At 38.1% G+C, this 72,089-nt stretch overlaps 2 protein-coding genes across 4 annotated transcripts; one reads left to right on the top strand and one right to left on the bottom strand.

The window, feature by feature from the left end:
- The first annotated feature begins 13,059 nt into the window (after nucleotides 1–13,059).
- F3 (coagulation factor III, tissue factor) lies at nucleotides 13,060–18,752 on the top strand. Its single transcript, XM_041421802.1, has 6 exons — nucleotides 13,060–13,144; nucleotides 14,042–14,156; nucleotides 16,201–16,385; nucleotides 16,781–16,962; nucleotides 17,074–17,233; nucleotides 18,320–18,752. The coding sequence occupies exons 1-6, from the start codon at nucleotides 13,078–13,080 to the stop codon at nucleotides 18,466–18,468; spliced, it is 858 nt and encodes a 285-aa protein (XP_041277736.1). The 5' UTR covers nucleotides 13,060–13,077; the 3' UTR covers nucleotides 18,469–18,752.
- An 8,720-nt stretch (nucleotides 18,753–27,472) lies between these two features.
- On the bottom strand, nucleotides 27,473–55,632 carry ABCD3 (ATP binding cassette subfamily D member 3). 3 transcript variants are annotated; one of them, XM_041421441.1, is made up of 23 exons: nucleotides 55,330–55,632; nucleotides 45,499–45,535; nucleotides 43,352–43,450; nucleotides 42,119–42,207; nucleotides 41,187–41,256; nucleotides 40,330–40,427; nucleotides 39,641–39,764; nucleotides 38,624–38,680; nucleotides 37,373–37,515; nucleotides 36,978–37,047; nucleotides 36,483–36,552; nucleotides 36,261–36,358; nucleotides 36,091–36,182; nucleotides 35,535–35,623; nucleotides 35,387–35,459; nucleotides 34,351–34,414; nucleotides 33,922–33,999; nucleotides 33,764–33,829; nucleotides 33,572–33,661; nucleotides 33,248–33,367; nucleotides 32,690–32,794; nucleotides 31,302–31,358; nucleotides 27,473–30,500 (listed from the first exon to the last, which is right to left on the bottom strand). In XM_041421441.1, exons 1-23 carry the CDS (start codon nucleotides 55,440–55,442, stop codon nucleotides 30,423–30,425), a joined length of 1,980 nt encoding a protein of 659 aa, XP_041277375.1. In that variant the 5' UTR covers nucleotides 55,443–55,632; the 3' UTR covers nucleotides 27,473–30,422. The 3 variants fall into 3 exon arrangements, with proteins under 3 accessions (XP_041277375.1, XP_041277374.1, XP_041277376.1); XM_041421440.1 differs by having other exon boundaries at nucleotides 43,352–43,453; nucleotides 55,330–55,630; XM_041421442.1 differs by lacking the exon at nucleotides 55,330–55,632 and adding an exon at nucleotides 48,598–48,697 and having other exon boundaries at nucleotides 43,352–43,453.
- Nucleotides 55,633–72,089: the final 16,457 nt, after the last annotated feature.

Raw genomic sequence — 72,089 nt, 5'->3', positions numbered from 1 at the left:
CAGTTAAAATTCCCAGTGATGGTATTCCCCTTTGAGGTTTTTTCTCTTTTGTGAAGTTTGTTCTTCAAAACTGTATGCTATAATAATAACAACTGAATTAATGGGTTGAGTTTTAAAAGTCATATTACATAAAGATTTTTAAGCTCTTATAAATTAATAACTTAGCTCAGTGATTTAAAAACAAAATTTGTCTCAAAAAAAGAATTCTTAATGAAAGAACTTCTGGAAAATGTCTGTTTTCCCTGTATCCCTTGTACTGTGGTACAGACCTAGTCAGTCATGAGCTCAGCTTCCAGATTTTGAAGGTCCTGTGCTAATAACATTGTTAATTGAGCGTGAGTCTAGAGAAGAGTGCAAGACCAAAAAACAGTGGGATGAATACAATTACATGAACCATATCACTAAAAGCATTTTCTTTGTTTTTATCAAAGCAGAATTCAAGCTCTTAGCCCTGTATTCACAGTGCTGCTAAAAGGAGAATGACTAGTTTGGCCTTGGCAGTCTTAAGCTAAATAATATTGATCACACATGTGGATAATGTCACTTTTGGATATATTCCTGAGAATTCATGCCTTTGAATTGTATCAGTTTATTTTCATGTCTGGAAATACCCATAAAAATGAAGATGTTATTCATGGGGATCTCCCCTTTTTTGTCTTTTAACAACTGCCTTTTTAAGAAAAGAGAGAAAGGACTACTAGTAGTAAAGAGAAGTAAAAGTAAGGAATAAAATCACACCGCAAATAAATGACTGTCACCAATACAACAAATATAAAAAAGTTGCTGTGACTTCATGGCCTGCTTCTATTTCTCTTCATAGAAAAGCAAAAAATAAAATAGTTCAAGCTGAATCAGCTAGATACACTTTTTTACTTTTACTTAATTTTCATAGTAGTTTCTTCTATGCTTCACGGCTTGTTGAGCCATCTATACATGAAAAAGCAGATGATGACACCACCAAATCAAAATTGTAAATTCCATAATCAAAACTTAGTAATAGGCAGTTTGCATATGCACTACTGTTTCTGAGAGCATGTTGATTACACGAGGGAATACACAGGCTTAGCATAAATCAGGTTAAATTAGGATCCAGCATTGCATTAAGGCACAACAAAGAGTGTCTTAATGTGCTGAAGAGCTACAATTTCCAAACTTCCCTTTTTCTGATGTCACATCCTCTTCTTCAGAAATCCTGTCTCTGTCTCTCATGTACTTTTCACCTGCTGCTGCACATGAGGAAGTACATCAAGCAACAATGCAGCTCCAAAAACAGCACAAAAAGGGAAAGTTCACTTGGCCTCAAATAAAAACCAAATGACAAGGAAAAAACATCAGTTTTGAAACAAAACCGTATTACACAGTTCTGGTGCTGACTATCTGGTGTTGGATACAGTCTGAGAAGAATAAAGCAAGATCATTTGGCTCTTCAAATACATTAAAATAGGTGTTGTAGAATTTCAGAGCATCAATATCAGGACAGTTTAAATTAATGTTTTGCACAAAGCATCTCTGTCAAGCAGAAAGTGGTACTTAGCAATATCTCAGTGCAATCCATGTCAATATAGGTATCCACCTGGGAAAGAGAAAAGAGTTGGTTCTATCCCAAAGTAAATGCAGATTCATAATTAAGCCCATATTAAATGAGAAGCAAAGGTTTCCTTCCTTTTCACTTGTAGCGGTGCATCCTTACTGGTAGTAGCAAACATGAAAATGCACAGGTAGGTTTGTGTATTTTTGTGTAACCACAGAGACACACAAGACAACATGATGCTTGGACAGTCTGCAAGATGCAGACTGTGCTGTGTGGTCATACCCTGCCACCCCACAAGGGTTAGAAGTTGGGAGTGCAGCTATTTCCTGTATGGAAATGATCATGCTCTAACATTTTAACTGTAGATATAATTAGAAAAGTTTTGTTGGCAAATTTAAAGCAGGATTGGTGTGATATCCACTGAGCTGGCTGTCAGAAGATAACATTAGCTGATGATCCCTTGACACAGAGGTACTGGTCTTGAGAAGGAAACAAAAGCTATGTATGTCTGCTTTAAGCCTGCTAACAAGGCAGATACTATTGCTGACAAATGCAGGTCTTACACATCTAAATCTCATACACTTTGAACTTGATTTTCCTCTCCTTTCTATCATAAAATTAAATCCATAAAGCTTAAACTACTATACAGGCATTGTAAACAAGATTAGAATATATGTGCTTTTAATAGAGTTGCACAACTACAAAAAGATTACAAATAAATGCATGTTAATTAGAACTAAATGATCTAAATGTTCCAGGTTCTACGGGCTCAGACTTGTTATGAACTACATACCATCAAATTATAAATCTAGGTTATAATTGAAAAATCTTCTGGTAACTTCTCACAGATCTGGAGAGAATTAATGCTTCTTTACTAATGGAAGGTAGTTTTTGATCTGCCTCAGTAGTAAATACTTTAGCATTCAGCCAGCTGTGTAAAGTAAAAATTAGCAAAGGGTTGGGTCATTCAAATCAAAGACAAAGACGCTTGAAAGAAAACAAAACAAAAAAGGCCATTATACTTTGCAGAATAATTCGAACACAGATGACAAAAATACTTACAAAATTTGAGTTGGGTCTCTGGGTATATCCAGTTCAAATATATTTATTGCAATTAAAAAATGTCATTAAGAGAAAACAAAGCCTCTGAACAGACAAATATTTTGACTGTGAAGCTGGATTTATAATGAAAATTTTTGTAATACAGTTAAAACTGTGTAATTATCTTGGTCAAAGGATTTCTGTATAGTTCTCTGCATACTCCAGCCACATTGCTGTTATAGGTCAGTTCACCTATCTGGCACAAGTAAGCTGTACTGGAAAAAAAAATAGGTTAAAAACATATGTAATAAATATATATATGGCATATTTTTTCCTATAATAATTACCCCTGTCTCTGAAAGCAAGTGCTTATAAAACATTTCACCTAGTCTTCTGAAAGATAAATTAAGTTAAGAATACAAAAATAACATAATGTTAACAATATCTCCATTACACTTAACAGTCTCTGTTACTTGCCCCTTTGCTACTGACAGAGATTGAACTGGGAGGGTTGGTGGAACAACCTGAAAGGAGATGGAGAGCCTAGCTGGGTGAAGGCAATTAAAACCCACAACTAACAGGGGAATTAGTTGCTGGGCAACAACTATGGAAATGTGGAAAACATGCCGTATTTGTCAAGTGATCAATGCAAAAGATGGAGCTGGAGCTGTTATGGACACCAACTAGAGTGACAGTTTAGCTGAAGAGTATTTCTAGCTGCAATTTTCCTTCTTAATAACAGAGTTTTCCTTCAGAGTTAAATTAGATCAAGTTATGAATGTAAGTTACAGGAGACAGTGAAGGGGGAGGTAGTAAAAGAGACCAATAAAAGCTTGTCCCCTGCCTGCCTTCTGAAAAGGGAGTCTGCACTGCTGACTTCCTTCAGAGTTAAATTAGATCAAGTTATGAATGTAAGTTACAGGAGACAGTGAAGGGGGAGGTAGTAAAAGAGACCAATAAAAGCTTGTCCCCTGCCTGCCTTTCTCAAAAGGGAGTCTGCACTGCTGGTTGCTGGCAGAATATCCAAAGAGGCAGAACAAAACTTGCCTGTTTCTTTCCTGGCAGCAAGAAAATATGTTTCCCTGCATACTTCTCTTAGTTTCTTTTGTCTTTGAATTTCTCCTGTGTCATCAAGGCTTAGTCCAAAAAAAGTGTCTGACCCCATTCTTCCTTTCAAGTAGCACATAAAGCCTTTGTGAGTCTAGTATTTTTTGTTTCTCAGATTCCTGGTTCAAGTGAATCACCAAGCAATGCATTAGTCAATTCATGGGCAAAGCAGGCCGTATTTATATTCTGAAAGTGTTTGAGTTCCAGTTCTTAGTGCTCCTACCTTTCTTTCCCAGAGAATGCAAGTAGCGTAACCCTTATCGTAAGAAGTCTTAGGAATTAGCACATTCAATGAAAGAAAATTCTCAGTGCATGCTGAATTCAAAAGCCTTGCTATGACTCAAAACTGTTAGTTATGTATTTTGCACACCACTACACATGACTTCCCAATTAATTCATCCGGTCTTTTCAAACAAGTAACAAAGAATAAACACTGAACTTTGAACTAGTTTGGGGTTTGGACAATAATTTATAAAGTATTCAGAAATATTGAAGCCAGAAGAACAGAAGAATTGGATACAATCTTTCAGATTCTAGGGACATAGCTTTGGACTGCAGACAAGATAGCAAAGTCTGGATTCAAGCAGAATTGAGCAGTAAGAGTTTAAATACTATATTAAAAGAGTTTGGAAGCTGAAATTCAGCCAATTCTGGCCTCTAGCGCTGGAATTCCCCCTCTCCAACTGAATGTCTGTCTCTGCCTGGCAGTACTACTTGTTTGAAAAGGTAACACTTCGAGTTCAAATTCCTCCTGAGATTTTAAAATTCCAAGGTGATACAATCTCAGCTCAAGCCTCTGCTGTTTGTCAAGAGGTGCCTATGTCGAGCCTGCTTCTCAGAATAAGAGGGGAGAGGGAGGGAAAGCATCCTGTGAAACATCTGAAAAGCGCAGTTCAAGACTTTGTTTGCCTAGCCAGACTTCAGGTTTAATTGAAATACTTTGAAGATCTTAAAGTTCCAACAAAATTATTAACAAAATAAAGTAATATTTATGATTGAACTTGGGTAATCTAGATGATAATACAGGCTTCTTTTTTCTAAAGCATTTCAGGAAAATTTATCAGGGCTGATCATGAAACAAAAAAACACAGGAAAATAGAAACACTAACGAGGACTGCACCAGTGGGTCCAAAGATTCTTCTTGGGGCTGTCAATCAATCAGTACACTGTTATCTGCCTTCAGTGTTCTTCAGTATTGCACAATATTGTATTGATAAAGGAAAAGATCAGCACAGATGCTACAGATTATTCACAAACAATGGCAAAGCTCCCTATGTCTAGCTAAATCTTTGCAAATCTTTCTGTATCTTTCAAAAACTAATGTGCTGCCTGCACAGGGAGTTGTGATTGAGTTGAGACCCAATGCACACCCTGACCCTTATCAGCACAAAGACATCTTCTATGCAGAAACTATGCAAGTTGTACAGTCAGTTTTTTCCCCTGCATCTAGGACCTGCACTAGAAAATGGGAACTACCTCCAACAAGATTAACTTCTGGACATGCAGGTATGTGATTCAGCAGGAGGCACACTGCACTGCGTATACCTGAGTGAATGTAAATATGCTTCTGCATTATTATCAGACTCAACCTTGTTTTATTTACTTCTCCCTTCTTGTGTTTATTGCACTGATTAACAGGGGAAGACTATCTCTGCTTTGCATACTTTTTGAACATTAGCATTATTGGTCTCCTGAGAAGTTATAAAAAGAGACATAAAAGCCTAGCAGTCCTATTTGTGTCTTGTAAATCATGTTCTGCTAAAAAGAAAAGAAGAAAAAGAATGAATGAGAGGAGGAGCCTGCAATAAAAGCAGAGAATAGAAGACTGATGAGAAGATCAGGAAATTAATTTAAAGCCAATTCTCCAATTGATTTTAAAAATATTATTTTCCTAGGGACATAAAAGAACTCTTCAAGTTTACTGCAGCCCATGTAAGATTGTGGGGAAAAGCGTGAACCTAGAGGACAGGACTTTGTGTTTTGTAGGAAAGAATGAGGAGATGACTTTAATAAGAATTTTCATTTTTCTTACGTCTTATGCCACATTATCCTACTTAAAATGTGCATAGTTCTGGGGTTTTTTCCTAAATGCAAGTTAGCTTTGAGTTTATAAAGCTCCTTTAAGTGCTAAAGTCTGTGGCATTTGGAAAAGAAATAGTACTTTAGAGTTTGCACTATCCTGGGTACCTGCCACCAGGACACTTACTTCTTACTACTGCTTCACCAAAGCACCAAGGAGCCTAAGTTTGTAACTAGAATCTTACAGGAGGATGGCTTTGACTTTCTAGATGTCTTAGATTGCAAAGGAGTATTTACTCTTTATTTGAAAGGTACTTTTCCTTCTATTCTAACAACTGTTGTACCAATCAGATACCAAGCACGCTGTTTGAAACCAAGCCTGAAGGAACCAAATCCGGAGGTGGTGGGAAGAGATACATATGCCAAGATGTTCCTGTGGGTATCAGCAGGAGTCAGTGTGGTTTAGATAATGGAGACAGATACCTGGAAACAAAAACTGGGCTGATGTTATTTTGAAGTTAAATATCACGGGGAAAGAACAAGACAATTGGACTAAAATAAAATCAGTTTTTCAAACTTAAAATCCTAGACTACCTAGCTGTTAATAAAATAGGCTGAAAGTACAATTCTGATAGTTATTGATCAGTGTTATTGATTTGTAGTTTTCTTTTGTTCTAAGGAAAACGCTCACTGTAAGAACATATTTCCTCTGCGTACTTTACATTCTTTTCAAATACACTCACAAAACTCTAAGCACCACTAATCCATCAGCTACATGTTCAAAGGCAGCAGTGTGGAATGCCAGCATTCAAGCTTTACAAGAGACCCTAACGCACCAAAATACAAAATATAATGACACAGTTGTTTTTAAATCCTTGAGAGTTTCAGGGTTCAACATTCAGCCCTCTGCTACAAATCACACAGCTTTTTTAGCTAAATGCTGGTTATGGGATGTTTCTCCTCAGCCATTCTTACTAACTCCTAAATCAATCCACAGAGTCACTTAAAGTGCACTCTGTGCCCTCTGTGCCCCTGGTGCAGTGAAAGAATGCATTTGGGCGCTGGCTGCTACGGGAGGATTGCTCCACACACAGGAATGTAATGCCTTAGCTAGAATCAGCTTATGCTGTAGTCATCTTGCCCTTAAACTGGCTGAGTTAAAATTGTTCTTGCATTCAAAGACAGAGAATATCTGTAAAAAACAGTGTAGAGATACTTGAGAAAACTCCTTCAGACCTTGTTGAATCAGATCTAAGATGTTTCTTTCCCTTTGTACTGGACAGACAGGAAACTGACTAGCAGCACTAATACCCCTTTGCAAGTACTTTTTGTCAGAGCTAAAATTTTAAGTTGCTTACACTGACTTACGATTTGAGTTGACAAGTAGCCCAAAGTGGCAGAAAATATCTAGTAAGTGATATGATCTCTGCCAGTATTTTGTCAGCACTACCTGGCATCAATCCCTCTTTATCTCGCAGTAAAATGCTTCACATTTTACAGTGAAGTAAAATTCACTCTTTCTTGTCATGATGATGAACTCAGCTAAATCATGCTGCATTAGCCTTTTATGTATCTTAATATTTGCTTTGTTCCTTGAAAATAAAATTTCAAGTCCAACACTGGGGGCACAAGTATACTAATTTCAGCAGATACTATGTCTTGTTTACATTGTTGTATAGTTTTTTTAAATGTCACTTTACAGTGACATTATTCAGTAAACTGTGAGCTCAGCAGATACTATGTCTTGTTTACATTGTTGTATAGTTTTTTTTTATATTCAGTAAACTGTGAGCAATTTTGTCAAGTTAAATAGATAAATCTTGTAGCATTTGGATAATGTTCTATTGGTGTAGCAGGCTGATTATGTACATTATCAAACCCAGAACTATTCTCCAATAGCTAATCTGATCAATTTTTCAATTATCTTTAATCTACTGACTCCCACCTCAGCAAAAAAGGCAGCATCAACAAAGCAATGTAGTGTCAAAGAACAGAGATGCAGGATATTAAAAAGAAACTCATTTTGCTGGTTAGTACAGAATGGGGTTTTTGTTGTATCAAATTTCTCCAAAAGAGAAAGCCATTTTACACTAAGATTAAAGTTTGCAATAGCAATGACAAATGGAGCGCTGTTTATCTTTTCCTCTCTCACAGTTCCCAAGAATAGGTTTAATGACAGCCTAGGGACCACATTTGTTCAAACTGAAGTTTTGTTTACTTTACCCATGGAATTGCCTAACCTTTCAAGGTGTGTGCATACCATTTGTGTCATTTTTAAAGAACGCTGAATTTCACTAGCACTACCTTCATGGAGAAGTTATATATGTCACATCTAATAAGTCCATATTTTTTAATAATCTATAAGAAAAGGGAGTAAGTTGTACTAACAGTTATAAATAACTGTCCAGTAAAATTGATTTATTTCAGTCCTGAAATTTAAAGACTCATGAGCTGAGACTGGATTCAATATGAAAAGAAAGGAGGTTACTTTTAATGTACTTGCCTCTTTTAAAATAAGTTTTATTCATTATTATTTAATATTTATGTTTCTTTTGGGTTTTTTTTTTCAGTTTTGTCCCTTCCTCACAAACTCAGGCATGAGAAGAAAACCTAAATAAGGAAGGTCTGGTAGTTGCACTTGTGTGCACTTGGACACAACACTTGGGAAAAATAAATCTTGTGAGTGAGATGCATAGGAACTGCAAGATTAATTTATGTCATTAAGATATAACAGGCTAAGCTAAATACCCCAAGAGGATACTTCACAGTTGGGACAGAACACCTGGAATAAAGGGAAGACAGACTGCATCACGGTGTCAAACAACAGATTCCATCTTGTAACACTTTGGTTTGGCTAAACTAAAGCCTCTGGGCACGGAAGGAACCAATACAATTTAGTATCTCTATCTCCATAGTTTCTGTTGTGCTCCAGTGACATTTATTACTACTGTTGTAATTGCTTGTCCTCTAGCAGGAGAAGTCACTAGTAAACAAACCCAGCTGTTCCCAGGACCCTGGCACTCCTCACAGCACAGCTGTGCTATTGCTGTAGCCACTCGCTTTCAGAAATTCTCCATGCACCAAATCAACCAAAGCATGGTTTAAATTTTCATTTACATGATCTAATTTACCCCAAGGCATCGCTGAAGATCACAGAAATAAAATGCACTAAATATGTTGGTCAAATTCTTTTTCATGAAATAGAGCTGCAAGACAACATTTTGAAAAGGGTAATAAATGCATCACACGTCATTCTGTGAGTGAGAAACAGGAATTTGGAGCTAACACCAAAGCAATGTTGACAAGTTTCAGAGTGGAAAAGGGTCAAAGCCTCCCTCCCTGGGCTGCCTGTCCTGCCTCCCAACCAGGCATCACTTCCACACAGAGCCCATCCAGATCCAAAGACTCCCAGGACATTTGCTCCTGTGCTAGTGTCTCTTTCTAACATATCCATATGATAAGGAGGTGTGTGTATGGCCAACGTGGTAAAAACACAAATTTTGAAAGCAGAATATCAGAAAAACATACAAATATTCACTTCAGGATTTCTACTGTCAGCAAGAAATTCATATTGTACCTGTGATTCCCCTGTAAGAAATATCTTTTGCTAATTCAATTCTTCTATCAATTTTGTTAATTCATTACTTTTTTTCAACAAATGAAAGGAAGATTCATTAATGTCAGAACTGGATTTAAATTTCTAACTAGTTCTATCCCAGTGAAACATTACTGTTTTCTGTTAAGCTACATGTGATTTTATAAAATCACAAGGTAGTTATAGAATCACAGAATAATTTCTAATAGTTTAGATAATAAGAAAATCAGGGATTCACAAGGGATTAATGATACTGGGACTTTCATTGGTGTGAAGATTTCAGGCATAAACACGGCTACTTTTAGGTATAAAAGTTGATTCTTGACTCCATTACACTGGTTCAATGACTTTGCTCACCAAAGGGAGATTATACTAATTGAGTTTCTGTGCATCAAAAAGAGAACTTAGTAACTAATTTTGCAACATTATACAATACCTCTTAATTACAAATACTGTTTCTCAGTGGTATTTGTGAGTTTGTGTATGCATTTATAACACAGTATTTGATAAGCAGGTCTGCAAGAGAAATGCTAAGATATTTATGGAAGCAGGTACCAAATTACAGGTTGTTACTTAAACTTCTGGAGTTTCTAATGAAATATAATTAATTGTATAATTACATTATTTACCCATTCATATGGGTCACTAAGACAAATTAAACAAATTTAAATTTAAGATAAATATCAGGAACAATTTCATTTTGGAAAAAGTTCTCACTGATTTCAAATCCCGCTCACACAAGTAAATTTTACACTGTCAGACATGATGATATTGCTGACTTTGATGTTAGCACGGAGTGATGAACGTTTTATAACACTACAAAATTTCAAAACGCTAATAACTATTACCAAATTTTACTTACAGTCTTGCAAAACCACCCACGTAAAGAAACCAATCTGTCACCGATGTCACCTGAGGCAGTCCACTTCAATAATTATATATGACTGTACAGAAAACATGAGGTGGCAGTTGCTTTGCTAAGCAAAGAATTATTTGTACCTCTCTCTAAACCAACCAGTTTAGAGGCTTGGTCATACAATAAAAAGTAATACATTCACCTCTTTAAAAAAGAATGGAGTTTCATGGATTTAGGTTTGATTTCCTCCTCATTTTCCCCATAATCCCATAATGGCTCCCTAGCATAGATATCATGGAAAGAAAATCTGTAGAACCTGCTTGCATTCTAGTAAACCCTCCAAATGGGTAATAACCGTGATTCCACCCAGTTCACCAGACTGAAGATGTCACAGAGTAGAAGAGGTTGTCTAAATTGTGCAGCCAGCCTTGCACTCTTGCATGTCTCCCACATATTCTAAACAGTCTCCGCAAGATCTTCATCTCCATCAATAGAAATGTTCCATTTATTTCAACACTGAAATAGAGTCATTTGACTTGCTTTAGATGCCTATACTAGAAAATATGCAATTCACCTTAGGAATGAGTTTTTTTCTCAGCTGATTCTAAACGAGCACAGGATGACTAAATGGGTTAGAGACATGCACAGAGACAATGCCTATATTTTGGCATTCCAGTCTGGGAGCCAAATACAAAGTTTCTAGACAAATTGCCAGAGCTCTACGTCAGCAGAAGGCTCGCCTGCATGTAGCAACATATGTTTGAAAAGAGGCACAATTTTTCTGTGTTAAATGAGCTGTTGAAATACCATAAAGTGGGCAGGAAATGTGACCAGAATGTCAGTGAAGTCACTGGCTGCTGAGCAGACTTCAGAAGCTTCAGCCCCTGTCAGGCTGTGTGATGTTCTTCTCTCCCACGCTGGTTGGTGCCTGGAGCCAAGCAGCGCTGAGCAGTTCTCATTCTGTGGTCAAATCTGCTCTTGGCCAAAGAAGAGAAAGAAGAGCAGAGATAGCAGCAGCAGCTCCTACATCAGCGCTTCTCACTTTTCCATCTCCCTTGCCATGCCAACCTGATCAGCTCTGGCAAACTGGTGTCCTCCTTCTCTCATGCTGCAGCAAGGAGAACATCTAAGAGCTTAGTGTTAGTGAACACTGAAATACCTAACAGTGGTCACACTGATTAGTCTGGACAAGGCCTGGATGGTTCCTCACCTCTCTCACATGTGGGAGCTCTTGACAGAAGAGATGAGATTAAGAAGGTATAGGCAGGAGAAGGGGATCACCAGATTACCTGCATAAAAACTGGAAACCACCACTGACCCACTTTCCATCTTCTGTAACTGAACTACATGAAATTAAGTGGAATTAAAACCTAAAGGTGATTTTAAATTTTCATATAAGCATCTCTTTCTTTAAACATATGTGTACTGTTTCTCTTTTTAAAGTCCTTTGAAAATCAACTGTGATCTTATAAGTTCACCATCCTGAAAAGCTAGAAACACCACAAGATATGTATTCTACACCAAGTTAAAAGCAGGCAATAGTTTTGGCTGAGGTAATGTTGGAATACAGCTACATACAGACAGTGCTGAAATTTGATCAAAAACAAAGCAGGAAAATGAGAAGGTGTATGGCTGGATTTTAATGAAGGTATACCAATAACTTAAAAATCAAAGGTTTAGGTTTGCCTTAGAATTATATGAATTCTGATGCAGACGCTGGTTGAATGGATATTGTAATTTGTTTCATATGCTTTTATTTTCCATTATAAAAGAGAACTGGTTGCTTGCAGACAAGTATGTGTCAATCATGAAAATTAAAGGCAATGAAATATTCAACCTCTCCATTAGTGTTCTTCTCTTACCTACATGTTCCACGTACATGGTACCAAGTCAGCATCAAAACAAAAAGAAGTCAGTCTAAGGCTGTAAATGTATATGTCCCCCTGAATTATGACACAGGTTCTACTGCACGGTCTGTTTCCCACCTTCCTGCGGCAGAATCCTGAGCTCCTTCGAGCACAGCTCCCTCTAGAGCTTGAGTGTTACCCAGAGCCGCAGCCCCCGCCCGGGTAAAGGCCGCCGGGGACACCGCGACCGCCGCGCACAGCCCAGGAGCTGAGCCTCAGCAAAGGCCGAGATTCGGAACGCCTTCTGTCAGAAATTCCCTGCTCCTCTGAAAATGGCATACCTTTCCAATGCAACCTCACAGGAAAAGGGTAAACAGCCCCCGGTTTAGAGGAGAGATGAGGTACTAAGCCCTGAACACCTGAAACTTACTTTCTGTCTGGTGTGACCGATGAGCCTTGCCAGGGTCTGCTACGCACGGTGTGAGGGGACAGAGGATGTGATCTAGCTGAGCAGTTGTGTCCAGTGTCCTGCGTGCTGAGGGAAGGACTCACATATTTAGCCCTTCAGAATGTACGGGATCAAAGTTAATTGACCCAATATCCCTTCTGCATGACCAGCTGCCCCACAGAGCAGCCGCTTCCGAGCTTGGGTGCCCCTCGCCAGCCAGCTAAAGGTTTGCAGAGGATGAAGCTGGCTATCCAGTGGTGTCCAATTTCACCAGTATTCCAAGAGGAGAAGGGAGGGGTGGTACAAGGGCCTCATGACACCAAACAGGCAGAGGGACACGGACCGCAGGTATGCCCAGGTGTGCCCTCAGGTCCAGCTCGGCCCGCGCCGAGGGATGCGGTGGCGGGGCTGGAGCCCGCGGGACACGTCCGTCCCTCAGCGCCCCTCCCCTCCTTTTCCTCGAAGATCCCCCGCTGTGCTTGCTCAACCCGGCGGTACCGAGCGCTTCCGCCGCGCTCCGTCCCCTCGCCCCCGCTGGGCGGCCCCGGGCGAGGCCTCGGTTCCGCCTCTGCGCTGCCCCGCTCCATATATGCCGGCGCGGCCGGCCTCCGCAGCTCCCTCACGGCGTCCAGGATGCTGCGTGCCGCCGCCCCGCCACAGGCGCTGCTGCTCAGCGCGCTGCTGTGCCACCTGGCCGCCGGTGAGTGACTGCCCGCGGGACGGGGCGGGATGGGAGGGATGGCGCCGGGGATCGGTCCCTCGCAGCCCCAGGCAGGGGTGTCCCTCAGGGAATCCGAGGAGAGCCGTCCCGCTCCGGCGGGCAGGGGACAGAGACGCTCCGGACCGACCCCGCAGCAGCGCTCCGCCGCCCGGCCGCCGAGGGCTGGTCGCCGCTGCGGGTTCCTCACTGCTGGGAGCGGGGACGGCCTCGGGGGTGGGAAGTTGCAGTGAAGTCGCAAGATTTCCTCCCCTTGTTCCCAGCTCCGAAGTTGTCGAGGGGTTTCCAGAGGTTACAGGGTTGCGAGGGTTTTTCCCCTCCGGCTTCGTCCTAGGCATTTCCCCGAAGCGGCTGTGGCTGGCCAGAAATGTGTTTGAGGGGGACACGAACTCATCCCGGGGTGGCCTCTCGCAGATAATGTGGGTGTGTAGGGTAACCACTGATTTTTAAAGAGACTTTATCTTTCCAAAATGTGTAAATGGGAATCCAGGAGCTAACGCTTTCTGCAGCAGATACAGCTAGAGATGGTTTTGAGCTATGCCTCATTTGTTCAGTGCTTGAACGTTCTCGTGCATGTTCAAGCTTTTGTATCTTCTGCATAGGTCTTGGATAAATGAAGCATTAAACAGAACTCCAAATTAACTAATCAATTTCAGAGTTACAAGACAGAAAATACTTTTCTTCTCATTCTTCACTTTTGCCAGGACACATTCCTTTAGTAAGATGAGCAGTCCTTTCCTAAGGGCAGGACCGAGCCTTTTTCTCCAAGAAAACGTTTCCAAGTTGCAATTAATGGCAACTGCTTAATTTAAGTCAACAATGACTGCAGGGAAACAGAAATTATAACACGACTGATGACTCTCTTTTCTGTATTTAAAGGCTATGAAGAACTACCAACAGCAGTCAACATAACTTGGTCTTCAATCAATTTTAAAACTATACTACAGTGGCAACCAAAACCATCAGGCTACTTCTATACTGTAGAAATACATGGGTAAGTAGATAACACCATGATATGTTCATTAACAGCAATTTAAGAAAATGAAAAGAAAATGAAAAGAACATGTTTGAATATTTCTGAAAGTAAATGTAACAGGATTTAGGAAAACTGCCAGCCCAGGTGTTAATACTTATTAGTGTCCAACTATAAAAATATCTGGTTTAGACTTCTGGTTTTGCCCACTTCAGAACTGGAAAGATGAGCTTTAGATCAGTATTTTAGTTATGGGTTTCGGTGCTGCTTGAGAGAGCCAGTCAGGATACTTTGAAGGAGTTGATACTCAACCTTACGTACCATGTATTAGACAGAATGTCACCTTTTAAGGTCTTTCAAGGTGTCTGGACTTGTGTCTTCAGTCTTAGGAGGTGCCTAATAACTGAGTCTGCATTTTATTCAAATTGGTGAATCACAGTAATTAATAATTTTGTCTTGCTGGGTAATACTAAAAATTACCTTTGTTCATCTACCTCTGTCAAGATACCATGTTTTATGTAAGCTGTAAAATATTGTGAACATAAAACGTAGCCAGCTTATGTGAAGTGCCTAATGCCTCTTTCAGAACTGCACAAAACTTTCCATGAAGTTCAGTAATGAATCTGTGCTGGTTTTAGCTCCCATTTTAATACACAGAGCATTATTAAACATGCCCTAAAGGGAAAACATGTCATCAAACTTCCTACATACTAATGAAAAAGTGGTACTGTAGTCTCTGCTGTCTCTAAAAGTGGTATAAAAATGAGTGTTCTGTCATGACTAACAAGTGAAATACCAGTGTAATGGCTTAGTGTTCTTTTTCATTCTTTAGGTGTGATTAGATTAATGGACTTAAAAGCACACACTTAGCAGAACAAATTTTATTAAATTTTTGAATGTGGGGTTTTTTTCCAGAATTTTGCTTGCAAAAACCTAAAATCTGTTTGCCCAAGATTCGGTATAGAATCAGGTGTAGTTCTGCAGAAGAGGCATCTCTTTTAACTGAAGTTGCTGTTATGGAGGAAGTGGGATTAAATGTTCGCTTTCTTGTGTATGTATAGGTACAGAGTACATTTGTTTCATCAAAAAGGTCAAACCTCTATCCCTTTCCAGTGTATTTCTTGTGGCACTGTCCCTCACTGATCTGTGACAAAAGAAATCTGATGAAGTGAGAAGGGAGTTCAGCTGACTCTAAAAAATGAAATTTGATCTACTTTGAGAAAAAAACACTTTGTTAATATTCAAACAGTCACCATTCACTCTTCCTGCTGAGATCACACAATTTTTGTTCTCCTTAATTCACCAGGAAAAAGAGGGAAAAGAACTGAAAGAATAATATCTAATCTGTTTTTTTCGTTCCTTCTTGTGAGGAAGTAAAATGAGAAATTAATATTTTTCACAGTCATCATTGCTCTTTCGCAAATAAGTGGACCTGCTTGCTATCATTCAAAAATCAAGAGAAGTGCATGGTTCATGCTTTTTGTCAATGTTTTAAAATTGTAATTCTGCATTAAAATTTGCTGCTACTGTCTGGTTCTTAGTGGCTTCTGCATAGACCCAAAACCAAATTACATCTACATGGAAACATTAATGTCACATTAAAAAATGAGTGTCAATAGAGCTTCCTATAACAACTGATATTTCTTAAGGCAATAGTTTTCAAATGCATCAAGGATAACACCTTCAAAGTGATTTATCCATCTTATATTTCTTTAAAATACGTTCTGTAACTGCAGAAAAATGCAAAATCAGAACTAGTTATGGTTTCTATTCAATTCATGTAGAAGATTGATTTTTGAAATTCATATATGTGTCCCATAGCACATTTCTCTAATTAATATCGATCATACTTGATTTACTTAATTTTGCTTTGAATTGTGAAATACAGCAATACAGGATAATGGCTTTTGAGGTTTTCTCTTCTCCTTTTAGCCTGCAAGGCTGTTCTACAGGATAAGGGAAATCTATACAGTTTGAGGGGGAAAATGTTTTTTAACATATCTAAATACATAATACATGTATGTCTGGTTCAAAAGTGTTGACACTTCTTTCTTGCTCTTTTCAGACAGACATCTGACGTGAAGAGAAAATGCATACTGACATCAGAAACGGAGTGTGATGTTACTGATGTGCTCAGGAATGTAAAGGAGACCTATACAGCACACATACTGTCTGTAAAGCCTGCGGAGATGGATAACTTTGAAGAGCCACCTTTTGCAGTCTCTGAAAAATTTACACCTTATAGCCAGAGTAAGTAGGATTGCCAATTAAATATTACTATAAATTTATTTTCAAGATTACTTCTGTTGATTTAAATAAGGTTTAGATTGAACTTAAAGGGTTTTTTCTGTAGATTCTTACAGTAACCCTGCTGTTATCAGAAAACAAGATATTCAGGCATAAAGCTTTCCCTGTTGTAGGGGAGGGTGAAAGACTTTAGTTGCCATTTTCTTTCTCACTGCACTGAGTAGACCATTTAGTTAATATGTACTAGGTGAGGGTACTTGTTTACAATCTAGGCCTTCACTGGTTTTGTAAACTTGTAATATATTTGAGAAAGGAAGGTAATGGAGGGCAGAAGGAAGAAGAGCACGTCATATATAAATGGTAATGTCTGGTTTTTAATTCTAAAAATCTTTGTTTAGCTGTTATTGGAAAACCAGAGATAAAGGATTATTCACAAAAAGGTTCCAAACTGAACGTTGTGTTCAAAGATCCACTTACACCATACATATTTCCTAATGGAAGCTTTCTGAGTATTCAAGACATTTTCCAGCATGACCTGGAATACAAACTCTCTTACTGGAAAGATCAAAGTTCTGGAAAGGTAAGGTCTAAATCTAGTTTTTGTTCTGTAATTATTGTTACATTCTGTATAGTTACACAATTTCTGTGCTATCTTCAGAATTGACACTTGAAATATTTTTTTCCTTTGCAGAAAGATGCAACAACAAAAAGCCATAATTTTGAAGTAAGCATTGACAGTGGAAAGAACTATTGCTTCTATGTCCAGGGAATCATTCCCTCTCGCAGAGAAAATCGTAGTGGCCAAGAAAGCATGGTGCTCTGTACCAGTGTAGGAAAAAATATCTTAGATGGTAAGTATCACGTTTGTCGTTCAATCTTCAATATTCTGACAAAAAACCCACATTAAATTCTGGTGCCTGCAGTGAAATAAACTAAGTTAGAATACACAGTTGGAACATAGAAATTCATGGGTAGAACTCTCTTTAAGTAAGAGTCCACCATCTTTAATTAGTTGGAGCTGGTTTTAGGGTTTTGCCCAACTGTTTTGGTTAAAATGTCTGAGTTGATGACTGGTGTCTAAGGTTCCAGATGTCATCACCAGCCTTCAGCTTCATTTTTATTTCCAGTTGTTTTCCTTGGATCCTTCCGAGGATGGCAGGTGCCATAGTAAGTGCTTGAAAGATTAGCTGTAAAACATAGAAGTGCTGGAAACCTGCATATCCATTTACTTGTAGCATGAGCTGACCTTTAGTTATGCCAAAAGCAGATAATGAGAATAAGACTTCCTTTCCTGTTCCGAGGTCAGAGGTTGGCAGATAGACTTCTTTAGTGGTGAATAAGTTAGCAAGTGTAGGCGAATCAGCCAGCCATATCAGACTAACCATTTGGATAACACTTTCTTCAATACACAGTCGTCAATATTACTTAAATAATATCACATTGCTGTACTGTATCTTTCTTCTCCCCGAGTAAGAATATTTGAACTCTAGAAAAACTCTTCTAAAATGGCAAATGAACTCAAATTAGCTTCCTTATCCAGAGAATTTACCACAAAAGTGATAAAATGCAATTCCATTAAAATTTAAATAGAAAAATCTTCTCTGGGAGTTTTCTAGCTTGTAACCTAGAATAGATTTTCACTTGGACAGAAATAATGTACAGGCAGAGGGAATGGTTTGACTTATTCTTATGGTGTTAGCATGTACTTTAATGCACTAACTAAACTAGATTAAAACCTAGAGTGAACCAGGCAGAATAAAACTTTACTTCAGTTCAACAAATTAATGTTAAAATGTATTCAGTTCACGCTGAAGTGGTGACTCCACTTCTGTGAGATTAACATATAGAAAGCACTTTTTCATTCAGTGAAAGAGTTTGTAGCACTGTGACATTGTGGGTTCTGATAACTGAATCTTGGAATTTTTTTTCTCCTACAGAATATGGAACAGAAGTCTTTATCATCTTAGCAGTGATAGCAGTAGCAGTCATCACTCTTGCCATTGTCCTTCCAGTGGTTCTGTGTAAACGCAAGAAAGCGAAGAAAGCAAGAGCTGTGAGAGAAAAGGAGCTGCTTAATGGTGTCTAAGGAAAAAGTATTGCAGACACTAGTGGCAGAGCCAAAGCAGAAAAAACCCCAACAACAAAACTGGGTAATTGAGTGGAGCCTTAGGCTCTCTGAAACAGGAATTCTGAAGCCCAAACTTTTATGTGGATTAAAAAATCCACTAGACAGTACAGACGAAAAATCCAGATATCAGGAAACCCTGTGTCATTAGTGGCCAGAGGCTGGAAGAGCATTGTGGTGATCTGTTACAATCATAGAATTATAGAATGGCTGAGTTGGAAGTGACCCATCAGGATCATCGACTCCAAGTTTACATCCAGGGCTGCCCCGTGCCAGGTGCCGAGCCCAGCACTTTCCCTGGTAGAACTTCCCATGGCTGGGGATTGCTCGTCTCTCAGTTGCCAAGGTCTCTTTGCAGACAGATTTTTCCTAGACTGTTCCCAAGCCCCTTCTATTGTCCTGTTAAACAGGATTCTGAACTAGAGGTACTTTTAACTTGATCAGTACGGCCTTATTGAGCCAGAAGATATACGGTACTTGTGAGGGGAGAAAACACTACTTTTGAAAAATAGGTGTCCTTTACCTAACTAAAAGGAATATTTTTCTGTTTCTATGAAACAAACCCTGTATTTATCTGCCTTTTAACAATATTAACTGGTGAAATAATCTGTTAGTTCAGATGTGACAAAATTGCTACTATTATTTTTGCACTTCTTGGATAAAATGAACTTGGTCTGTTTATCTTTGGATGCTGACAAAGGTAAACAAACTGAAACTACTGCACTGGCAGCTTGTAAGAAACACTATTGAAGCAGGTACCTGCTCTTTATCTGGAAAGTATATCCAGTTACACTACACCTAGAGTTATATAGACAGAGGAGTCTGATAGTTCCAACTAAGTGTTAGAACAAATACTTTGCAGTCTTTGAGTCAGTAATAACTCACTTCAGCAAGCACTGAATAGGTAGCAGTTTACTGCATTTTGAACATCATTTTTAATTAACAGTTGAATAATGGTTTCTGTGGTGTAGATTCAAATCATCTTGGTGATGGGATTTGGAGATACCTGTTGCTTTGACTTTTAGTATTTATTTTATAAATGAGAATTAATTTTTATACTGGTGTTATTTGTATTTATGATGGTAATTTATACTTTTCTAGTGAAATAAAGGTGACTGGAAACATTAAGTCTTTTTTTCCTTTTCAAAACAATGTGCAGTATTCATTCCAGAACTAAATTAAATATACATTTAGGAAACTTATTTGGGACAGCAGTGTAGGCAAGCTGCCACAATCAAACAAATGTATAAAGCAGACTACCAGGGCACCTGCAAGGATAAAACTAGAAGCCACAGTTCACAGACTGGAGGTTTTGAAGAGTCCTGAGTCACATTTCTGCTGTGAATTCACATTAGAATTAGTCAGGGTTTGCATTCACAGCTTCTCCTTCCATTCCCACAGTGCTGCCTCTACTAGTGCTACTGATGTTCATTCAAGGCCTTATGGGGCCTGCCCCAGAGATGAGAAGTGCTAATGATGGTGATCAGCATACACAAACACAAAAACTCAAGAGAACAGAAAAAAATCACCCTGTAGTTGGAACTAACTGGCTGTGGATCTCAACACTTTATACATGCCTTAAAAAAAATACCCATTGTCTTCATGAGAAGGAAATACCTTACAAAATTAATATTCCAATCTAACAATTTGTACAGAATTGTATTTTTATTTTTCATCCCTGCTGTGCTATAGCTACCATCTGTGTATAGGTTAAAACTCCTGGGAATGTGTAAGTGTGGTTTATGGGGGGATTTCTTGGGTCTTTAATTCCTCTTTTTACAGAGGGACGAAAAACACCAGAATCCTCCCCCAAAAACCCTGTTTTCGTGTTGAGCAATGAATGCTTAATGCATTTTCTGCTGATGCATAAGCCTTGTATGGAGAAGGAATCTTACAACAGCAATCAAAAACATGAGAGCTCGTGGGAGTCAATTTAAAAACATTCCAAAGTTGTCATCATTACTTCCCTTCCCTGAAGCACTCTGCATCCTCAGCTTCATTCAGTGCCAGACTCAGAAAAAGGAAGAGCTAATAGGAAAAGGAAAGCCTGTAATTACAGCATAGCATTTATTAAATTAGACCATGCAGTTGCTTGTCATAAACTACACAGAATGATGCTATAAATCATACTTCATTACTTAAAGAGATTCTGGGTTTGTTCTGAATATGGGAGGAGGGAAGGAGGGGAGAAGAGACACCCACAGAAATGCAAACAAGTGCCTTAAATGGCAAAAGAGAGACCCCTGACTGCACAAGTTCTGGAAGCCTGAAGCACTTCTGTTTCCTAGCTGCAGTATGTTATCATCCAACAATGCTGAGTAACCAGAGTCACGGGGCTCACAGATCCTATTTCAAAGAGGGCGTTTTCTGTTTGTGGAGACAGTTGAGAAAAGGGCTTCTTAATTGCAAACTTCTGTTAAATTCTATTCCTTGGGCTGAACCCAGGCAAAATGATTTATGCAGAGAGTTTCTCAGATATTGGGTTGGGCAGAAGTTGTTATACCAATAAAGGTGTTGTCACTGGGAAGAAAGACTAGGCCCACACATGTGGCCACTTCAGCCCTGTATGGATTTAAGATGAAGCCAGACACACAGAGAATGCAGATGAGAAAGGGAAGGCTTTTCTATGCATCTAAGTTCCCTGACTCCTCTTCTAAGCAGGTTTCTGAAAGCAAGCATGTTCCTATTGATGCTCCCTATTCCCCTGTTCCACTTAGCTCCATCATCTGAAAAAGGTATCTGACTATTTCAAGAGGATAAATACATTTGCATAGTTCCCTCACACAGTATTTGTGTCCTCTCCTTGTACAAGTGGATGTGTAACACTGCACGCTAACAAGCCTGCTTTAAAATCACATTCTTCTTCACACAAGCAAATAAAGGCTGATGCTGTTCTACTACTTTTCTGTCAGCCCTAACAGCAACACAGACAAAATTACTGCCATTACTTAAAATGAACAACTGTAGAGGACTTCATAAATGTATGATGAATATGGCAGAAAACAGCTTAGCTATTTCTAGCAGACTCAGCTTTCCAGTGTGAGAAGGCTGCTGCTGAGAGGCATGTAATGATAAGAACATGATTATGAGCTTAACTTGGATCACTAGTTATGTGGCAACTCAGGACAAAGAGTTTTCTGCATGAAGTGAGAATAAACAGCTGTGATAGATTACCCTGCCGGTTCAGTTTTGCAAAGCTGGTTATTTTGCAGGTTACTAGTGATTGCCACAGTTTCAGAACCTTGTAATACACATTATCAGACCCTAGAGACAACTGAATAATCTAATTACACAGAATTTATCCACACACAACTAACCATGCTTTCTATAGTATATGTTTGTCCTGGTGTGCATGTTTGAGAATGACAGGAAAAGAACAACCTGCTGGACAGGACAGAAGCAGGAACTGGTCAGCTGGAAATCTTTCCACAACCCTTAGGTGTGGTGTTACTCACCACGGCATATGCTCACTGACAGACTACGCCCAGTCTGTCCCTTACAAAGACAAACTGCCACAAAGAGCTGCCCTTCCCTTATTTGATGGTGTGTGCCCTCCAGGGCTCTACAGCAGAACTTTTAGCAAAGCTCAGGACATAAAGATGCACTGCAGATCTCTTCCTTACAACATATAATGAGAAACCTTCCCACCATGAGATCCTTCTGCTTCTTCTGACACAGGCTCTCATTCAACCCACGGAGCCTCTTGCAGCATTCCCCCAAAAGGACCCAGAAAGAACATCTTTCCCTGTAACTCCTCATCTTCTAACTGTAGCTGAATTAGCCAAGTTCACAGCAAGATTTCCCTCCAGGGGTGGTTTCTTCCAGAAAAATCTGCCAGTTCCTGGTTATAATTGTGCAGCCACCTTGACTGCCTCCAGGGTTTCAGAGCCAGGCTGTCCCAGATGCCCAATTGCAGAGGTTGTGCCTGTTTCTCATCTTGTCAAAAGTGACATTTGTGTCACTGGCTCCTGTAAGAAGCTTGAAATGCTTTTGCTCCTGACTTCCCCAGGCTCCTTTGTCGATGTTTCGCTTCCTCTCCTCCATCCCCTACTCATTCCCATTACATATTTTTCATGAGAGATGAACCTACTGCCTTATTTCTTCAGACAGGTAGGTAGGATTGGATTGGGTATGGATTGGGTAGGATTGGATTGTGTATGGATTTATTCAGATTATATTTAATCAAAATATAATCTGAATAAAACCATATTCCTTAATCACAATCAAAAACATATTAATAGCATGGAAGCATTATTTTTTTACCTTCTACAGATCCCCTTGGTCAGTATTATTGAGAGAGTAAGTTTCAGAACATTCACTAGCATTGCTCCAAGTACCTTACAACACCTAATTAAAGTGTCATTTTTTTTGTGTCTTGTTTAAAACAGCAATGAAGTTATTCACATGAACTTAAAGAATCTTTACAGTTCCAGCATTTTCTTCTACTTTTATTTTCAAGTTTTCTACATTATTACTTTAAGAAATATTTAAGTAGCAAAGTACTGACATTGTTAAATTCCAAAAAATAGTTCATTAAAAGAGACTTAATTAAACTCACCTTCCTTTCAACAGAGAAATATTTTCCCAGTGAGATCACACGGTAATTCTTAAATTAGTTATTCAGTAATTACACGACTCAATTAAACAGCTAGTGTACTAGAAGAGCTAGAGTGACAAGTGAGATTTTAAAACCTACCCCAATAGGAAGCACTCATTATTCCAGGGTAAAATATGGGGTTTAGTTGATTTTTTTTTTTTTTTTAAGAGTGCATCCTTGATTAGCAAAAAAAATTTTCCCTCTGTGGCCTTCATACTTTACCATCCATTCACCGCAAATACGTACATCTCCACAGAGATAATACTCAGCTGATTTCCCAGCTTCCCACTTGATTCTTACACGATCACTTGCTCCCAGAGAGCACGGACGGTGCCACCACAGCCGTGTGTCAGTGCTGCAGGAGTCACTGCGGTGGGACAGTCACACCGCTCCTCCCTCCCCCCAGCCATCCATGGGAGCCATCCCTGCACGCAGCCGTAAGCCATCTGCACTGCAGGAATTCTGCAATCTGCTTCTGTGCTTCGTCAGCCTAGAAAAGGTGACACCAAGCGGTAAAAAAGGGCATAACCAGCACATTAACAATCCAAATGTTTCGAAATTACTAACACACTGAGATCCAGTTTGAATCCAGATTTCACCAAAATCTGGAGGAAAAAGGCACAAGAAATTAATTATTCTCTTTTCTAATAATGAAAAGGAACAGAGAGACTGAACAGCTCAGTAAGGTATGATATTAAGGGCAGGAACAGCTCCCTTCTCATGAACAACTCCCATGTCCTTTTCAGTGCTTCATCTCTGACAGCTTCTCCAGGAATCTTGGACTGTAACATACTGTGCTGTCCAATATTCAAACATTGCTGGACACAAGGCCCAGTCAACAATCCATCAGTACCTACCTATTGTTTGCATGTTGGTGTTGAAGCCTGCACAAAACCATACTCCCTTCTCCTGACAAACTTCTTTAGTCTCACAAACTCAGGAATAGCTCAGAATCAGATTTTCATGCAGACTGTTAAGCTTCTTACCAGACTTTCTTTCCTCAGTATCCTTCAAACAGAAAACAAGAGTCCTCTTACTGCCCTTTTAACTCTTAGAGGAATGGACTAAGTACCTTACAGAAAGAACTGTAGTCTTCTAGAAGTACTGGAAAATGTTTTACTCCTGCTGCACATTCCATAAATTGAGCTGTAGAAGCCCTGTGAATTATGCTGAAGTACAAACTATGTTTGGAACTGTGATAACATGATATTCCAGCGGCAAGGGAAAGAAGGGCACGGGTAGGAATAGCTGGAAGGCAGCTGTGCTTGAAACCAGGGCTATTTTGGGCCATATGTGCTTTGAGTTCTGCTGAGCCTGTCTTCAGAAAGCAATCCCAAAAACACCTTTTGAAAAAAATTACTTTCCATTCCACAGCCTTCTTGTGAGATGCACAAGAAGTCAAAACAGGTCCCAGCTGAGAGGCTGCTCTTCTGTACCTGTCTCTCAAGCAACTCCCTACAGAACAACCTGGAGACAACAAAATACATGGTGCCTGCAGGAAGTACTATCTGTCAGACACAACCTTACTAAGGTTCCAACACAACTATTTTCATCATTGAAAAAAATGGAAAGGTTTTTTTCTCAATCTAGTTAGTATTGGTGGGCTGAGATTTGACCTTGGCCCTTAATTCCCTACTATAATCCAAAAAGTCTTTGCACACGGTTCCTGCTCTTCAGGGAAGTCTTGTTGCAATATATAATATTGCATCCAAGTTTTAAGAAGCGTCCAGCACACATGCTTTGCTTTTTAACCATTATTTTTCCCCAACACGTTAACCCCGCTATAGATACTTCATCTTTTAGTGTGTTACCATCAGTTGCTTGTGACACAGCTGTGTTTAGCTGCTGCTTTTGTGCCAACACATTCCTGCACTAAAATACTACAATTAAGTAAATTAATAAATATTAGCTTATCTTGGGGAGCACCTTTACACTTGTTATGATTCACAGTGATTAAAAGTAGTCAATTGTTTTTTAGGACCTACTTGCACTAAACCACTCAGGATAAGGAGATTAAGGGTATATTTGGTCACATAAAATGCCTCTTCAATTGCACACATGGATTGTCTTTCAAAGCAGCCTCCCCCAAACTTTCAATAATCAACCTCAAAAAATTAGCTTTGATTTGGTCCAAACTCTTAAAGTCACTTTAGTGGAGAAAATTTGCTTAGTCACGTAGGTGGAGTTCCCCATTTCTACCCAAGTAAACCAGTCTCAGCACTTTTTTTTTTTGTCTAGACAGAATTTACATCATTTTTCCAGTTCTGTTCTATTTTGGTTCATCATGTGTAGATGCCACTTGTTTCCCAAACTGAGGGATGGGTGGAAAATGAAGGATGTTGGTTTGTGGACAAGCAGAGCAGGGAACAGGGCTGGGCATTACAACAAATGTGCTCGTTTCACCAGCAAAAGCAATTGTGTTCAATCTTTATGGTTCAGACTTGCCAAAGGTCACCAAGAGAGAGGTTTCTAAGCAGTCTAAGAGACATTGTGATTAAGCCTGGTTTATGAAAGATATTCCACGTAAGTAGAGTGTCCAGGTTTCCCTTCTCTCCAATTTTAAAATGCCAACAGAATGATTATTCCTACATTGTAGCATTCATTGCAGGATTACTGGCAAAATGTCTTCAGTTTTCCAAGTCAATCCCCAAGGAATTTACTTAGGCATATTATTCCTATTTAATCCCTGAATTTACTATATTTTCCAAATTACTCCCTTAAAACAGCTTCTGTCTGTGAAGTTCTAGGCTACTTGTCACCTGACTCTGCTTTTGAATTCAAGGAATGAAAATTATGCAGAAGTTCAAAGAAGGCTGTGAAGATAACATTTTTTCTAAAGTTTTTAACATGAAAGACAAGCTGCTTTTGTAACAACCTAACTTGGCTATATCTCTGTTTCAGGATGAACGATAGAATGGTTTGGGTTGAATAAAACCAGTTTCATCCTCTGAAGACACGTGACAGGATGGATTTCATCAGAACATATAAACAAACATAGGAACCTGTAATATGCACAGCCACTCTAAACTTCCCAGTGAAGTTTCAGGCATCATAACAAAAACCTGACTGTGTCCAGACCACTGGCAAGAGCCTTGAACCATAACATGTGAAAGGAAAACCAACCAACCTACCTCCTCCTGACACAACTGCACGTCCCTGATTAGTAAAATCAAGAAACCTCTTTCCATGCTCAGGAAAGAGACTAGCACAAACCATCTGGCTATGTACACCTAATAAAGAAGCAGAGAGATTATACATTGAAATAACTGCTTTGAACAGCAGCCTTGTGAGCAGAAATTTCAACTTGCACACTGTTGATTTTCTGGACAGATAAAAGTTGTGGTTTATTTTCTCTATAAAACCTAGGCAACCTTTTCACCCCACTATTTTTTGCAGTGGGATTTCAGATGATCATTACCATGGAAGTTTCTATGGACTTCTCATGGTACCAACAACAGTTAAATTCAAATTTTAACACTGGATTTTTAACTTCTACCTTAATGTATCTAAAAAATAAATTTATGTATTAAACATCCCTCCTTTCTTTCCTCCTCTAACTCATCAACCTAATTGAACATTTTTGATTTGTAAGACTGCATTCTTGGTTGAGACATTTTCCTTCAAAGGGAGGTCTACTCTTCAAGAATGCTTTACAATACACTTGCTGCACAACTAATTTCAGTTAAGAAAAGAAAAAAATCCATACTCGTTAGCATTAGCAAACACTGATCACTTAAAAATCAGTCAATTCAAGCATATCTTGGCTGCACTTTTACACTACTGTGTTTCAATAGCTGGTATGTCTACCACAACAAAAGAAAAAAACTGAAAATTACAAACACAATAAAGGTGGGAAAAGATTAACTTATAATCCTCAAAGATTAAGCAGCACTCACAAGAATTTATACCGATATTATGTTAATCTTATTCAGGCCCTTCTAAAATCAACAAAGTGAAAAGAGGTGGGCAGGAGACAAAGGAGAGAGGCCAGAATCACAGAATGTTCTGAGCTGAGACCCACAAGGATTGAGTCCAGCTCTTAGGTCAATGGCTCGTAGGTTATTAGCACCACGCTACAGCCAATCGAGCCAACCTCAGTGCAGACCCAAAGCAGATTAAAGCACCTATAATCCCATTGCTCTAAGAACATGTCCTCAAGACAAGAGCTCATGCACTTGGTTAAGCCTGAACCAGCTGGCATCACCTGGCTGATTCCAGGGCAAACTTCAGACAGCACTGCAGATTTTCAAAGCTGAACACAAAGACAATTGGCTCATTGAGCAACTCGGCATTTGTTGCATATGCATTTACTGTATTATTACAGAATTCCTAATCACATCATTAAGAAATATGAAAAGCCTAGATCTATTTTATCTTTAGATTTTTTATTATTATTATTTCAGAGGCACTTAATGTCTTACATTTACATAGCGCCATTTCCCCCTCCAAAACACTTTACAGTATTTACACACAGGAATGTTTCCCACCGTTGAAATGCAGCCATCTGACTATTTCCAGTACCATCTTCAAAGCACCAGCAATTTGAGACAAAGTATTTATCAGTATGTTGTCTATTAAGGTAGTCCAGAATTCCATTTCATGAACTTCCAACTTGTGCTATTAAAGAAACATAACTAAAATACAGTATCACAGTGCAATTCTGCAACAGAACTGGGACTTCGATCATTTTCACTAGATTATTTTACAATCTCTCATTAGATCAAGTCTATCTCAAACACTTTAATGTAAGGCCTTTCAATAATATAATTCTAAAATATCATTATTTTTTGTATTTTCTTTGTAAGCCTCCCTTACAATCAAGCACAGAACAATATTTTTATTTCCTTCCAAACACCAAGTCCTGGCCCTAAGGAGACACCAGCATCTTCACTTTCAACCATCTTCATTGCACCTAAAGGCAAACCTATTCCTCCTTGGTTTTGGAGATGGATTTTTTTGTTTGCTTGTTATTAGTTTTAAAAACAAATACAAGATTACACAAAATTCTGTTACATCCAGTAAAATTGTAAAGTACAATTGGGATTGGCTGCTGGGAGCAATGTAAGTGTGCTGTGTATGGTTTTACTTGTTAGCATTAAAAACACATTAAAGTATCCCAAGTTCACTACTCCACTGCAAAAGCCTCCCGAATCACAAAGATCATAGCAACTTTCTCAGTTTTCTTTGTCTCTCTAAAAGGCTACTAAAACATCCCTTCCAAGAGAAGAAGTCGCATTTGTGCTGAGAATTTAGACCAAAAAAACCCCCAAACCAAAAAACCATCCCACACCAACCTGGCATGCTATTTCCACGGTTACACTTTGAAAAAGACTACGACCTCACACACAGCATGCTGCTACCTGCCACGTTATGGCTGATGTGAGAACCTGAATAAACAGAACCAAGAGATTAGTGAAATCAGGCACCTGTCTGCCTTCCTGTAAAAAAAGCACAAAAATTATTCTGGTACCTTATTCTCTGGAATATGCGGTACTTCAGAGAGAAGCTTTTATGATCTTCATTGATGCATTATACTCAGATTCTATTGTGGTCACTAGATTCTTGTACCAGGATAGCTGTTTGCATTTGAGTACAAAGAATACTGAGAGGTAGGGACAAGAACTATGATAAAAGTAAAAATATTGACAGGTAGCAATTTCAACATGAAAGAAATTTCCTAATTAAACTGGGTAAAAATTAACAAACAGCAGTGCATCCAAGTACATATTCATTTTATAAAAAGTAGGGGCTTTTTTAAATCTAAACCCTTGATAAAAGATGCACAAAGTACAGATGTATTGCATATTTTATGCATGCCTTCATGTAGTGCATTCCTATATTATATCTTACATGGAACACTAAAAAACTACTAGACCTTCACTGTACAACAGGTATTGTAATTTTTTGTTTTAAAGCCTAAACAGCAATTCAGTTTGAATTATACCTTCCTATTCCCTGATCAAAAAAACACCTTGCTGCATTTATGCTTGTCAAAGTCAAATGACAACAAACAGTAATTTTTGTATGGAAAAAACAACTACAGTAAACCATTGTAATAATTTGGTTCCTTTGAGGGGATTTGGAAGCTGGAACAAGAAAACCAGCAAGGACTGGAGATGCTTACCAAACACAGAGAATCACTAGTAAATAATTTGTAACAGAAATCAAGAAACATCATGACAAGAAGAGAATAAACATGAAGAATGAAAGCATTGTTTCAGGCTTCACAGTTCAAAAGACCAAACAGAGGGTACCATTATCACTTGCTTTCAAATTCAGACATAAAGGGCAGCTAAAACTATAAAATCATCACTTTTTTTTTGAAGAGGGAGAAAAGGAGGAACTTGGGAAAAGTAACTGCTGTATTACAGGACTGAACATAGGACAACTGTCTGCTATTTCACAGATGAACATTTTTGAGCCCATTATAACCTCTACTGATTTGAGGAATGACTGGACCCACATTCTTTTCTCTGTTCCTTCTTGTGGGAGTCATTAATTTCTTCAGAGCTAAAAACATTCACAAGCTTCTTTGATACAAGGATCATCACGTTTCTTTCCCTCCCGTTTTTTCTTGTGGTTCAGTCCTTTCCTCCCTCAACCTCCACTCAAATCTTCATTACCACAAGATGTCTCTGACAAAAAAGAGGGACAGTTGGGCTGGAAGATGGATGAAGCTTTTGCTAAACTGGGAGAGAGCGGGAGCCGAGCTGCAGAGAGAATTGCATGGACAGACATGTTAAATCCAAATCCCAGCAAAGAACAACCTTAATTTTTTTTTTAAAACACCAGAAGGAATTAGTTTGTCTTTTAGTTTCAGTTCATCCTTTTTCAGCAAGGGCACATTGGCTACATCACAAGGCTTGGACAAGGAAAAGGCTTTCATTGAACAGGGCACAGATCTGAAGACGGGACAATGTCCTGCACCGTGTAAGATCTCTCTGAAACATGCATAGAACAGAGCAAAAATCCAAGACTGCTTTGCAGGAACAAGAGAGGTAGCAACCCTAATTTTAACAGGGCTTTTCACCGAAGGGAAAGAAGGTCTACAAAAGTCAAATCAGCCGATTTCAAATGGTTTGCATCCCAGGATGAATCAGGTTACACTAATTTAAGCCCAATTTAATTTAGGCAGGTTTTTAAACCACAAGAATAAGGACATTCTTAGTACGTATCAATAATTACACCAACATATACACAATTAGCAATATCCTACATAATAGTAAATGCTTAACAGGCTGAATAATTTTATGGTACATTGTCTGATGTTCTACACATTTCCTGTAATCATCAATCTCTAGCAGCTCAGTTCGTGACTTTAAGATCCAAATTCCACTGTGTCTTCAGTTATTTTCTTGAATTCATAGTTTCCTCGGCCATCCATATGCAAATAGTACTGAAAAAAACCAACAGATGTTATCATAGAGTTGGTAATTGACCAACATAAATTATATTTAAAATATTATTTAAAATATATATTTAAAATATATAACATATATTTTAAATATATATATACATTTAAAAATGTTTAAAATATAATATTTAAAAATCTTCAAAAAACGTTTAAAAAGTTTTAGAGGGTAAACTTAAACTCAGAAAATAAGCTGCTCTCACCTCACACATCATTAAATTCACCTGCCTCTGTAAAAATGTTAAACTGTATTTTTGCACATCATACATCAGTCTGGTAATAGCCATATCTAGACTCAACACTGTTCTCTTGGGTTTTGTGGGGCACAGATTCATCCCCATGTATGAATTCAGTATTTTTATCCACAGGTACAGTCTGTCTGCATAAAAAGAACAGTAAAATCTTAGCCTGCAATAAAAAAGTCCATGTCTTAGAGACTTTTTTTTTTAAGCATAAATCTATTAGATATAAAGACAGCAAAAATATCCATGCTGTTCACTGAAAGCTAGTTCAAGGTTTTTTTGAGTTTAAGAAAGAAGACTTATAAAGAAGCCTCTCATACTTTATAGATACACTTAAAATTTTGGATAGCACTCTTTCATAACTAAAAGCAAAAGAATATTTCAAAGAGTAAAATTAGATTGTGAAAAGTAAAACCTTATAAAAACCCAAGCAGAACATGACCTATTAGGATGTAAAATGATAACACCTTGAATCATCAAGGCAATTTCATACAGTCAGTCAACAAAACCCAGAAATATTCTTAATAAAGCTAAGATTACATACATCATGATGTTTCCAGAGTGACTTCCTGTGGGAAACAGTGAAGAGAGTGATGCCAACCTACATGACAAAAACACCAATGAAACAGTTAATTCTTCTCATGGCTAAGGTGTTATTAATTTTTCAGTATTGTATCAGATGAAGATCTTAAATTCATAACCACAAACTTCCAGACCATTATTAACACTATACATACATAGCTTTTATCACAAGATTTTGCAGGAGGGAAGCAATCAGGAGAGATTTATAATTTTTAATTTATTTCACTCTTCTTTTGCTCCTAAAGATTTGTCAAACATAGAACTAACTGAGTAAAAGAAGCAAGGCAGGAAGTAGGTAAAACAATAAAGGTGGTGAATAAAGGAATTTTAACAACAAAACAAATCCCAAACCCACAAAAGCAGTAATCAATTACACACTTAGAGTGACAATTTAAAGTGAATAACCTTCCTTTGTTTCCTTTCAACTTAGCCAACTATTCATCCCCACTAGGAGGAGCAAGGACAAAATGACTCTGATGTAAGATAACATTTTTTCCTTTCTGCAAGGACAGCCTAACCAGGAATTCTATTTTTTCAGCAACATGCACTAGCCACTTGGCAAGCACAAATGAATATTCATGTTAATAGAATAAGAAGCATATGGATAATGGACTTTAAAAACTGTCAGGGTATTGACACCAATGTGGTAAAATCAGTTCATGAAGTAATGCTTCTTCTCCTGCAGAGTCCACCTAATGTCCATTCACTACTCCAGAGGGCTCCTTTAGTTTCAAGCACATATTTCAGTGGATGCACAGCTTTGCTCCATTACCATTCTGGAATACCACTACTCAATAACTAACGTCACTTCAAGCCCTTTCTTTGCCAGACTAGGGTGTGAAATTGAATCTTATTGATTTCACATGGCATTACAGAGACTCTGAAATAGTGAGTTTCAGAGGACAAGGAAACACAAAGCTGTATTTTTCATCATCATATCTTCCTACAGTGCTTGGCTTTTCATATCTCAACATAGATGGAAATGTTAACTTCCACCTTTCATTTCTGTTGCCCTGGCCAAAAGAAGCCTTTTGAACAAGAAAGCATGCTACAATTTTAGGTTATTTGGTGCTACTAGACATTCTAAGACTATCTGTAAAAGTAACGTTACTTAGCAGTTAGTAAGAGTTCTCTGTATGTCATAGAGGCTACATGTACATCTAAATTATCCTGGGATTACAAAATGATTACTGAATTCTAGCATGCATAAAGTTGTATGCCCCCTAAGCTTTTTTCTAGATTTATTTTTTTATTTTCAGTCTGCACTATGCATAAGGAAGAGTGAACCTTGCACAATTTTAGGTTTCTTGTTCATGTACTGCGAGAGAATTCTGGAAACAAAGAGCTCACCTTTCGGCAGTGGCTGTAAATGTAGCCCTCTACATCCACACTAACAGCACTGGTGCACTCATCCAGAATTGCGAACTGGGGCTTGTGATAGAACAGCCTTGCCATCTGGAATGCAAGCCAAAAAAAAAGGATACTGTGGATACAGAACTACCAGCAATGGTGCAGTTAAGTTAAACTAAGTTAAACAAGTTAAACTAAGAATTAGTGTCCAAAAATCTACTATGAAAAGGGAATTAAGATGGAAACCAACTTTTGGATTTGAAACCAAATCCAAAAGTTGTACATTATCTTAATTTTTTTTTATTCAAGACAATTTTAGTATTTTAGAAATTCTGTTTATAAAATGAAAGCACAAGACATGGTGAAAGGATGTTTAAAAGCCAATTCCTTTTAAATTTTGAGTACAAACCCCATTATTTCCAGTTATTCTCTCAGTATTTAGGTATTTCATATTTTGGGGGTTTCTTCTAAGTCAACAAATAAAAATAGCTTACAGTTCAGATTTTATTTTTTATTTATGTTCTGCACTTGTTAAGCATTTATGCTTTTGAGACATACTGCCATTCTCTGTTTTTCTCCCCCGCTGAGCACATCCATCCAGTCCTGAACACTATCCCAGCCTCCTTCACGTTCCAAGATTGGACCCAGCTGGACATTATCCAAGTACTCCTTCAGCACCTTTTATGGAAACAGGAATGACAGCTTACATGAACTTAAAAGACAAATGGTTGAAAAAAGCTATAAAGGATTATACCATAACATTATCAACTCTGGTAAATATTAAAGTCCTATTAAATGCAGTGTTTTCATAGCAATTTCAGTATTTCTGAAGCATTACTCATCCTGAGCAAGACAAAGGGTTAATGAACTAATTATCATTACCTGGTCAGAAATCCCTTTCTTTTTCTGATCTTCCAAAGTATCTGGATATATAACTTGATCTCTGAGCGTTCCAAGAGTCATGTATGGTCTCTGAGATACAATTAGAACCAAAAAGATATGTCAAATATTTCTAAACCTAGTCAAAGTACAAAGAAAGAGAACATTATTGTCAGGTAAAGCACTTGGTCTCACCTGAGGAACATAGAACAACTTTCCTCTTACAGGTTTTGTTAAACGCCCACCAAACAAAGGCCACAACTGCAAAGGGAAAAAGATTAAAACTTGACAAAAAAGTCCAATTACAACTGTGCTCTGCATTCTCCCAAGTTCGTTTTATAAAGTTCCCTTACCTCACCAAGAACACGGAACAGGGAGCTCTTCCCACACCCATTTGGCCCACAAATCAGCACATTTGCACCAGATCGAACCTAAAATTGCAAAGCCAACACATAAAATGGTAGTGAGAAAGTATTGCTAGAAGTTTCTACAATCAATAGTACAATCTGATATCATATGCTTGTACACAACTTTCTGACATTACAATGAGCAATTCCCAGCAAAAAATTAGGTTTTTCCCCCAACTGATTTAGCACCAACTGCAGCTGGAAGAAGATGAACTTGCAACATTAAAAGCATTTTTGGGTAAAACAGCTTATTGCCTTTTTTTTAAAACTAAAATGATGATTCGATTACACTTTTCTTATAAATAGGATGACCTTTGAAGCTATCATCTTCCCCTGAAAATTTGATACTGTTTCCTGTGATACTAAAAAACTTACCTCAAAGTTAAGGTCTTCAATCAAAACATCTCCATTAGGTGTCACCAATGGAACATGATCAAACCTGTTTGTATTGCAAAGTTAAAAAAGAAAAAAACAACAGTTGCCTAAAAGAAGCTAATACTGTGTGTTTACTTGAGAGACTTAAGGCACCGGGAAACACCTCACCAGTACTTCATTCACTCTCCCAGTTTCCAGCTATTAACAACTAAGGAAGTTATTGAAATCCTAGCTTTTAAACATCTACATCTACAGGCTTGGTTTTATCCCCTGTATTTGTTTTTTTAATCCTTCTAAGCCTTTGGTCTCCAAAACATCTTGTGGATATAAAATGCATGGCATTTTAAACCTAGTACTACACTAGTTCTACAAAAATCAATGAATGACTTCTCTGCTCACCTCCCCCTTGCCTGGTTTTAAATGAATAACAATAGCTATATCATCTCTTTTCCCCCTTCCTTCCTCTTTTTCCCCTGTACTTCCCTGCTTTCCACAGTGTCCAGATTGAGATTATTTGATCTTTTAACTGTATTCTTAAGGCTGTATTTTATGCCTTGAAGTACTAGTACTATGTCAACGCTACATTCCTCAGACTGCAAAGAATGTAGGAACATCAAGTACAATGTTTCTAAGCATGCAGAAGTAAAAGCAAGTACTTTGTAAATTAATACAGACTTGCCCTTTCTACAGCTGAACAATATAATAGAATAAAATCCATAACTAATATATTTCTAAGCAGAAACAAAATGGTCTGAGAAGTCATATTCTAAAGGACAGTAGGAATATTACCAAAAAACCCAAGTCCAGAGAGCAGATTACATCTTCTGCTAATATGAGAGGATAAGGATTGGCTTGCAGAACAGAAATGCTGAGTGGGTGTGAGGTGGAATTACTAATAAATTGAAATTCAACAGGAACTGCAAATTTTAATAACAGGCATTCAGCCCTCTATGAATGGTCACAGAGAGAAAGACTTTAAAAAAGTCTACATTAAAAATACTGAACTATTGAACTCGTGGAAACTTCACAAACATACTTGATAAGGTTATCACTGTTGATAATTTCTCCAGATCCAGGTATCAACGACAAAGGCTGCTTTTTATCTCCGTCTTAAATAAAGAAAAATGTATTAGTGTCTGAAATGCTACACAGAGATGACATATTGCATATTATAACACATCTACCTTTTTCTTGTGCTATCATTGTACGCTGGTATTTGCCACTGTTCAAGTCCTTCAGAACTTGCATTAATTCTGTGATTCGAGCTGTGAAACTTCAAAAAAGAAAAAAAATCCACAGAAGGTCTAATAAGCACTCTGTCAAACTGCTAAAATGACAAAGTTATTCAACCCAGCACAGAAGTACAACTGTTTACATTTTAGAGCTGCACCAGGTTTTCTAATATGCACCATATTTTAAAAGCTCCTTTTCCTTTTTCTGTAATAGCCAAATTTTACATCTTACAATGTTAAAAAAAAAAAAGGTAAATAATCAATACGTAATTGATTTAAGAGCATTTGACAAGGTTTCATCTATGAATTCAAACTCCATGCTACTACTATCAAGATGTGAAATTTCTAGTGGACAAAATTAGCACATCTTCAGATACGTTTTCAGCATAAAATGTTTTTAATTTCTGAATTTTTAGCACGCTGCAAGGAGCAAAGCACATCAGCTTATTTTAATTCTACAATCAGCTTCTGAAATTGAGATGAGAAAGATTCTTACTATTAAGCTTACCCAGCCAATCTTGTCATTTCACGGCCTGCTAGGACTATTCTGCCCAAAGCTTGAGACATTCTCAGTAGCATCCTTCCACTTTGGTAGTAATCCTAGAGTAGAAGAAAGTTTCTTTACGTGGACTAACAAAATTTAAAATCTAGAGGTTGTTTTAATTCTGGTCTATTTACCTCCAAAAGTTCTGCATGCGTGCTATTCTGATGACGGGGATCAGACAGGTTCAAAAATGGACGACTAACAACCAGGTAGCCAACCACAGTGGCAAGGTCTGCAGTTTAAGAATAAATATTAAGCTGCACATAAATGAATCAGTAAGAAAAAAAAGACATTTCTTATGGAAAAAGTTTGTTTTGTTATTTATAGGAATCCATTAGCACTTGGCACACACTTACATTTGGCAATGATAGTATCAATGAAACCCATAGAGAACCGGAACAGGATGAAATTATGCAAGTGCTCCACCTGGTAAGTTACAGAAGAAAGAAGTTCAAACTCCACCAGTTAGAACTGAATTAGACATTTGGTTCCAAACAATTATTTTTTAGTACCTCAGATGCATTTACATGCCTCTAAGTGTGGTAAGCACTGCACAAGAGTCCCTGCTGGCAAAGACTTACATTTGTGATCAAAACAACCTACACATGAAACTAAATAGTGAGAACAATACTTGCGGTGGGTGACAAGGAGCTAAGTGGCAAGAGAAAGGCCATTCTAACAGAAACTCCTGTTCTGCTTATAGCCTACCAGCTAATTTTTTAATGAAATGAAAGTAGCAGCAAAAACATCAAGCCACTCTAAGTCAATTTTTATGAGCACATGTCAAGAATCATCACAATAGAATTAATTAAGTTTTGCTTAAAATGTTTTAAGAAATAAAAGAGGCTTACCAGCTTACGGAAAGTCTTGTGAATAGTCTGTTTTTCTCTCAAGTTTCCATTATAAAAAGCAATTTCCTCACTAAAAAGAAACAAAAATAATGAAACTTCATTTTGTTAAAGACAGTCTTTGAAAACAGTCAGCCATAAAATATGGGAATAAAGCACTTTCAGTTACTTTATGAAAAAAGGGTTTGTACTTTTTCACAACAGTAGAACACAGAATTATTATACCCCACTTAGTCTTACTATGGAATATAATGCACATAGAAATTACTTTACAGTACATAAAGATGCAAACACTTGGCTCAGACCTGATAGCACCACACTGCCCAAGTATATTTTAACACACAAATTCCATTTACCCCACAGCATAGTCACTTGTATCTTAGCAGCCAAGTGAATACCTGTTTGTAATGAGCCGTGAGTTGACATATCTGTACTCCCCTTCATACTTTTGTTCTATAATAGTCATCTTGCCAATTGGTCTCCTTAAACGTGTAAGGAAAAACCCTGAAATAATCAAGTACGCCATCATGCTAGCTGGACCCTGTGAATATCAAAAAAGAATAAAAGTTTAGGTGGTCTCAAATGACAGTATCTGCATTCAAAGTGCCCAGAAAGCATAAATCCCTTAGTTCTCACCTCCTATGTGCCTATTGCCAATTCAATTACATTTGCAATTCCCATCATGTCACCTTCTTTGGTGTTGTAGATACTACTTCACTAATTTCACTAATTCTCTGTCCCTAGATGTCCTTCCCTCCTCAGCCTTCTGTTGAGATTTTTATCACCACCCAGTGTGACCTGTCCCCTACTGTCCTAGCTTATTTCATTAATGATTTACTGGTACCCTCTCATTTCTTCTCCTTCCTTTCTGCCTACTTCTTTTTCTGTACATTTGCTGAAGTGTCACACAGCAGTCAATATTTCAAACCCACTGGCCGCTATACACGTTTCCTGGTCTCTCAAGCAGTCCTGGATCCTAAGTTTCCATAAATGAAGGACAGATGATTAAATACCACTGAAGCATGGAATGGCATAAACTTAAAACTGCACACAATAGCTACTCTAGAGAGCAGAAGAAAGACTGATAGTTACCAAGGTTCAGTTTAGCCTTACTGCAAGTCTATCTCAACAAAACTTGCATCATGTGACCCACAGCTACTCCTTTTTAACTCCTGAACATTTTTGATAATGCATCATTTCACTAATTTGAAGAATTAATTCTGCAATTATTCAGCTTATCGAGTCTTACAGCTCAATGCAAGAAATGGTTCCCCCTCATAGAGGCTGCACAGAAACAGAAAACTTATTTTCACCTTTAAATGCAATTCACGCAAGACAAACAATTAAAGGGCGTTGTACTAAATAGGATTTCCAAGTAAGTACTAGAAGAAAATAAAGAACTTTCTTGGTCCTTCAAATTGTTGATCAAATGCCTGAAAATACTGGGTTTTATTTTGCTTGCCTCAAAATAGAGGGCACTAAAGCACACAAAACATTAAGTGTAAATGCCTAGTTTCAGTATAGCCCTTCAAATAATGTAGGAATCCACAACCACCACCTACAGTTTTTCGCAGATTCCAAACAGGTACAAGGCTATAACCAAAGAAGAGAAAATGTGCTTATAGTTCTAAAAAACACAATCAATTTACCTGTGCTCCTATTGCACTTGTTAGCTTGAAGATGTACAAAACTATATCCAAGAAGGGCTGCAAGAAGCACAGGAAAAAAGCCTTAGAACACAAACACAAAACTAATATAAAACAGTCCAGAAGCCATGTATCACCCCAAGAATAGTTACAGCTCTGTACTAAAATACTGGCTAGTCTATTATACAAACTAAAAGCTAAGACAAAAGGAATCTCAGCCACATGACTTTTTCCTGAAAACACAGGCTCTAGAATTGAACACAAAAACATCATGATCTTCAGATAAATACATACTATATGAAAAGAGTACTTTGCTATTTTAGGTCTGTAATGACACTCTGCTCCACTTATCAAAGGTAGACTAGAACCCATAATAATTTAACTGAAGTAATTATGAGAAATACTGAATGAAAAGTTAATGGCATATATTTGGCTATGTACCTGATAGGAGGAACATTCCCAAGGTCTATAACCTCCCTCGCTAAGCTAAAACAGCTGAACTACAGGTTTTGTAGTCAGAAGGTTTTGAACAAAGTAACTTGTAGTTTACCTATACTCAGCTGCATGAAACATATAGCATCAAAAAACTTAGTCTAAAAATGTCAATGGTATTCTCATTCACTACCCAATCACCTTAAAATTCACACCAGAAACAGGTAAAAGCTTATTCAACCACACCTCCCTACACAAAAAAAAAAAAGGTATTTGTGTGTAACTGAGAGCTAGCCATTGCTTTTCTTCTGGGAACTATCTGCCTGAGAGAGCAAAGTCATCACTGTTCATCTGCAAAAGAATGCCATATGTTCTTTAAAAGAAAATTTAATACGAATTATAACAACTCACAACAGTTCTTTGGTCATGAAAGCCACAAGGAGTGTGAAACACTATAGCACCATAAACAATTTTTTTAATACCATACTCCAAGCAATCCACATACAAATGCACATCATTGTTGTGAGCTGACACCCCCATCCTAAATGACTACAGTTACTACTCAAAGTTCTCTCTCAAAAGACTTACCTTGCTAAGGTTTGAGTACAGGTCCACTACACTATTACAGAATTTTTCCACGTCCTGTGTAAGGAGTTGATCTGGATTAGCTATTCTGTTGTCCAGATTTCCCATTTTGTAGTATGTATATGCTCTGAAACAAAATAATTGCTAAGTGGCAGGAAAAAAAAAAAAAGTCATTACCTGGGATCTGAAATAACTGGAACACCTTTGCTTCATACTGAGATGCTAAGCAGGGCAAACATTAAATTACTGCATGGAATCAACATAGCTTGTGCTTTTACCTGACTAAATGCACATTAAATGCTGCAGGATTGTTTAAGCATTTAGGCTCCAGGATGTCTGAGCTGAAGCTCAGGTTCACGCCGCTACTGAACTTGGAAAACCCTCACACACTCTACTATAGCATATCTGACAACCAAAATTCAGTCCAGAAGGAGCTACTCAAGCTCATGCATCCAATTCAGTTTTCAGCACGTGAAGGTACCTAAAAAGTACTTTGGAATCTGACCCAATCAGGGAAGCAGTACAGTGCATTTTGTCCCCCAATTGAGCCAACTTTACTGTCTTTGTATCTATGGCATATACAACCTGGATAAGCCACTCACCCTCAACTGCAAGTTAATTGCAACCTTCTCATTATGTACTTAAAATGACTTGAATCAACTTTTAAAATCTGTAGACAAGGTGTTACTTACTTAAGATATTCTTCATAGAGATATCTGGTAAGTCTTACTCGGAAGCAGAGCTTCAGTTCATTTAGGCCATACTTCAGGAAGTTATTCACTAGAGAGATCTAAAATAAGAGACAATAATATTTAACTAACAAGAGCAAATATACTTAGATCAATTTGCAGCATAAATTGTGTAAACACTTTAAAACAGATCATCTCTCCCCTTAAAGTCAATAATGCCATAAACACACCTAAGATCAGACAGTGTCTACAGGACCACTGCTTAGGTTTCTGTCTCCAGGTCCCAGTGGATCTCACCATTTAAGACAAAATACATTCATATTATGCATTTTCAGCTCTTCTGATATACTCTAGAAAAGAGCCACCATTTTACAACCACTGCCTTAAATTTGTCAACTAGTTTTAAAATTTATTGCAAACCAGGTAGCAACAATTATTTCTATCTGGTGCTGATCAGAGATGTCAATAAGCTGAAGGAAAGTTAAAGCATGGAAGAACGCATAACAAATCTGTGAAAAAATGTAACATATATATAAAAACTAAAGTCTAAAAAAAAAAAAATCTTCATCTTCAATGGTGCCAAAAGAATCCCAAACCTATAGTCAAAATTGCTATCAACAAAACTAACCTGAAAACCCAAACATATCTGTTAAAAAAATAGTTGCAACCAATAAGGAAATATGCTGATAAAGTCTCCCCACATTGGAGCCAGAAAATTAAATGCATTTTCATACAGACCTGTATGTAAAACAACTAATTTCCATAGGTTTCAAGACACTCCTTTGAGACCTTTTCCTCAAAATCTTAATTTACATTTAAAATATGTTCTACTAATAGGTCAGCACGAGAAAAGCACTTACAGCAGGCATTGCAGCAATGAAGTTGAACAAGTATTTCTTGAAATCTTCTCTGCTGCGGCCAATGATGGCACTGTAAATGACCACCAGCTAAGAGTCAGTTACAAGAGAAATAACAAAGTATAAACTTGCATGTCTTAAGTGGATAAATTCTCAGGGGACCACACAGAGAAAACAAAATCAACCTGGAAACCTGCAGCATCAGCCGTAGGATCCAGTCCGACACCCTCAAGCACGCTAAGTGGCAAGTGGCAGACTAAACAGTTATCTCCTGTCTGCTCCTCTGTAACTGCCCACATTAAGGGCTCAAAAATTCATGGTCACAGAATACCAGTTCTTTCCCTTCTCTGCTTTCACAGATTCTCACCAGGGAAACAAAGCAGTCCTTCCATTTTACAAAGCACCAAATGTCTCTCCTCAAACACAGTATCGATTTGAAATCACAGTTCAAAACACATTGTGACTTGCTTCAATTAGCAACAAGACCAGCAAGAATAATCAGAAGTCTAAAAATTACTTTCTAACATATTAAGACCAAGAGCGTTGTTTTTATCAATCTAAAGAGCAAACAGCTCAGTGAGAAGAAACAAAAGCCCTAATAGCCACACATGTCTAAGACAAACCCAGTATTCTGAAGTACATTCTTGGACATTCAGATCAACAAGATTTAGAGTCTTCAGCACACAAAATGCTACCAAATGAATATTTAGTAAATAGTTTAAATATATTAATTTAATAAAATCATTTTATTGATGAAAAAAAATAATTTAATATACTGACCAAAATATAGTGGCCCCTCCCCAAATTGCAACTACACCAGTTTTCCAACAGTTTTAAACAAGCAAGCTATAAAATGTCAGAATATGTATTCTGATAGACAACTTTCCCTGTTAAACACATGAGAGAATGTTTAATAATAAAAAATGTATAGGTACCTTTCAATGACTGTTCCATTTTGAATCATCCAAATATCACAGTAAGTTCGGACTACCAGCATCACAGCAATAAGCAGCAAATAACCTGTCTAGTACAACCACAGAAATGTAACAGTTAAATAATGGCTAAAATTCACCATTTTTTCAGTAAGTTATCCAACTGCATCTAACAGAAAAGTACTACCCTGCTGCCCTAGCTAATGTAATATTTACTTATTTTGCTGGAAACACATTAGCATACAATACTTTAAATAAAGTACTAACTACATTTTTGAAAGCAGTATTTTATACCTTAAATAAAGTACTGACTACATGTTGAAAGTTTGCCTTTTAAAAAGCTATATTTGGTTGATACGTATACTGGACACACATTATAAGATGGAGGATTGCAGGAATAAAGAAGTTACTGCTATTCTGAGACACCTTTCTGCCTTACGGTTGCATAAGACCTCTGAACATCATCTACTTCAACTCCCTACTCAAAACAGGGCACTAGTAACCAGCCACCAGTCAGACCAACAGTGCAGACAGTTTTCCATGCACTTCACTGTCCACTCATCCAGCCAATTCAGTTTGGCTATCAGTGTATTATTGACCTGATATCAAAGTATTCAATATCCTCTGTTCTTCCCTTATCCACACAGCCAGTTCTCTCATCACTGAAAGCAATCAGGTTAGTAAGGCATGATCTGTCATTGGTAAATCCAGGCTGCTTGCAATCACTTTTTTGTCCTCTGTGTAGCCAGAGTTAGCTTACAGGAAGTTTTGCTCACAGTCTTGCCAGGAATATTGTGAGGCTGACCAGCCTGTAGCTTCCAGTAAACTTGTTTTCAAATATGGGAGCAAGGCTTGGGATTTTTGGGATTATCTGTAACCTCTTCTAATGACCATGACCTTTTGTAGCTGAAAAAGTGCTTCCTGAGCACTTTCATAGGCATTTTCTATCCATGCTTCTACCTTCTATGCACCTCCTTTTTGTAGTTGGGCTGCTGAAGGTCCCTGTTCTATACTCTGGACATTGCAAATCACTGTTCTTGTGCCTGATGTATGTTTAAGTTCCTACAGTTCATCAACATCTAAGTCTACATTATGCTCAGTTGTTATGTTATTATGTTGCTATTTTAAAATACATAGCATAGGTTAGTCCCATTTAAGCAATATATTCTGATGTAATTTCAAAACAGACTTGACTCCAGCTTTATTTCTTTATTTATTACTGCAGGCAATGCTTACCTCTTTGCAAAGAGTTCTAGGGACCATTATTTTCAGGATTCGACATATTCGTGAAATAAACACTCTGTCCACCATTGCTCGCTCCTTCTTTCCCTCTTTCTGCTGTATACAGAACAAAACAAGAAAAGTGAGAATTGTTTGTGTTATTGAACTGTTGATGTGATATTTTCCCTACCCAAGTCATTTACAACTACCTTCCTTCTGCAGAATTTGCAATATTTCCCACCAACTTAAGACTTATTCGGACAAGTTAAATAAGGAATTGGGAGCTACCAAAACAAACTGCAATAGGAAGTAGCTTCTATGATATAAAATACTTTTTATTCCAATTCTGCGTTAAAGATGATAAACAAACAATGCAGACCACAGCACTAAAGTACATCCAAGTGAAGTTGTAATGCAAACATCTCTTAACACTGCTTGTCTCTAAAAGACACCATCAGCCAGTATTTTTAAGATGCCTTCCACTGTTTGTCCAATCAATGGTTTAAACTCCTTGACTGTACAGCCCAAACTTGCTTCAAGAGAAACCAAAATTTTTTATTGCTTTACTTCTACAAAATGGTGCAACACACTCCTACTTAGGTATATCTACCAGTCTTATAACCCTCCCATCCCATAACCAAACACCTTTAGAGTCAGTTTCATTTGTTCACTCCACAGAACCCTACCTTCTGTCCTGACTAACCTGAATACTTTTTAAAAGCTAATGGTCCAGGTTTCTTTTCTTTCACGTAAGGACATGACAGAAGAATTCAGTCCTGAAAACACACCAAAAGGGCACACGTGTACTTTGAACAAGTCCTGTCTAATCAACATAATCCTGCTACCTTTGCTACCCAAGGCTCATGTGAACCATGCTATCAATGCCTATATCAATGTTACAAGGTAGACAGGAAACCTGAAGAACAACTACTCTGAATGCTCTGTGAAGAAACCTACATGCTTTTCACTGCATGAAGTCAACAACAGTCCCATCCTTTTCACAAATCTACATGAACACAAACTACAAATAAAAATTCTAGCCAAATACAATGCTATGTAGTAGATGATTACAACACTTTAATTACAAATTATTTACTCAAAAATCCAAGCAATCCAAACTAAGACTACTTAGTTTGTCCAGTCCTAGTCCAGTCCTAATGAAGCATGATCCTACATACACTATTGCTTTCCTGTAATAGAAATTACTAACACAATGTCTGATGGCAACATTTCCAAATGACTAAACGTATGTGAGTTGAACCTGTTCTTCCCCTTTATTCAGCCCCTCCCTATTTCTACACTTCCATGTTGCACTTATATTCATTCAAGTACCTTCTTGCCTAGAAGTTTTTTTCCCTTAGGTTGTTAGTCCCATTCAGCATAACTGTATTCAAGATGGGTAGGAATTAAAAAAGAAAGATAGTTAAAGTTTTTACAAATAGGTATAGCTATCCAAAAGATAATTGTTTATGGTAGATAACACAGTCAAGGTGTGTTAGTAGCTAACATAATGCTTGCAATACACCCTTCTATTTATCCAATACAAGCCTTTTTTTTTAAGTTTTCAGCAGAGATGAAAGTACATGGAATCTATTCATACCACTGTAACACCAGAATCACAGACTCTGCCTTTTGGTCTGTCATATTTTATTTGACTATGAAACAAAAATTTTAGCTTAAAGGGATTTAGTATATCCCTTTCAAATAACTGAATTAACAGACACACAAAAGATCAGGGAAATTACAAACCTCCTACGAGATGTTTGAAGTAATTTCTAATTTAGAAACTGTGAGACTCAACACCTTATTCCATACATTTTTCTTTTACATAAAAAATAAACACAAGTTATACCAAATCTACACACAGCTGTTCATTCCTATCTACACAGAAAATCTTACAACACTGGTCCTTACAAATTCATAGGGCAATAAGAGATAAAAGGACATTGTGCACATCAAGAATCCATAATTATGGAGTCAAACTTCAGCCTCTTGTGATTAACCTGATTCTTCTTTTGTGTCACCAATGCAAGTCTGAAAGTATCATTCAAACCATACTCGCACTATAGCCAAGATTAAACTACAGTGATAGGACTTAAAGCTTAAAAGAATCAGCTTTATTTAAAATTATTAAAGAATATTTGACATGAAGAAAGAATTACCTCATTATTCTGCAATGCTTGTTTTCCACTTCTTTTACTGCAAAGAAAAGAAAACAAGTATTTGTTATTAACACACTTTTCTTTGTCTCGATCTCTACACACAGAGAAGAAACCTTGGGATTATATTCCTACCTAGTTCTTTCAGAGCAATACAGCAGGGCTACCTCCTATGTCAAACCTATGTGCTGCTTTTATACAGTATATGTAATTCCAGTGAAACCCTTCTCATTCCAGCAATCAGTTTCACATAGGAAAAGCAAGTCTCACCCTTTCATCTCTGAGTTCTGCTTTACCTTGCCTCTCATGAGCTCCAAGGGTTTTTCTGTTTCTCACACATACTTTACAAGCATGGCTACATGGTTCCACTGACCACAAATGAAAACTACAAGAATGCAGATCTAGTAATCCAAGCAACCCAACTTTGATGTTTCACACTATCTACATGAGCTAACCAGATTTGTTTTGCATTGCATTTGACTTCAAAAATAACACATTTACTACACAGAGAGATTATTTGTTCATAAACATGTGCTACAGGGGAAAAAAAGCTAGCTCCTGTAAAATCAAGTTCCTGCAAAAATGTCCATTAAAAGGGGAGTTAGTTTTTAGTCTATTTTCCTTCCTCTGGATTTAACAGAACAGTTAGTAAAAAATATTTATCAACTGGTGTTAAACATTCAAAAAAGGTGTTAAACATTCAAATGCTATTCTTTTGCCTCTACTTTTAATAAAGAAAAGCTGACCAGTAAGGCAGTTATAGTTTGTCTTTCTTCCTTTTGGAACACTCAAGCATCAGATAAGCACATGAAGAGAATTTATGGAGAATTTATGTACTTTAGAAGTAGCCATCAACCATATTAACCCACAACTTTCTTAACCATGATATTATAACACTGAGAGCAGGCTGCCTTAAACCTACAACATTCATAACTTTCAAGGCAGAACTTAGGACACTACAAGAAAGCAGAAACACCTTTGGTCTACAACACCAAAACAGGAGCAGACTGCCAGAAAACCAGCTATCCCACAACTTCATCAACAGCACCATTTCACACTTGTGTTTTAAAGCTCTGCCAAGAAAATATCTAGAATGAAACTGTGCCTACTTTAATTTATGATTATTAGAAAGATCTATGAATGTCACTGACCAATAAAAAGAAATAATTTAATTACTATGAAAGGAAGAGGCAAGGTAGCAGAGGAACATGAGAAAAGAAGGGAAGGAGGAGACCATGAAAGCAAGAAGGGAGATCCACCAGTTCAGCAAGAACATAATTAAAGGTAATAGAGACGGAAGTCTGAGAGAAGATAAAAATCTTGCAAGACTACTTGTGCAAAAGACAAAACAAAGAATGAATATGAAGGGCAGTAGGGGCCAGACTGGGGGAGAAATAATAAAAGTTCAGAAGAGATATAACATTTAACCAGGCTGTGAGGGAAGTACACCTGTGGAAATGGTAACAGGGTGCAAAGTCTCAGAAACAATTTAGATGGAGACTACATCCTGGTGATGCAAGAGCAATGGACTTCTGGTACAAGGAACTTCTCAATACATCTTGTAATTTTACAAAACTTGATTATGGATCAGTCCAATCACATTTGGTTTGGCAGTAGGAGGAAAGTAGTATTCTTAAGCATGAATAAGTAGTGATCAAACTATGTGGTTATTTCTCTACATGATTCATGACTTGTCATAATGTAAGATGAAAGCATGCTGCTCCTCCATAAATGCTGTAATGATTCCTACAAGCTTTACTGCTTCAAGTTCTGCCAGTGTTTGAGTCACAACACTCATAATACACAACCATTTCAGCTTTAAAAGGATCAGAAGTGAATATATTAATAGAGTAATCTATTAGGTAGATAAGGCCCAGAATAATTGCGGCAGTTAGTTTAATATCATTGATGTATTTACTGATACATTTTTCCTACAGTAGCTGTTGAGAGAAATTGAGCAGCCGAAATTACTGACTGAGCTGAAACTGATTACACATTAAAGAGAAAGAAGGATTGTCCAGAAATCAAGATCTTACATGTAATAATAAACTCACATTTAATTAGCATTTATATTTATAAAGTTTAAGATAAAAATGAAGCATTTGTAAATTTAAAATCTAATTTAAAAAGAGCTTTAACAGAGTTCTGTTCTCTTTTTTCTAAAAAAATTTTTGCAAGCTCAAAACAAGACTAATACTTCAAAAAGAATGGAAACAATCTTACATATGAAGTCTAGAAGAAAAAAAAAAAAATTAAATGTGCCTACATAGCTCTCATTTATTTGCAAATAAAGACTCTGCCATAGTTCTGCCTGGAATAAAATCTTTCCAGTCCAATACCTACTGCCACTACTCCAGACTCCATTGTACTACCATAGAACTTTTTTGTGAGAATGGTGGTTGCATTCTCCATGAATTTAAAGACTAAATAACATTCTCAATTACTCAGCAAGAATACAGCAAGACTATCTGGTTGCAGGAGAGAGCTCTAACACTTGGAATAGGTCCAAGCTCTCCATTATTCCAGACCTCTCATTTACACAATGCTGGAGCATCACAAGGCTCAGTGGTGGAGGAAGGTAAGTGCTACATGCTGGCCAAGTTCTCACTGCAAGTTACTCCCCTGGTACAGAACCATTGTTCTTCGTGCCCTCACAGAGAAGGAGGGGTGACAATGAAAGGCTTTTGAAAAGGGTTATTCAGAAAACATATAGAAAAAAATAAGAAAAAATCACTATTAGAAATGTTTTACTACTGTAACCAAAAACAGTGGATCTTGTGACCGTGTATTTTCAAGACCTAACTGCACAAAGCGGTCAAAAAAGCAATCTGAATTCAATGTGTAAAATTTTTTAAGACCTCAAAGAGTCTAGAGGTATAATGGAACACACATCACCTGAGGAAGTTTCAGGAAAAGCAGCATTTCACACGTAGCATGCTACCCATTACTTAAGTGCACAGGGCTTTTACAGCAAACACAGATATAAAAAGCAGAGAAAGGTGTCAGCAGTACCTGGGATGACACAACTACAGCAAACTTGTCATTCATACGTGCATGGTAACTGAATAGCAACTCTCTAAAGGGAAGTAAATAAGTAATTACCCAGCAGGCAGGAGGCAATACAACAAAACACCTTTCTCCTACACTGAGAAACATGATCAGCCCATCCCAGCAAGACGCTTTGAAGAAATTAATGCAGTTTCAGGACTCTGTACAGGCATTTGACAGCTCATTCTTCCAAGGGCAGCACGGTAGACCAGCGGGGAGGGAGAAATCATGTGATCCCAGTCTCCAAATAAGTATTGGTCAGAGCACTAGCTCTTTTGACTCTATTTACATACCAGTGAGGCTATTCTCTCTAAAAGAAACATGCAACAAGACTGGTTACTCAAACAGAATCATTCTCTACACCACTAAAGAAGAAAGCGATTTAAGAAACTGTGAAAAGCTTTCAAGAGGCCCGAGTCTTCTTACTGAAAGGTCTCAGGCACACTAGTTTTGTGGTATTTACTAGCAAACAGGAAAAAGTTAAAGCATTACTTTAGAAATCTTTAGAAATACCTGTCTCCATACAGAACAAAGTTCAGAGGAAGCAATCTACAGTGAGCTTAGCACATGAGGGAATTGCAGATGAAAAGAGTGATAAACCAGACTTGCTGTTTAATGACACATTATGAGGAAGTAAGGGTTTCAAAATGTTACACGGTCCTTAACTGAAAAAAAAACCCTACAAATTTCACATCATGCTACCTTCCTTCTGTGGAGTTAGGATCACTTGGGTCTGATCAACACAGTGCAAAGAAAGAGTATCCGGTTTAGGACTAAGTGTTGTTGTTAAACACAGAGTTGTTACCTCTAGGCAACCTTTGTATCCGGCAGACCTTACATGTTGGAATGGCACTGTGCAGTTTTCACAGCTTCCAAAAATCACACAAAATAAATAATTTTGCAATAGTTCATTATTATTTGTGCAGTTTTCAGGTTAGTTTTGAAGTCACCAAGACATTGTAAAGACAGAATAAAATTCAAAATACTAAAGATGCAATGCAGTAGTGTGAAGAAATAACAGCTATAGTGAGAAAAGTCTGGTGTAGCTAACTGGCAGGCAGAGTTTCATAGTGCATGTCTCACACAGAGGGGTAGAGAGCAACAGTACAGTTATTTCAGGTCAAGGGCAGCAACCCTACTCAGAAGCCTGGGCACAGTCCAAAAGCATGCCCATTTACACAGTACACTCTGAGCACACACAGAAAACAAGAACAGAACTTTCTTGGCTCTAGACTGGTGGCTAGTTGCAGCATAACCAAAAATAATGTGAGAGGAATGTATTCAGGCAAGCAAGAAGGGGACTCAGAAGGTCACAGAGAGCTATGTTACTGCAAACAGGAGCTCTGCATTGCTAAAGCTCAAAAGGTTTCTACAAACCTATGAGAGGAAAATAAAGCAGAACTGTTGGAGAGGAAATTCTAAGTTTCAGTAGAAGAATGCATCTCAATAACATATCGTACATATAAGAAAAACCTTAGCACTATTGTCTTAAGTTGTGCTTAGGCCTGAGCTGTGGCTGCAGATCCCCTTCATGGATAACAGGGGAAAAAGACTTCTAGCTAGTTTCTTAAAAAAATTTAAATAATTAAAAAAAAAAGTTATACACTGTCACACACACTTACACTAGATCTTGCCTTAGACAGCAAGTATTTTGTGCAACTTAATTAAGAGAGAAACCACTAATTAGCTAGCCAGGCCCCAAACAAAGGCAGTCTAAATGCTAGGATTAGGGCTGAGTCATCTGGTTTCTCCTGTCTCCATACCCTCCAGCTGAATTCAGGTTTCCTGAGCCCCAGGCAGATTTTTTCTACAAGACTGCATTTTCAGTTTATTTTCTAGTAACCCTATCTGCATATTTAGTCTTCTTTTTTTTTTTCAACTCAACGCCAGTGCACTTTCTGCAAGCAGCAGACTGAACAGTCACATTCACATCTGGATAAACTTACTTCAGTGTAGCTAGCATAAAGTTGTTTTTGTTACCTGCCACCTTTCCTCCAAGTAACACAGGTTCCCCTTAAGGCTTTTACATACACAAAAGTAGGCTATTAATCTGCAGCAATGTAATTTCACCCTTCCTAACAAACAGCCATGACTCTACTAGAACAGGTTCCTCCATTTGAAGTACAATAGCAAAGCTCACCCAAGCACATCCAGAATCTAGAGAAATTACACAAATTAACAAGAGAGAAGAACATTCTGAATATACACAAATGGAATAAAAATGCACCATCTGTTTCAAGCTACAACTACCACTTGCTATATCTAAACTCCTATTTTATGTTCGAAAGCACCTCCGAACATTTGGACATGTGTCTGTCACCTCTGCAATACTATCACTGCCACTGCACGTTCACAGGCTGTGCAGCTGAGGGCACGAGCAGTGACATCTACTGAGCAAGTGACATGTGCTGCCACTCTGTCACGACAATGGCTGAGGAGCACAGTGACAGGCAGCAGCATAGGTCAAGTGTCACCCAAGATGAACTGTGCAAAACCCTATTTAATATACCCTGTCTGCAACTCAACCTCCCTCCACTCAATGAGCTTTCTCCCTCATTTTAGGCTTGCCTAACCTCTAAGGCCCCATGCATGCACTATTCTTGCTTTATTCATTTTCCCCAGAGGTGGGATGCCATCACAGGGGTTTCAGAAGTTCAGTTTCTATTAAATTGGTCCACATCTTAGCATCTTGGATTCTAATGAATGCAGCTAGGTGATAGGAAAGACCCTATGAGCAGATTCTAAAATATTATGTCACCTTGCCATTCACTGCAAATGCCTTCCTATTACTCTAAACTGTTTATTCCCTTTCCCTAATATTTCATTTTAAACTCTTTACCCTAACTACCTTGTATTACTTCTTTCAGCCCCTCCTTCCAGCAGAAAGTTGTATGAGTTAAATATCTTCTTTTTGAATGTAAGCCAAGCTCATTGTACTTGTGCAAGTACTTTATTTTAAATTACATGGATACTCAAGAAAAATTCTTATTAGAGGAGTAATGAAAAATATCCAGCTCCTTTATGTAACACCCCTTAAGGTTTTCAGTCGGAAGCAATCAAATTGTAAGCACAGATTTGTACCTTCTTGTTCGAGACAAGATTAGGGAAAGAGAAAGAACAGACTTTTTTCTGCATTATAAACTCAGGATAATGTAGTTTCTCAAAGAACTTCTCATTACTCTAAAAAAACGAAAATACTGCAATTGAAGTCATAACTGCATTTAGATACCACAAATTCCTCCCTTCCAAGAGGGCACAAAGCTTTTGTAAGGAAACAGACTTTTTGAGAGCAACTTTTAAAAGAACCAATGTATTTTTCTCCATGTTTTACTCCAAGGAAGTAAGATGGAAAACTAACAAGTCACTATAAGCAAACAGTTCTACATCACTCTATCTTGGAAGATTTCAGAAAAGTGTAGTAATAAGGCATTGTGAATGGCAAGTGACACCACCTCTCAGTTCACTAAAATCAATGAGCAGTGTAACACCTCTTACAGAACAACATCTGTGACTAATCCAGGCAGTACTAATTAAGTGATCTTTGACCTAGTAAGGCAGGTTGGCATAACACATACAGCTTAATTATTCATACATTACTACTTTATATGAGTTGTACTGAACTTTGCCCCTACTGTTTGACAGCAGAAAAGTAGGTGAAAGTTGCTACCTCTCCTTCCTGCTATCACACCTATAACTGGTAATTCTATATAAAAACGAACACATACAGCATGACGAGCCTGTCACGTAACTTTCTTGTTACACATTCAAACACATCTGATTTGCTAAAAGACTATTTTCTTTTTCTCAATTTTTGTTATTTTACTTTCCAAGTTCAAACAGCAGCAGACCTATTGCTGACATTCCAGCAAAACTTAAAAAAGCACGCAAAATCAAACAGAAAAATGGCAGTTACCCCAGAAATACATTAAATAATAGGAAAACATGAAATGTTATTTTGAACACAAAGTATGTATAAGTACGTATTCTGAAACTATGTGAGGAAGGAAGAAGTTTTGCAGGTAAAGTTTATAGTTGCACTAGAATAGTTCAATGGTTCACCTGAATGATAAGCCCAGCATTTTGCTGGTTATATTCAGGTCTGCAACATTTACCTTTGCCCTTACAAAGCTCAAAACTAGAAAACTCAAACCTTCCAGAATTCAAGAAATTCATCCTGAAATTCACCTCACACTAACATGGCACAACATTTTCAGGCATAATACACCAAGGTTAACAAGGAAATTCACACACACAAAACTAAATCACCTCACGGATTTTAGTCAGTTAACCTCAAGCAGCAGATATGCTACCAGTCCTCTTCCAGACTATCTAGATTGCCAAGTGAAATTCTTCACCCTAGGAATAAGTACAAAAATTTAGGACAGCCATGCCTTCCCAACTTCTTCCTCTTCCCAGAGAGTCAGAGATATACAACACAGATGTTAAAGGACACCCTAGGCCCTGCAGATTTCAAAGGTTGTGCATTTGTTACTATATGGCAGCATCATACACCAGCACAAGAATGCTGAAAACGTAAAGATTTGGCACGAAGACAATCCTTTTCAAAAGTATTCTCTAACTTACATCAGCAACAAAGCATGAAAAAATGAATGATACATGAACTAATGAGACTAAAGGAGGATGAGGCAATGGTAATAACCAGATGCTTTGGTCTAGGCTGGTGATATAGGCAATGTAGCTTACCTACTGCCTAGTCTTGATAGGTAGCATTCTGTAAGGCTCCTGGCAAGGTTTGCCTCACAGGGAAACATGGAGAAAATAACGAAGACCAGTGGGCAAAAACCATCCTCAAAATAGCATTCAAGCAGCAGCACAGCTATTATTGAAACAACCGAATGTTGGATGTTAGAGTTTGGAATCCGTGGCCACAATACAGTACCAGCAGTAAATAAGACCTAAGCTGTGGAGGGACTCAAAAGTGTAAAACAATACATACACACAAGCGAAAATCAAGTTTGTAAGCATGGCACTTATTTTAGCAACTGCATTTCTAATAAATTCAAGAATGCAAAATGACTAAAGAGATTTCAGAAGGACAAGGTATCAGAAAGACTGCAGTACAGAGAGAGCAAAAGGGACACATCAGGTCAGGCTCTCACGAGCCCATGCACCTGTTGAATTAGCTGGAATGTAATTCATAAGTTATCACCCCTTCTCAATTCCCACTAATCTTGTAATAATGTTTGGTCCACCTAATATATATGGATACCTCAGATTTTTAACACTACACCTAGCAAAATTGAAGATCCACACAGGAAAGACACATTCCAAACAGTCTCCAGCATTTAGGCTAACACTTTCCATACACTGACCCTCAAGCTAATGCATGCATTGACATTGCCAAGTCCTGCAGATCAACATCATAAGACATGAAAGCAAAATAGTTTAGTGGAGACAATAAAGGACACATATAATACCTGTTTCAGGTATAGGGAGATGACTCTGGACAACTTCTAGCCTGCTTCTATGAAATGAATGTTACCAACACTGGGAAAATGTTAAATGCACTTCAAAACTACACTGGACCTGCATCTATGTTTGAAGATGTGCTCCAATCTGAATGTACCTGGTTTGTGTGCTCCAAGATCATTCCTCAATGAAGGCAGAGCAAGGAAAGTGTGGACAACTGAGATTCACTTTAAAAGAATACTCTTGGACTGACTTAACACATAACTGCTCCTGCAACATCTGCAAGGCCCAGTATTTTTTACAAACACCACTATACTAGGCACGAAAATCTGAGCTCATCATTTTTGTGCCCTTCCATAGAGCTTTTCTGCTTTTCAAAAGTGATATTTCACTAACTTAGGCAGAGATATTTGAAAAAATCACTCCTCCCTATGAGTTTGATAGAAGAGTAACTAGCAGCCATAGCTGAAGGTCTTGTTTAAACTCTCATGCAAGAAACAATGTAAGGCAGCAAATGCATGACTTGTCAGCAGCATATCAATGTCTGACATGTTGTGTGACAGTTACCCAACTTCATGAAACTCCTACAGATGTTGTGCATGAGTGGACTTAGGTAAAATAAAACTGGATCGTTGCTTAATCTCAGGTATGTTATTACTTAAGTCTGTTGAGTAAGGCCATTTCAGTAGAATTTTGTAGTGCCTACAAGACACCTGTAGGCATTGTAATATCGCAACATACCAGATCTTAAGCATATGGTTAACAACTTACAGTCACAAATACAGCAAAACCGTGAAAGGGCTGAGTCTGCGATACATTCTTCATCTGCCACACTTTGCAATACCAGTGCTTTGTAAGGCATTAACGAATACACAGCCTAGAACCATATACCTGTAAGGCAGCCTCACCGAGAACATCACCACATTCGACCCCTTTGAAATCGTTTCCCGTGTATCTTACTGTCACACGGCAGCATTCAAACAACAGCTGAGACCATTAATTGCCTATGCAGACACGGGCATCCCTAGACGTCAAGTGTCAATACTCGTTCCTAGTCCGGAAAACAGAAAAAGCCAACGTAATTTGGGTAACAAGGCGGCGGTGGCTGGATGCTCTCAAGAGGGGCACCGACCTCACGCCGGGGAAGGCGTGGGGAGAAGCGGGCTGCCCCCGTGCCCAGGAGCCGCCTCCCGGGCGGAGGGCAGCGGTGGCAGCGCCCTGTGTGTGGCACAGGGGCGCGGCTGCCCCTCCGCCGGGCCAGGGCCGTGAGGGCGAGCACAGCTCCCGCTGCTTTCGGCCTCCCGGCGCCGGGTTTAGAGCTCCTTCAGGAAGGGCCCGGCCCGGCCCGGCGCTCACCCGTGCTGCGCGGCCGCCCGCCGCTTGCTGAGCAGGCAGAGCAGCGCGCAGGCGGCGGCGGCCCCGGCGATGGCGGAATGCCGCGCGGTGAGGAACTTGCTGTAGGCGGCCATGGCGAGAGCAGCGCGGAGCCGCCGACCGTCTTCTGCCGAGCCGAGCAGCCGAGCAGCCGAGCGAGGGATGCCGGGAGGGGGCGGCGCCGCCGGCAGGACGGGCCACGCCGCGCCGGGAGCGGCTTGTGCAAGGCCGGGGCGGCAATTACCGCTCCCTGGCAGCCCCTGCCAGCGGGCGGACGCGCCGCCCGACGGGGAGGGGAGGAAGGGGCGTTTCCTCCCGCGCCGGCGGGGCCGGGCCTGGCGCGGCCGCCCTCGCCCGGAGGTCGGGCTGAGCAGCGGAGGCCGAGCCTCCCCCGCCGCCCGCGGGTTAATTTTCCCAGGAACCTGCTCCCGCCGAGCGGGCTCCCATCATCCACCCTCCCGGGGCTCCTTGTGTAGGGGTACAGTGGGATTCCTAAGCGTGTGCTAGAAATGGCGTGTAAATGTGGTAACGACGGAATAAAAATTAAAATTTAAAAAAAGTTTTAAAAATTCAGAGAAAGTTTGTGGTCGGTTTTGCCGCACCTTGTCTTTTTCTTTTTTTTTTTTTGTTTTTTTGTTTTTTTGGTTTTTTTTGGTTTTTTTTGTTAGTGCCATGAGAGGAGCTGACAAGATTGGCTGTCAGGCAGAGGGTGGAATGAGTTGTCACCCGTGTAAGTACAGGAAAATAATCCCTATAAAGAGTAGAGCCATGCCAGGTACAGCAGGACATACCAGGCAGCCTGGTCCCACAAAAACCAGTTATACTTGTACAGGTGCTTTTTCCAGCAGAGTTAATAACAGATTGGCATGTCGAGCTATACCAGCAAAAACACCCATGCCAGCATAACTGTATTTACACTGGATCTTCCCCTGTGGTCATATCCCTCAGAAAGATCCCTGATAATGAAGTGTCTCTACTTTCTGTGGGAACTGGTTGGTTGTATATTGAAAGCCTATATTGGTGCCATGGTTAACACTGAAATGACAAAACTATTTGTCTGATTAAACTTAAATGCAGATCAAAATGCAGGTGGAATCAATGTATTTATTTTTAGTCTTGAAAAATGTTCTCATACAGACTTTTAAAAACATGTGAATACCTGTGAATGTTGTGCTTTTTTTTACTGTGGCACAAGAGTGTGCACATAGGTCAGTCCATTTATCAGGTATTCCTATTTCTTCCAAGTGTTTCTGCCTGGAGTAGGAGGTCTGAAGCTGCAGTTTGAGAGGTAATCCCTGGTTCTTCATTCTGAATCACCACATATACTCTTCCAAGTGTTTCTGCCTGAAGCTGCAGTTTGAGAGGTAATCCCTGGTTCTTCATTCACCACATATACTTTCCTTTCTTGCTCCCTTTCCCTATCCTTGGTATCATCAGGCATTTTAAAGCAAGTTTATGTTTTGGTGTAAAAGCTGAAGTCTCAAATTCTCAAATTGTTAGCATTTTTTTAAAGCATTAGGGTCACAACTGTTGAACCTAGTTCGCTGCCACTTGTTCTGAGACCTTAGACACATCAGTAATCTCACTGCTTTAAAATATACGCTGTACTTTGGTGGTTTTCATGTGAGTGGGAAGAATTGTCAACTATTTGAAGTATTTCAGATCCTCAGTATACAGCAGAATCACCCAGGATTAATTAATTCATTTTTTCTAAGGGGAATGTTTGTGAAAATAGCTTGGTTTTTAAAATCTTAGATACTTTGAGAGTAGTTGAGTATGAGAACCTAAAAAAGAGGTACTTTTGGTATCAAAATAAACTTCTTATATTAAAATAATTGCAAAAAGGAAAAATTCTGCAAATTTTCAGGTTTATGAATCTTTGTAGTACAGTTTTGCTGGTACTTTTAATCTCAATATCAGCACAGAGATCAGGAATGTTATGATACTGTCTGCTTTTCTTTACAAGTCCTCCTCCCTCTTTGAGCTTAGGTTGGTTGTATCCTTCCACAGAAGTTGCTATCTAGTACAGCCTGACTTTGTTTCCATGAAGTGCCCATCAGCTGGGGCCGTGCTGACCTTTGTTGTTTGCATGTCCGTGTGACTGGTGTTCTGCTGTTTGCCTGCTCAGTGTCCTTAGCCCGCTTTCTGACACTAGCCAACACCATGACCCAGTACGTATTTTATTTCTCTTCTAACTTTTCCTTAAACAATTTCACACATGCCTATAATTTTCTGAGAAACTTGTCTCATGCATCCAGACCTCCACTTTGTCTCCTGCTGCCTTGACTCTTGAAAGTTGCTTTTTTTTCAGAATAACTTTTTTAACATGATTGACAAATGGGCACTTAGTTCAAAACATGAGATTTTTATTGACCCATTATTTCATCGATTTCCAACAGCACTCATGGCTAAGCATATCTTGATAAAATCACCCACGCTGATCGAATGTTTTTTGTGACAAAAGCTCCTTTTTTGTCCCTTCAGTTTGAGATCTGCTGCATTTCAATACTTCATGCATTGCAGCCGTATTGTTTTCTTGATATTCTTGGTACAAGTCAACTCTGAGTGTTTTCCAAGGTAACAAATAAGAGCAATGTTAATTCAAATGTATCTCAAATGTAAAAGCTAGAGGTGGAAAGGTAGCTTGGAAGAAACAAAGAGTACCAGTTCTTTTACCCGTACTAATAGTACTGTGTGTAGTTTCTCTGATAAAGCAAGGTCAAATTAACAGCCATCTTTTTAATACAGTCCATGGTATTGTTCAAACTTCTTACCAGCTAAGTAGGAACATCCATAGCAAGCAAGCTATTTAAATGAGAAAGTCCGGAAGACTGAAGACTGCAGGAAGAAAAATGTGTTTATTATTGAAATGTTAAATCCTTCTAATGGACATGAGGAGTCCTCATAACAGGCAGCATTAAACTGGGATCCTGTGTCTGAAGTGTTAAGCAATGGTATCTGCCTAAGCAGTTCTCCTATTTCCCAATATAAAAAACAAAGTCAATTAATAATAAGCAGTAATAATATTGCTAAACAGTTCAGATTTTCAGTTCATGTCCTCAGCTACTCTTGGTTTTAAATGCTTGAGTTTTAAGGAGTCAAAGTCATAAATATAAGAAATTACTACAGAGTGAATATTTGTCCCACTAATAGTTATGTGAATACATTTTACTTAATGGAGTCTAGGTTAACAAATAAGAAGATGCTCCCATTTGGTTTCACCCAGAACAGGAAGAACCTGTATTATTTGCTGTTGGCACTTGGCATACAACACCCAGCTATATTCTGAGAACAACATGTCATCTAATAATTAAATGAAAATCATGTTGTTTATTGTAGGTCCAATGTAACATATAAATATCATGGAATGCACTTTACAAATGTTGTGAAAGGTGGCAGAAAAATAAGATTAATTTATGTAAGCTGAGGTAAACTGTAAGATGCAAACTGTATCATGTATGTTCGTTAAGCTTGAAGGTGATTTGTGTAGTGCTGGACTCCATTCTGCAGACTTATGTTTGCTTAATTTTTAAGTCTATATAAATTCAGTAGGATTGTTAACTTTTTAAATTTAAAATAAAGTCTGTGGTATTGAAAACTTAATAACTAGTGGAGCAAGAAGGAACGTTCCAGGGATTGGTGTGGTCTCCTTTGTGAAATCTGTGTTATCTCCTAGATATATCACTTAGTAGTAGAATCTGGCATGGTTTGCAGGGAAATAATTAAACTGTTCTGTTAATGCAGTCATCAGCACTAAGTGATATGGTTTTGTCCTTCCACTGAAGTGCTACAATGGGGTATTAAGTTTGTTGCTTGATGTTTCACAGAAGGAGCTTCTATAACTGAAGTTGAGCTACATTATACCATGTATCAATTCCTATATGTGCAAGTGGGTGTATATGAATAATGATACAGATTATGCTCAATAATCTTATTAAGCCTTATTAGTACAACTTATGTCTGCCAGCTGGTATCATTATATGTTTAGTCACTTCTTAGAAATTCAAACTCCAGTGCAGGTGAAGTAGTGTAGATCTGGTATCAGCCATTCAAAACCCATAAGCCTCCAATGCTGATTATAATGTAGTTTTGATCTTCAGAGTGGGGCCTACAGGGTGAAATTGAAATGGACATAAACTTTCTTTGATCTACAGAGAGAAGACAAGCTTCCATTTCTTTGTACCTCCTATTTTCTCTTCTTGTTCTTGCCCTTTTCTTACACATCTGCTGCATGCCCTTTAGATGATTGGGTGTTACAGGGGCTTTAGATGTGAGAAGGTAGTGCTTCTGAGCAGTGAATAAAATCTGGGAATAGCATGGGCAGAAGAAGATAAGGGGTGTATAGAAAAAAGAAGCTTAGATGTACAGAGCATTGGCTTTTAAATTGATGCTTGCAGACCTTCTGTGCCATTACTACTTCACTTTCCCACTGATAAGTGTTCTTTTCCTAATCTTTATTAACTGACATTGTAACCCACAAGTGCTTAATTGCTACACACAATCTACTTTGTGCAATTCCTTGATTTCTGTCTGTATTTTTGCTTTATATACTTGGATTTTTTGATGTGACAGTGATCTAGCCTCTGTACAAGCAACTCTTGCCTCTGCTTAATAGCTCAAGCCTTTACAATATACAAGACAGCAGATTGCTTTTTATAAGTAGAGCTCATAAATTTATAAGTCTGGGTGAAAATGTGAAAATACACAGGAATTACTGTTATTATACCAGACTCAGAAATTATCTGGTCTTCTTTCTGTATGTGGATAGTACCAGATACTCTTAGAGACAGTATAGACTGCACATATCTGCTTTCTTAGTGGATTTTACTCTGACTTCAAACACACAATTATTTCATTCTAAAGTATGGTGTTTGGCACCCATTCTAATTTTTCATGTCAGTAAGCATAATCACTCGTGTTCTGCTGGTCCAGGAAACACACTGGTACTGCAGAGAGAGAAAACACCTGATTGGTACTAAGAACTCCATTTTATTTTCCTTACTGTTTTTATTTGCTTTTGTTGTTAATTGGCTTCTGACTTCAACATTTGCACAAAGATGTCTCAAATGAGCTGTTCACATTGATGCTTAGAACGCTGATATTCCTTTTGTGAGTCAGTTTAATTGGACAGTCTGTGTGAAGTACAGAATTAGATTTTTTTCCAAAATACAGTACTCTGCATTTATGAACAGTTTCAGTTATGATTTTGAGCTTCTCTTGCCTATCTTGTTAGGACTAGGTGAGTGGGTAGAAAAATGGAAACTGAAACTAGATATTCCTGTTTAGCTTGTTCTGAAGTGGATCAGCGCTCAGTTTGATCTTGATAGCTTTTGGTCATCTGAAAGCTAAGGTATTTCACTGCTCAATATTTATTTCTAGGTTATCTCAAATATTTTATTGTTTTATGTTTTATTAAATACATAATACATAGAATACCAGAAGTTGTTGATGTTAACTTCCTTATCATACCTAGAATAATGTTTGGTTTAAAATGTGTTCCATTTACCATCCAAAAGTGAGAAAACAAAAAAGAAATTCTTAAGGAACATTTTATGGAAAAGGCATTCATGAACAGTATCATGCATCTTTGCAAAGTCAAGCTGTCAAGTTTGATATCTGAATTCAGTAATTTAAAGAAAGGCATCTAAAATATGTTTACAACTAATATCTCTTTCATAGGTCTAATTCTTTTATTGAGATTGCCTCATAATTCCTTTATAAATAGTGCCTTTCAGCTGATTATATCTTTATTCATTTATTTGCTGACTTATAATGATGCAGACTGAAAGCTTGCATAAATTTTCTGTCTCAGCTTAAATATAAATTTATTTAATACAAGATGTCATGCCAATGTGGTCCAATTACTTCCCAGGATGAAACAATGGGAAAATATGGAGTTTTTCAGTATATTAAGAGAATATAACAAGCTTTTAGATCATTGTATTTTATCACCATGGTTTGCAACAGAATTGATTTTGGCAGAGACTAACTTATATGAAAGACAAAACATTTGGAAAGCTGTGTCATCATCACTGTTTATGTCACGCTTCCTTCTTATTTCAGGTGATGGAGCTTAAATTCATAAAATTGTTCAAAAAGAGAATCATATCTCTCTCTCTTGTATTTGATCATCATGTATCAGACATTAGGTTTAAACCATAATAACTTCAGCAGACCCATCTTCCTGTTTTCCAGGAGCTATGACCACAAATACATATCATGATGACATGTTCTTTGAACAAATATAATTTGTTTTTAACATTGGTAATGTAGAAAGAATGCCAATAGAACAAGGATTTTAATACATTCGATCTGTAGATCTATTTGCTTATCTATCAGTAGTGAGGGTCCAGTTTTACACTCTACAGAACTCTTTTCCCTATTAGCATATTCCTGGAAACTTGTCTTCTACTGCCTCTTATTACAGGAAGTTTCAAACTATTTAGTATTAAGTGCGTGATCCCCAATAAAGTTCTGTCCTTGGTAAACACAATAGTCCTTATTCATTGTACTCTATCAGTATAGTTCAGATCTTTTTGAGAATTAAAGTAAAAATAGAATTTCTCCTCTGTATGCAATACTTTGCATTCAGTAACACTCAGGCTCAATTACCATTTTGCTGCACACGCACCAGCTGAAGAAAGGTAGACAAAGAAGGAGCAGTGTCATAACTTGAAATGGATTTCTAAAACTGAAGTCTTGTCTCCACCCATTATTTCACAAGTTGGTGATTATTATAGCAGCCCTTCTGATTAACCACGTCAGAGACACTGAACATTCTAGGAGCCCAATGGTCTGTTTTATACACTAATAACAGGTCACATATGATATTCATGTAGCATTAATGAGTAAGTTTTTCATTTGTTCCTTTACACTGACAAATTACTGGCTTTTCAGAAATAGATTTGTATGCCTTCTGTAACAGTTCTTGGCCTTAGGCTACCAGCAGTGCTGGAGATTCCATCACATGTTAATGTTCATGTCTCTCACAGCTCCCACAGCTCAGCAACCTTCACCACACTCTAAAGCAACCATGCATCAGTTTCCTCCCAGCTCATATTGGCCAACCTTACAGGTCATGTTATCCACGTCTCTGCAACCTTTCTCCATACAGACTGACAACCTGTTGTTGATCAAGCACTGTGCAGGCTCCAAAGCTTTTTCTACAGTGGGTTTTTTGTGCCAAAATGCAACTTGAAATGGTGACTGAGCATAGTAACAGTTTTTGACTTTCAGAATTATCCTAGTGATCTGAGTGCAAGTAGATTAAACTACCTTAGGAATGAAAATAATGCATTAAAATGAGGCAAGACTGAGTGGAAGAGAAAGAAATGGCTTGACAGAAAATCAGTGAAGAAGAAGTTTAATGAGATGATATTTAGGAAAGGAATCTTTCCTAAAAGGAAAAGACCCTGAGGACCCATGTTGGGTTAGGAAGGCAGAGGAAGGAGGACCTGGAGACCGGTTGGACAAGGAGATTACATGGGTTGGACAATGATTCTGGCACAGGGAGGGAATTAAATGATTAGACAAGAAAAGCCAAGTAGATATGTGTTGCAAAACAAGAGGGTGACATTTGGACCTACTGAGCAAAACAGAAAGGAGGGATTTAGAGCTAGTTGCCTGGAGAAGAAAAAGAGTGAAAGAAGGCAACTTAATGAGGTGTGAGATGGAGTGGGCTGGACCAGAAGCCAGTGGTACCTGAGCTGCCAGTTTTTGGTGGAGGAGATGAGGGAAACATGGTAGGAGAATTATTTGACAGGGAGTTCAAGTTCAGTTCTTAGAACCATTTAGGTTGGAAAAGCCCTTTAGAATCAAGTCCAGCATTAGCCAGCTAAGTTCACCACTCAACCATGTCCCTAAGTGACACATCTATATTTTATAATCTTTTATACATGATGTGTATATATACATACATATACATACACATGTAGATTTTATAATCTTTTAAATACCTACAGAAATGATAACTTAACCACTTCTTTGGGCAGCCTCTTCCAAAGCTTGACAGCCTTTTCAGTTAAGAATTTTTTTTATAATACCCAATGTAAACCTCACCTGGTGAAATGTGAGGCTGTTTGCTGTCATCCTATCACTTGTTATTTGGGAGAGGAGACCAACACGCACCTTGCTACGACCTCTGTTCAGGCTGTTGCAGAGAGTAATGAGGTCTCTTCCCAGCCTTCTTTTCCTCAGACTAAACAACACCAGTGCCTTTTTTTATGAACCTGTGCTGGATTCTGATGGGATAGGTTGCCTGATGGCTGTTGCCTACAGGCCTGCTCCGTCATCTCTTACGTATGAAGATGATGGAAAGAATGATAGTTCTGCAGGTGAGGCAGATAAATGCTAATAAGATGATCTGCACTACTGCTTTAATTCTGCCACAGAATCACGAATCACTGCAGGATGCTGCCTCAGTGTGAGTTATCTAACACACTCAAAGTTGGCTTACAGTTGCATTTTTCCCCATTTTCAGAATGTTTATCATGAAGTGTACCAGAAAGGTACTTGCAGAAACGTGTGCTACTTTAGTTCTCAGTGTTGATTAAAGATCATATAATCTTAAAATAAAAGACTGGAGTATACCTTTGGGATCATCCAGATGGTCTTTAGCAAAGATGGTATAGAATGAGAGGAGCAAAGAAGGCCAGAGAAACAAGGTCAGTTATTAACGTAATATGCATGGAGCAAGCAGGAAGAGATACCTTCCTATTATATTGTACAATAGGTAACAAAACATGTAATTTAAGGAGCAAAATTCAGAAATGTGGAAAAGTGGGCTTTTAAAAGTTAACTAAGAATAGGATCAATAACATTAGAGGAAGAGGCAAAAACCAGACCCCTGAAGAATCTCAAGAAAATAGTAAAATTTTAAAGAAAAATGAAGCTCCTCTTTATGAATATATGTAGAAAGAGGCAATTCTACTTTTTTTTTCTTCTTTTTTTTTTTCTTTAAAGAAAGCATATTACTTTTTTTTTTAAGAGTGGTACTACTACATGTTATTACTAATACTACTATTTACTAATATTATATATTGCTATTAAGATATGCTAATAATATTTTTTTATACTGATGCATTAATATTACATCTTACTGCTAACAGGACTTTTTAGTCTAACTTATATCCAGTGGAATTTAACATTTTAAACTGAATTTAGTGAGGGACCTGATGGATATAACTGTACAAATGTGATACCCACCAGGGTAGTTGGTTTAATGCTATACAGGCCAGAGTTTTACAAGTTAAAAAAATAATGGTGGAAGATCCTGCAGGTATATGAATATACATATGTGTGCATGTGTATATCTATATCTATATCTATATCTATATCTATATCTATATCTATATAATACAGAGATTCACAGACACACTTATTCCTTTTTTGGTACAGAAAATTTTATATTTTTTTTACTTTCATAGGAAAACATAAACAGTGAAGTTTTATCTCATTCTAGCAGAAGGAAGAAAAATATTACTCTTCAGCCTTAAGGGATAAAGTTGCATGTCTCTAAACAACGTGAGAAAATTCTCTGTTCCTTCCTACAGGGAGCTACACCCTAAGCTACAGCTGAAAGCTCATCCTCTCTGCCTGCCAGCTAAGGCACAGTTTATAAGGTAGAGCAGGATTCTTCACTCCAGCTCAACAAGACTGAACTCAGACAGTCCATCTTTATGCAGAACATATACATAGAAGATACACAGTTTAAATATGAAGTAAATAATCATCCAAATTACATCACTCCAATTCAAAACTCAGCTGCCAATTGCACTGTTATCTGAAATGAGAGTGACTTTTTACCACAAGTAAAAACATGTTTCTTTGCTATTATCACAGCTTAGTTAATGTACTGAATGTTCACACGCCAGTTTGTTTCACACTAACTTGGTGGGAATAGCATAAACAGGCAGCAGAAGTAACCAAATACTCTATGGACCAAACCTCTAGTAGTTATGTATAGCTAAGCAAAAAGAAATATAAACTTAATCCTCCTAATTATTTTGCTAAACTTAGTTGGGCCAAATATTTGACCTTCAGAAACACCTGTGCCCTAGTTTTTAAGATTGTTATATATTTCCTTTTGTAATCTGGAATTGTAAATCGAAGGGCTTGACTCACATCACTACCTGGGTAAATGAGAAGCAGAGCAATTGTGTTGTCTGGACTGTATTGTTGAAATACCCTCCAGCCCAAGAAACCCTGCAAGGTTCTACTAGGGAAGGTTTTCTACTAGGGAAGGAGGGTGAATAAAATTGCTGAAAGCAGGCAAGAGATCAAGGCATGCAAGTACTGAGTAGCTCTTACAGGCACATTTTGCAAAGTTTACTTCAGGTACCACTAAAATTGCTGTTTCTCAGGTGGGTGCTCAACAGGCTTAACTTTTGTGCCATCTCACAGCTTAAAGAAATTGTTCCAGTTGCAGGGGGACCTTCACATTTTAATAAACATGTGTCTCTGTTTTTTCCAAGGTCTTCTCAGTAAGAAAAAAAATAAAGCTTTTTTTCATAATGTAAATAAGGCTTATGTAGCACAACCATAGCAGGTGCTCTTTCTGCTCTGAGAAGAGAATATCTGTGAGGAAAAGGTTACATGCCTGAATTACATAGGATCTGAAGGAAAGCAGAACACTGACTCCTACACTGGGTGAAGAAGGAAAAAAAAGTAGTAATTGAAATCTCAGAAGAGAAGGTTAAAATGAGCAACAACAGTCTGGAGACAGAGGAAAGAGAAAAGGAGGGAGGTCTACAAATGTAATTTAAATTCATAATAGTTTTTCCTTGGAAATTCTAGATATTGGAACCTCCCATACACAGTAGCAAGTCTTAGCCTGCAAGTTTATTTGATTAAATTGTAGTCACATAAGAAGTACCTCACTAGTTCACAATAATTTAATTCACCTTCCAATCTTTTTGCACAATAATCCAAACAGAACTTAAGGTTCTCCAAAAATTCTAGATTTGTCACCTGCCTTTTGAACACAAAATGCAATTTCACAGTGAACATAGTGGCAATATTTTGAGGATATTTTCACTTGTGCTCGTTGAATTTGCTGCATTTCAGTAAAATAACAAGTCACAAATGAGCTATTAGAGAAGTGAAGCAAATATGAGAATAAGGATTAAAGTGCTCTAAGGTTTGCTTTAAAGCTACATAATTTTTATTCTTCAAAAGTATGATGTTGTAGTGTGTCTTGTAAAACTTCATTCCATTTCATGCCTCAGTTTCTTGGAATCAACCATTTTTTCTGCATTATATTAATGATATCTTCTAATTTATTTTGTCAATAGAGCGCTGGTAACATTTGTGTCAAGTCATTAATGACTACATTGAATTCACCATTAAAAATCATTCTGTACCTGACCACTTTTACCCAGTTCTTCCCTGTACTATAATCCTTATAAAAAATATCAACTTTCCCAACTTAATTAATAAATTTCTGAGTGGGACCATGTGTTTTATTAATGTTCACTTCAGTCATATTGTGTAACAACATTGTGTTTGTCTAGAAAATCAAATATAATCTTGCCTGCTCTGATTATTCAACACTTCACTATTTGCCCTAAATTATTGCAGATTCAAATTCAGGGTCTTTTCAGACATGAGTAATTTCTGTCCCTTCCCTCCTTTTTACAGTGAGGTACTGTATTGCCTGTTCTCAAGTTATATACCACCCTGACTTTGTTGGAAATATTTCCCACCAAACAAATCCCACAGTTTTATTCTAGTCTGTTTCAGAATTTTGAAATTGATATTTTCAGCCTATCTCAGTAGTTCTTCTTCAAATACCCATCTCCCAAATCTATATTTTATTTGATTATATCATACTAGCCATAGATTGAGGAGTATATTTGGATCAATTTTAGAATAGTGGGGAAAACTCCCTTCCCTTCAAACCACTTTCCCAATAACAAGGTGAAACTTTGCTGGAGTAGGCAATGCGGCCCTTAGCCACAGAAAGGGCCACGGAGCCGAAGCTGCGGGGCGTTCAGGTGGAAGAGCCGCGGGCAGGGCACAGCCTCTGGAGGAGCAGCAGGAGGGGTGCAAGTGCCAGGCGTGCCACAGGATGGTGCCACAGCGTCAGCTTTGGCCGGACTCAGCGCCGTGAAAAGCCCCAGTGCTAGAGGAGATTGTGACACACACTTTATGGACAGCAGTGTCTGCATTTGCTGTGCTCTGGATTCAAATCATCTCCCAGATCATTTAAATTCTATAGGTGGTGTATTTTCTTTATCTGTACACATCTGATCTTCATCCCCAAATCTCATGTACGTATTTGGGGGGATGTGTACTAAGCACAGGCTTTTTGCTGGTGAAAGAGCAGAGCTCTCTTTGCCTTCCTAACTTTGATTTTATGGCATATCTGTAAAACATATTGTGCAGAAATAATTTTAGTAGCCCAACTACTGAGCTATTAATTTACATATCTCTTTTCATTTGATTTACCAAAGGTGTATTAAATGAGCATATTCCTTCTGTTCTCATAGCAGGTAAACCAGTCTAAGTCACTGTTGGTCTACTTTGGGTAATGTTTCAGCAGTTACGGGAGCAGTGGAAAAGCATATTTGTACAAGACACCTGAGAAACAGATATTCCATTCCTTTTTTGTGCTGTGGTAATGTTCTTTAAATGAAAAAAAAAAGTTCCCAAGAATGCCTATATAACTAAGAGGCTGATGTATCTGTAGAGTGATGTGTGAGATAAAATCAAAGTGAATTAACATTGCCAGGTGCTTTTTGTTGTTTATCACAGAAATTTATCTTTTCAGTTTAAGAATAAAATTATATCATTAACATCTCTCTAGTAGGAGCTCTGTACATGACTAAGGCACCTCTGTCACTCAGGTGAAAAGAGAATTGCTGGTAACTCTCTTACTTATCATCCTGGTTGTGGTATTGCACATTTTTACTTACTTTGTTCATCATGATTTTCAAGCCTTAGAAGCCTTCTGGTCTTACTTACTATTTTTTCATTTCTGCAGTGGACATATGAATGATGAGCTATCACTAGTTTGTTCTGACTTTTATTGTAGTCTGTTGAAATTTATTCTAGGCAATATTGTGATAAGATACTATCTTATCAAACTTCCTGATATTTCATCAAGCTGTCAAAATGTTGTCAGTTAAACCATTGTTTTCAGTTCTGTTCCAGAATTACTGTTAATATTTCACTTCACTTGAATAAGAATCAGACAACACTAGTGAGGTTTTAAAGCTTATTGCAAAATACTTCATAAAATATGGTAGAAATAGAACAAGTGCATAACAATGGCAAACTGTGACTTGAGTCCATACACTTAAGTATTTTTATTTTTATTTTTCTAGTGTAATTGTCTAGCTACTCATTTGGAAAAATGTATAAACTTGTTGTTTTACTACTGATTTAGTAGTACTGATTTGAAACGGGACACTCTTGACATTCTGTGTGAGTGGTAACTATGGAAATGAGAAATTATGACCCAGAATACTGGCTGACAGCATTTTGTGACAAGAATTATTGTCTCAATATCTTTGCAAAATATCAGCTGCCTTGTGGAATAACCCTGCATACCTGATTATGAATTGTTACGGAAATTTCCCTATTTCACCACCAGTGAAAGCAAACCAGCAACATTCCCTTCTCCATGCAGACCTTTCATTGTAAGGAAGCAATTAAAGATTTCGCTCATAACCACAACTTATTACAATAAACAGTTCCTCATCTTTCTCATATCTGTTCTAAGTCTTTAGGGAGGAATTAGGTTTGATGACACTTATAGACTCAAACTTCTATAGGCACAGTTACACCCAAGAAACTCATAAATCTTCATATGCAAATGAACCCATGAAACTGCTTATGGCCATGGGGCTGTGTGCTTAACCCACTTTCATCAGAAAGGAATCACAGTGCCTCACTCCCTGGGTGCTACATTAACTGACAGGAGCTCAGGCAGTGGCCTCCAGGTGAAGACAATTAAGCTATCCTGCCAAATCTGGAATGTGTTGGGAGCGATTCAGTGATTGGTTGTAAGGGAAGGAAGAAAGGAATGTGTCCTGCTTTTCCTTGTTAGGGCTTGCTACCTCCCTAGGGATAAGAGAACTCTTTATTTTCCTCCTGAAGGGGTTAAAAAAAAAATTTATGTTGCATGTGAAGCAGGTGATCGGAACAGCTTAACCAACTTACTATATCATATATATTCAACAATATTCCTTTTTACAGCTTCTTTCTCTTTTTTAAATTATGTGGATGAAAAGCAGGAAGAATTTGATCTACCTTTCCATTTGCCTATAAGCTTCTGTGTCCATGTTGGAGGCTACAGGAAATCAGTGCTTTACCACTGAAATAAAAAGGAAAAAGTAATTTAAAAGGAAATGCATTTATGTTATGCATTCCCAGTGCAGAGATATAGGTCCAGAGTGGTCACAGATTCTCCCATATTTGGTAACACTGCTGCTGCACACTGTAAATTGAAAACAGAACTTCACAAAGAGAGAAGAAAAATCAGTGGAATTTTAACTACAGCCCTGTGCAGTCTGGCACCATGGTAAACCACAAAAAGCACACACAAGTGTGCTGTAATGCATTTTGAACATGTCTTCCTGTGGTCATTTTGATGTTCAAGATCATATGGTGCTGCTATTTCCTTCTCTTTTCCAATTCATTTCAGTTGTTGCACAGTGGCATTGATGGAAAATCTGTTCCTGCAGCTTGTTCTGATAAAGCCTGTCTTCCTAGAACAGGTTTTGTGGCAGGAGCCAGATTCAGAAACCCAGACTGAATCTCAGTACAGTAGATTTGACTCTCAGATATCAAAACCAGCAAAGAAAATTTTAAAAATGAGTAATTCTTTGCAGTGTCTGTTTGTAAAGCTGGGAACACCCACTGCTACAGAATGTGTTTGCTAAAAATTAAGTTTCTGGAGAGGATTACAGGAGTTCATGGGGGAGGAATTCACTGAGAATTACTAGATACAGAAGTCATGCTTGGTTCAGGAAGTTTATCAGCTGCAGATGGCTGGAAGATCAGGAAAATATGCCTGTCCAGTGTTTCATATGTTTCTCAAGCACCTATTCATGGCTATTATGAGAAGCAAGACACTGGTTCTACCGGACTCTTGGTCTTACCCAGCCTGGTCATTCCTATTTTGAAGCCTTACCTACGTAAATTCTATGTTCTCAGGTTTTTACTGCTGAAAAATCCTTGCTTGCAAGATAAAGTACCAGAGATTATTAGAAATCCCTTATGGTATTGAGATTAATCTATAGCTTAATCTATTTCTTACATTAATGCCTTTAATTTTGAGTATGCTAGGTCCCACATCTTGGAGTCTGTAAGATTAGGACCTGACCTTGAATGTTTGTGTCTTTCACACTTACATACACGGTGATAAATAATGTTATAAAAAAAGAAATCCTCTTCTACAGTACCTTTAGATATGTGAGTATAGAAGAAAAATGTGGGTATCAGTTATTAGTCTCCTTTTGAGGCATTAACTGTGTATGCCTATATTCTGAGCATAGCCATACATCCACTTTGAAGACAAGATAGCTGTACAGTATGTGTACATGTGACCATAAAAAGCAGTACATATTTCTCCTTTTTTTTTTCCTTTCCAACTTCTACTCATCAGAGAAATTTTTGTTTCTGTCTGATTTTGTTGTACTTCTTGTACTGTCTGTCAGTCTTGTTGTACTTCTGCATATCTCCTACCTTTGAAGTCCCTTAATATTATCTCTGAGGATTTTCTTTTAGCTTTCCAGCTTGAGCCCTGCAAGACCATTCTCTGACATACCTTTTGATGTTTTAGTAGGTCACTGACATACAGCTTTTACCTGCCATCAGACTTCAAAGCCTGTAATGTTTGGCAGCCAAGCCTGTCTCGGGCATTTTTCTACTGGTTGGGAGAAGTTACTGAAATTAGATGGCAAATGCTCCAGCAACACTGGAGTCACATTCCTATGCTGAAGATTGCCAGTGTGGCTTTGTTGATTATATGCTGCTTCACGGCTGCATCTGGCACTGGAGGCTCTCTGTCTGAAGAGGATAGTCTCCAAAGCTGTTCCACAGAACAGGGTCAGGGTGATGAGGAAGGAACCAGCCCAGGTTTGTGGCCTGCCTTTGGTAAAGTCCTCAGGTTCTAGAAGAATGCAATTTTCATCTCTGTAGGTTTTTACCTACTGGGACTGCTCTTCCAAGAGCAGCTGTCAGCGGTGTCTGCCAAAGGACTCCACCTGCAGTCATCCTGCCATGACACAAGGGCTAAGTCTCCTCACAGGGGCATCCCATCTTAAGAGGGATCCCATCTTTGTGAATCATGGGACAAGCAGGGGAACTCAGAGGGCAATCCCGCATATTCCTACCAAGACAATTTATTCAGGAGAAAGCTGAGAAGGGTCTCCCATTGGAGCACAGGCAGTATCAGCAGCCCTTCCATTCACTAGATTTGCAAACTTACCAACTTGCGTTTCTCATTCTTGCTGTTATCAAACACAGTACCATGCTGGTGACATGCCAATGAACCAGTCATAACTTGGACACAGACAAGTAGGGTTATTTATTTGTATTTGATACTGCAGACTTCTAGTTATATATAGTTTGGATTCCTCATTAAAACTACAGATTTGTAAAGAATATTTGCTAAAAAGAAACTCCTTTTGAACAGCTATCAGTAAATGGGAGGATTTATGGCTTTTCTCAGAACAAAATGTTAAAATACTGTGATTTTCAATACAGTGAATTGTATTCTATATTTTTGTGCTGTA

Source organism: Onychostruthus taczanowskii, unplaced genomic scaffold (assembly GCF_017590055.1).
Source record: "Onychostruthus taczanowskii isolate IOZ18803 unplaced genomic scaffold, ASM1759005v1 scaffold7, whole genome shotgun sequence".
Classification (NCBI taxonomy): Eukaryota; Metazoa; Chordata; class Aves; order Passeriformes; family Passeridae; genus Onychostruthus; species Onychostruthus taczanowskii.
This window is presented reverse-complemented; position numbering and strand designations above follow the sequence as displayed.

What these genes read in the sequence shown, in the direction of transcription:
- F3 (XM_041421802.1), top strand. Translation starts at nt 13,078, where the DNA reads ATGCTGCGTGCCGCCGCCCCGCCACAGGCGCTGCTGCTCAGCGCGCTG. An exon ending in AAGATCAAAGTTCTGGAAAG is followed by an intron (nt 16,963 to 17,073) that starts GTAAGGTCTAAA and finishes TTTCCTTTGCAG; the next exon opens with AAAGATGCAACAACAAAAAG. An exon ending in AGGAAAAAATATCTTAGATG is followed by an intron (nt 17,234 to 18,319) that starts GTAAGTATCACG and finishes TTTCTCCTACAG; the next exon opens with AATATGGAACAGAAGTCTTT.
- ABCD3 (XM_041421440.1), bottom strand. Translation starts at nt 55,442, where the DNA reads ATGGCCGCCTACAGCAAGTTCCTCACCGCGCGGCATTCCGCCATCGCC. An exon ending in AAGCATTGCAGAATAATGAG is followed by an intron (nt 43,454 to 45,498) that starts GTAATTCTTTCT and finishes TTCTGTATACAG; the next exon opens with CAGAAAGAGGGAAAGAAGGA. An exon ending in CTAGAACTCTTTGCAAAGAG is followed by an intron (nt 42,208 to 43,351) that starts GTAAGCATTGCC and finishes TGGTTGTACTAG; the next exon opens with ACAGGTTATTTGCTGCTTAT.